The sequence below is a fragment of the Dioscorea cayenensis genome, chromosome 5 (genome assembly GCF_009730915.1).
Source record: "Dioscorea cayenensis subsp. rotundata cultivar TDr96_F1 chromosome 5, TDr96_F1_v2_PseudoChromosome.rev07_lg8_w22 25.fasta, whole genome shotgun sequence".
In the NCBI taxonomy this organism is placed as follows: Eukaryota; Viridiplantae; Streptophyta; class Magnoliopsida; order Dioscoreales; family Dioscoreaceae; genus Dioscorea; species Dioscorea cayenensis.
Window position 1 is genome coordinate 13,071,015 of NC_052475.1, and position 69,513 is coordinate 13,140,527.

General features: G+C 35.3%; 2 protein-coding genes and 1 long non-coding RNA gene across 3 annotated transcripts; 1 reads left to right on the top strand and 2 right to left on the bottom strand.

Moving 5' to 3' along the window:
- Window positions 1-23,511: 23,511 nt before the first annotated feature.
- Window positions 23,512-26,205, bottom strand: LOC120262252. The gene is made up of 3 exons (XR_005536733.1): window positions 25,922-26,205; window positions 25,102-25,155; window positions 23,512-23,781 (listed from the first exon to the last, which is right to left on the bottom strand). It is a non-coding gene; the product is annotated as an uncharacterized LOC120262252 (long non-coding RNA).
- Window positions 26,206-33,079: 6,874 nt separating this feature from the next.
- Window positions 33,080-33,472, bottom strand: LOC120260001 (probable UDP-arabinopyranose mutase 1). The gene has a single exon (XM_039267447.1). The coding sequence runs from the start codon at window positions 33,470-33,472 to the stop codon at window positions 33,080-33,082; it is 393 nt and encodes a 130-aa protein (XP_039123381.1).
- Window positions 33,473-45,864: 12,392 nt separating this feature from the next.
- Window positions 45,865-52,552, top strand: LOC120261174 (E3 ubiquitin-protein ligase RGLG2-like). The gene is made up of 12 exons (XM_039268938.1): window positions 45,865-46,070; window positions 46,368-46,788; window positions 48,757-48,841; window positions 48,920-49,060; window positions 49,165-49,278; window positions 49,433-49,530; window positions 51,076-51,155; window positions 51,353-51,458; window positions 51,558-51,685; window positions 51,796-52,018; window positions 52,104-52,160; window positions 52,277-52,552. Exons 2-12 carry the CDS (start codon window positions 46,438-46,440, stop codon window positions 52,355-52,357), a joined length of 1,464 nt encoding a protein of 487 aa, XP_039124872.1. The 5' UTR covers window positions 45,865-46,070; window positions 46,368-46,437; the 3' UTR covers window positions 52,358-52,552.
- Window positions 52,553-69,513: the final 16,961 nt, after the last annotated feature.

Consider the following 69,513-nt stretch of genomic DNA (forward strand, 5'->3'; position numbering starts at 1 on the left):
CTCGGGAAGCTATTCATGCAGTACTATAGCGAGTACTATAGCATCACTTGTTCATAGCGGCCAGAAAAGCGAGATTCAGGAGAATCCACGCGGGCGTGTGCAAATTATCACACGGTGTGAAAAAAATCCACGAGCCCGTGTAGTGGCCCAGGCTCTAACCCTATTTAAAAGGCGATTCAGCCCGATTTGAGCATTCTTTTCTCGATCTTTTTCCCCAACGAGAGGGCTTGACTAGGGGTTTTGAGGGGTATTGGCCAAGGTTTTGGAGAAGTGTCTGGCTCCGACATCGCAGCGTCATTTGGAAGAAGGTTATTGGGTGAGCTTTTACGTCGGCATCGATCCGGCGAGGGTGTATCTATGCGGACAAAGGATCCCCTGCGGCAGTAGAGGACTCTCCACAAGACCATCGACCACGACCAACAAGGGGTTTCTTTATGGATTCATTGCTTTCACATTCTATTTCTTTGATTGTACTTAGCTCCATGGAGGCTAAACCCCTAGTGGGTACTTGGGTATTTGTGAACCCTAGGATGTATTTGTTTCATTGAATCTCTTTATTATGCTTTCAATTAATTGATGTTTTATTGTGAGTTCCAACCTTGAGATGCTTGATTGTATGAAGATTTCCCTTAGAGTGACACTAGGGTTGAGAGTTCTTGTTGCTAACCTTGTGAGTGAGTGACACACCACGAGTGTTAGACAAAGCTAGGTTGGAGTGGGTTGAGAGGATGAGTCGAGAGGTACATGAGCGTCCTCTTTCCCCTTCGACGTGATAAATTCTACCTCCGTTCCTCGTGTTCTTTGCGGCCATAATAGAGTGAGATGGTCTAAAGGGATGAACTTCGGCTGTGGCTTAGTTAGCGTGCTGCTGGGTGAAGCGTTGAGGTGATCTTAGTATCTAGGGCTTAATCGTGGTTAGGGACTTTCCACCTGGACCAAAGGGTTAGGTCTATAATTATGAAGAGATTTATCACTTGGAATCCCTAGAGCTCATTGCAACTCTATTGATTTTTCACATAGCTAAGAAGCGGATTAAGTGTTTTTATTCCCTACTCCCTGTGGATTCGATACCCACTCATCAGGGATTATTACTTCGACAAACCCAGTCCACTTGCGGGATATCACATAGGGGACCTTGTTATTCTTCCTTTGTAGGGTTTAGTGGAAATGGATTTGGATGCTGAGATTGTTCGGTGGTGTGCTAAAATTGATTAGATGGTTCGGGATTACAACACTATGCATCCCTCTTAGGTCTAGTAGAAATGGATTTGGATAATCCTTTTCTATGTAATCTTATTACTCCTAACATTATTAGGCCTAGATGGATTAATTTATAGCTTTGATGATACAAGTTTGTTATATAATTCTTCTATTATTAAATCCAATATAATTTGTTTATCATCACTTGTACAACATATTTCTATTTCATCATAATGTTCATATATTTTTGTTTTGTTTCAATTATTCCAAATTTATATAATTCTTTTCCTGGGATTAGTTTTATATTCATATCTCTTGCTTTATTTTATTGTTCTTCAATTGTGTATGTTACTTCTTTTCTTTTATGATGTTTGCTAATATGATTTGTATATTTTAAATGATTTAAGATAGAGAATCTTCTAATATTATCTATACTTTAACTATAGTTTTGTTTTCATAATTTTCTTGATTTTCTTTAGACATAGTTTGTTTTTATTTTATCAAATTTTTGTGGTAAGTTTATTTTCCAATTTTTTAATTGTTCTTTTTCTTCTTCTAATCCATTTTCTATAATTCTTAATTTTTCTATTAAATATTCTTCTACCTCATTAAGCCATATATATTTTTGATATTTTATTTTATCTTTTAAGTTATATTAATTTAATTCTTCTAAAGGATAATATCTTATTTTTATTAATTCAATTTTATAATATTCTGTTGTTTCAAGTAGATGTTTCATTTCTTGGGAATTTTAACCTATATTCTGGTGGTTTTAATAATTCTTCTTTAGTCCAGATTTTAAATGTTGTTATTGGTTTTCTTATTTTTTGGATTTGTTCCTAATTGAATATTTTTTACTTGATTGCATAGGTTATCTATTTCAATTTTATGATTTTCTTTTTCTTTTATGTTATTTTTTACATAATCTAGATTAGATAAGATAGTTTCTAATTTCAATAACTATGTTTCTAGATTGTTTAGTTTTTTAATAATTAAATCCATTTTTGCATCCATTTTTATTTTTTTATGATTGTGGTAATATCATTTCTTCTATTATTTCTTCTAATATTTGTATTGCCATTTTTAATACCGTTAATACTTTAGTTATTATTTTTATCTCTTGATGAATATTTTTTGTTTTATTTTTCATTTTAAGATATTAAGATTTCTTAATATTATCATGTTGTTTATCAATAAATATTATTATTGTAATACATATTACTTGTATTATAATTATTTTCTCTATTGCTTCTTTAAGAACTTGGTTCATTGATGTTTTAATATTTATTTATTTTTAATGGATTAGTTTGATTTGATGATTTATGATTTCTTTCTTTTTTGATATTTTTGTTGATATTGTTGATTTGATATTTTGTTGTTATATTTTTACATTTTTTTATTATTTTTTTGTTGCGACAAAATAAACTTTTGATTTATTTTTGTTTTTCATGATATAAAAGCGGAAATAAGATTTTCTGAAAAATATAATCTACTTCTATTTTGCAATAAAATAAAATTACTACTACTTTGCAATAACTTGAAATAAGTAAGAGAGAATTCTTATGCAACAACAAGATCCACAACATGTAATACAATAGAAGTTAAACTTAGTAAATAACTCTATTTGATCCATAATTATTTAAAGTAAAAACTTGTTTTTGGTTTTTGTTGGTTTTTTAATTTTTATGGGTTTTTAAAAAATTAAACTTCCTTTCACCATGGGCATTATCTGTCGGCTCGTTCAACTTTACCATCTTAGAGTGTACTAACCTTTCCCTATCTGCGGTACTAGGCCACCCTTGTAGAGTCTCCAGTTTCCAAAGCTTGAGTGTTCCACTTTGCATAATTACTTAGAAGAGTAATTTTTAGCAATTCAAATGATTATCTTTTAATATGTGAGAGTTCATCCTGTCCAACTTTCATATTTTAGACTTACCTCCACACTCTTTTTCCACTAAACGGACCTCCTGTCCTTCAGACGGGTACTTCTTGGTGTTCTCCAGTTTGTCTTACTCCTCATAATAGGTTTTTAACTATAGCAACAGTAGTTTTACTGTTGAATGGCATACTTGTAATAAAAGGGTTTGGTAAGTGTCTTATTAGGAATAGGTAAGTTTGGTATGTGTCATGTCTACTACATGATAGTTTGGTATATGTCATGTCATGAATAGCATGACTTAAGGGTTAAGTCTTGGAGCCTATATAAGGCCCCTTAGTTTGTAAGATGAGAGGAATCATAAACACTTCCCACACCATAAGGGAAATCCCCCCTCATCCTTTTGTATCTCATCCATGCAATAAAGAAATCCTTCTTTGTTTATACATCTCTCTCTCTCTCTCTCTCTCTCTCTCTCTCTCTCTCTCTCATCCATGGTTCTTAAACTCTGAATCTAGTGGTATCGAGTGCGGTAGCCTCGTGGGACGAGGCGTGGATGTTGGGGATACCGTTCAACTTACTCTAGATGCTGGGGATCATCAGGGGTGAAAGTAGCGGTTGAGGGCGGAGCTTTGCTCAAAGAGTATTCGAGGTTTAAGAGTATGGATGAGAGAAAGATGTATAAAGCAAAGAGAGGTTTCTTTATTGTATGGATGAGATACAAGGATGAGTGGATTTCCCTTAGTGTAGGGAAAGTGCATGATTCCTCTCATCTTACTAAAGGGGGCCATATGAGCTCCAGGCTTAACGCTGAAATCATGTTATTCATGACTTGACTATGCTAAACTATTATGTAGTGACATCCTGCATGCCTACTCCTAACTGAGCCCTTACCAAACGCCCTGTACAAGCAAGTCATTCAGCGGTGAAAACTATGTTGCTCGATTTCAAACCTATTTTACACACTAAAAAAACAAACAAAGACTCCTAAGCTGAGATTGTTCCAGTGACTATGCTAAGATTGATTGGATGGTTCAGATTAAAATATTGTGCATCCCACTTTTCACTGTGCAACTATTTATAAGTACAGTGCTATTGTTTACTGAATAGTACAGAACTATTTGATTGAAATCTAACGGCCCAGAACAACATTCATATATTACAAATATACGAACGTGCGTAGAGGGATCGAAGCTATATATATATATATAATATATATATTAATAGATCAGGGACTTAAATTCCACAATAAATCCAATCAAAAGTTGATAATTCAATCTCAAACATCGTGTCCCTTAATTCACATCAAAATCACATACAAGTTCATAAGACTCCATTTCTAAACTCATTTCCTTTGAATGTTAACAAAAATAAACAAATTTTATATGAATTTCATTCTTTTTTTATAACAATTATGAAAACTTTATATTTTCTTAGAAAAAATCCTCCAAAAAGTCTATTTCAAGATAGAGAAAATGTTTGACAAAGAAGTTAAATATCTATTATATAACATGAAATAACAAAGTATTTATATTGACAAAAATATTTAAATTAATAAAAAATAATGTCTATTTTTGAATTTTAGTTAATAATTATGTAAATTTTCTATTTTCTCAGAAAAAAATCCTCCAAAAAGTCTATTTTAGAAAGAGAAAATTTTTGGCAAAGTTGTTAAATCTCTGTTATAAAATATGAAATAACAAAATATTTATATTGACAGAAATATTTAAATTAATAAAAAATAATGTCTATTTTTAAATTTTAATTTAACTACTGAAATTTAACTTTTAAATTTTAGTTTAGCTATTTTTAAGATGTGAAAAGCTTTGGAGAGAAAAATTGTATATCTCATCGAAAAAATAAAACCTAGTACAATATAATATCTTATACATAATTCACATGATTTATCTTCCAAAAAAATATAATACTACCAAAAAAATAAAAATACGACTTAAAATTAAAAATATACACAAAATTACACCAACACAATCTTTTGCTTAATCAAATATTCTATTCATTAATATTCTATTGGGAAACCTAATCGACACTGGTGTATAATTCCCTATATTTGGCATGGTTTCTAGTGAGCTTGTCATGTGGTTAGATACACCACTTCTATTGTCCAAGTATAGTGATTTTTACGGGAGAGTTTCTCACTACCGACTTTGGATGAGCTTGGCGAAGCTAAAAAGCCACTTTGCAACCATGGGCGGAGGGAAGGGGGATAGGGGGCGGGTGCCCCTATTTGCCAGCGAACCCTACGCCACTACTCCTTTTACCCCTCTCTCTCTCTCTCTCTCTCTCTCTCTCTCTCTCAAATATCCCACCCTTTTTAGGGGTTTTTACTTTTAAGAAATATTTTTTTAACAAATTAATACCTATCCTAGTATCCCTCTTTTTTTAAAGGGTTTTTTTATTTTTTTAAAAAAATATTTTTTTAACAAATTAATATCTATCCTCTAAAAGCGTAATAATTTTTTTCAAAAATTTATTTTTTTATTTGATTTAATAATATTTTTATAAATTAACAAATTAATACCTATCCTCTAAAAGCGTAATAATTTTTTTAAAAAATTTATTTACAAATTTTTTTATTTGATCTATTAATATTTTTATAAATTATTTTTATATAATATATTTTATCTATGTTTTTAGTTTTTGGTTTTTATAAATTAGTTTACATAATATATAAAATTATATTCATAATCTAGAGTTTTTTTAAAAAAATGTATGATTTAAAAATTAAAATATATATATATTTAAAAATTAAAAATTTTATTAATTTATTTTTCCTTTTTGTAATTCGCCCCCCTATCCTATAATTTCTGGCTCCACCACTGACTGCAACTCCTTAACAGTGAGCCCCAAAGTGATGTCCTGCCTTGATCCTCTCTTAGGCACACGGGTGTGTTTGCTACTGGGTGCTTCTGACCTTAGGTCTAGTGGTAGGTGCCTCACCAAGGCAGGGTAGTTAATAATCTCGAAAGGCGACTTCCTCGTCGTGACCGCCCTCGATTGCACTAAAGAGTAGCAGGGTTCGACTCTTAAGTGGATCATTGCTTATTGTCTTTACCTTCTAATTCTAAATGGTAAAATGCCATATGCTCCACCTTCTCGACTTGTCTCCTAGCTACCTCTTGGTGTTTATCTTACTTGACGACTGATAAGTGCTCGTGTGTTAAGAATGCGAAGTATTCTTTTCTTACGATGAGCATTACTTTTATCAGATTTTAGCGCTAATACATGTGCATTTGTGTTCTTTTGTACATGTAGGGTTGTGAAGCGAAATATGGAAGAAAGAAACCAAAGTAGATCATGAAAGCATTGTTTGATGAAATCTTGGAAGGAACAAACGCGAAGACACAAGTTGGGCTCAAAGATCAGTGAATGTGTGCTAATTTCCATGTATTCAAGCAATTACTGATGAGTTGGAGGACACGAAAGGCGATCACATTTTGTATCCCAATTTGTGCTGATGATAGCAAGATCTTCACTAATGAACCCGTTTATTGAAAAAACGACGCAATTTACGGCATAAACGTGTGCCCGTTTATCTTGCCTCGATGAAAGTTGATTCGGGAGTGTTTTTGGCACGCGAGTGGGAAGCGTCATGGCAAATCAGCATAGCGATTCTTTGTTCACGGTAGGCGAAAATCGAAATTCCAAAGAATCCACATGGGCGTGTGGAAATTCCACAGGCTCGTGTGGAAATTCCACAGGGGCGTGTGGAACATCCACAGGCCCGTGTGGATGTCCGATTCCAGCCTATTTAAAGTTGTTTTTCAGTCCGATTTCAGTATCCTTTTTCCCATCTTTTCTCTATCTTTTGAGAGGCCGGCGGTTAGGGTTTCGAGGGGTTTTGGCAAGGCTTTTAGAGTGGTTCTCCGGCTTTGACACCATGATTCTCTTGGAAGATAGTTATTGGGGGAGCTTTCATCGTCTGAGTTTAGGCGAGGTATGCCCTAGGCTTGACAAGGGGACCTTTGGAGAAGATGAGGCCACTCCACAAGACCATCGACATGAATACCGAGGGGGTTTTCCTATGGATTACTTGTTTTTACTTTCAATCTCATTATTGATTGTATCTTGCTCCATGGAGAGCTAAACCCCCTAATGGGTACTTGGACTTGTAAACCCTAGGATATTATTGTTTCATTGACCTTTTATTCTACTTTCCTTAATTGATGTTTTTAATTGAGTTCCAATCTTGAATGCTTGTTGAATGATTTCTCCCTTAGAGTGACACTAGAGTTAAGAGTCTATCTTGGTAGCTTTTGTGGATGAGTGACACACCATGAGGGTTAGACAATGCTAGATTGGAGAGGGTTGAGAGGGTAAGTCGAGAGGTAGCGGAGCGTCCTCTTTCCTCTCCGGTGTGATTTGTCCTACCTCCATTTTCTAGAGTTCTTAGCGGTCACAATAGAGTAAAGTGCTAAAGGATGAACTCCGCTGGGGCTAGTTGCGCGAGCGACAAAGTAAAGCGTTGAAGTGAACTTTAGTATCTAAGACTTAATTGTGACTAAGGGTCTTTCGCCTGGACTAAAGGGTTAGATCTACACATAGGAATAGGGTTTATCACTTGAAACCCCTAGAACTCCATGCATCTTTGCACAATATGAGGTGTTGAGACTGAGTGATTTCTCCATCGAGACATAGTATAGAGTTAGTCACGGTTGATCTTAGGTTTGTGACCGTGTATTTTAGGATTTCCACGACTCATTAAGCATCAGTTAGGAGACATAATAGTTGGTCTTGCACTTGAAGCAATAGTCCTAGGGGCAGCAATGTCCAAGTGCCCCACTTATATAGATTGCCTTTCCTCTCATTTCATTGTGCCTCTCTTTCTTGTTTCTTTTAGTTCTTTTCATAACAATCTCAGTCACACTATCATCGATTCATTCTCATTATAGTTAAATAGCAATCGTTTTGTTTGTATTCACTATTCCCTATGGATACGATACCCACTCACCTGGGATTTATTACTTCGACAAACTTGTGCACTTGCGGGTCACATGCAAGGGGATGTTGTCAACGACCATCATGTATACTCAACTCAAAGATGGAAGCTTTTCTACCCCGAATATTTGTGATCAAACCGTCCCAAAAATAGAATCTTCCAATCCCATAAGGAATTTGTTGATCTTCTTGTGGGCTCCTTTCTTTTCACCGACCTTTAATTAGGATATGACCGGTTAAAAAGCATGGATCACAAATCTTGTTTTAATTTTCTTTATATTTTAGATGATTGCGGGTTCATGACTCCTATTAGGGGCAAGCCCCTAATATTAATTACCCCAGACAATGTCATAGGAACCTCCGATTAAGAAATAAGTGTGAATGAGAAATAACTGAGTAAACATAATATATTTTTTTATTAATTTCAAAGATGCACATGAACACATGATCATAAGAGAGAATACAAAAGTAAGAGAGCTATTCTCTAAGAGAGCTTAACAAGAGATTTTTTTTTTTTAAAGAAGAGCTATTTTTATCATGCTCTTCAAACTTTCTTTTATTTTTTTTTTATTTTTTTGCTTGGCTGGCACTCTTAGCTCCTTTATGTTAGAAGACCCCTTTTTAGCTCTGTGAATACAGCCCTCCTCGATTTCTTTTTTTTCTTAATGTGGGTTTGTATCTTGACACATCGCTTGGTTCTCAAGCTGCGGTGACTCTACATTTATGAGTTGCCTACTTGGTCATTTTTGCTTCTTTTATTGCTGAAGACTTTGGCCCTTTGTGCTTGTAAAATCTCCAGCTCCTAGACTTGTGAAACACCTCAAGTCTTTGACTTCTTGGTGTCTTGAAACTTCAGAGTTACATTTTTCGCTTACATGAGGCATTTAGGTATTGACTCTCTAATGATTTTGAGCCTTGACCATTAGATGTTTAAGTCATAACTTTCAACATGATTAGGTCATTAGCTTGACAAATTCGACTTTGTTTTTAAAATGGAAATCAAGCTATAATTATGAACTTGATTTTCATTAGTCAAATCATCAACTGAGTTTCTCTAACTCATTTTTTTTAAAGAGACCTCATAATGGCCTTCAGGAAAATCTTTGCCAACTCAACTTTTTGAATGAGTGTTGACGAGGAACATTTTTTTCTTTTGTGAAAATTTTCATTCATTTTTTCTTCCTTTCATTCATCTTTTTTTGTGAAATTTTTATTTTTCTACTCTTCCTTTCATTCATTTTTTTTTTGTTGAAATCTTCATTTTTTACTCTTCCTTTCATTCATTCTTTTTTTTTTGGTGAAACTTTTATTTTTTACTCTCCCTTTCATTTCAAGAAAAGATTTTTCCTCACTTTTCATTTCACTTCTTTTCATTCTAACGAGTGTCAAAAGATCTCAAAGTGAACTTGAAGAGAGATTTTCTTAAAAATTAATTTTCACCCCAGTGAGTGTCAAAAGACCTCAACGTGAGTTCAGAGAGGATTTTCGTGCGGTCCTTTAAAAAAAATTCCTTATTACCCAAAAGAGTGTTAAGACTTCAAGATGGAATTAGAGAATTTATAAAAATTTTCTCGTTACCCAAGAAAGTCAAGACTTCAAGGTGGAATTAGAGAATTTTAGAAAAATTTCTCGTTACCCCAAGAAAGTCAAGACTTCAAGGTAGAATTAGAGAATTTTAGAAAAATTCCTCGTTACCCCAAGAAAGTCAAGACTTCGAGGTGGAATTAGAGAATTTTAGAAAAAAATTTCTCGTTACCCCAAGAAAGTCAAGACTTCGAGGTGGAATTAGAAATTTTTAGAAAAAAATTTTCTAGTTTACCCCATGAAAGTCAAGACTTCAGGTGGAATTGAGAAATTTATGAAAATTTTTCGAGTTACCCCAAAAAGTAAAGGCTTCAAAGATGGAATTAGAAAAATTTTATGAAAAATTTCCCATTACCCCAAAGAGAGTCAAGACTCCAAGGGTGGAATTAGATAATTTATAAAAAATTTCCCGTTACCCCAAGAAAGTCGAGACTCAAGGTGGAATTAGGGTAAATTTATAAAAAATTTCTCATTACCCCAAAAAATTCAAGACCAAAGGTGGAATTAAAGAAAATTTTATGAAAATTTTAAGAGGAGGTCCTGCAAGAAAAATTACCCAAATACCCCCTCCCCCAACTCAAATTCATCCTTCATTCATTCATTTTTATCTTCCTTCGTTTTTTCTCTTTTTCTCATTTTTCATCTCTTCTCTTTCTCACTCACCCTTTTCATTTTTCCTCATTCCCCCCTTTCTCTCTTTTTACTCTACCTTCTATTTTTTTCCTCTTCATTTTTCATCATTTATTTTTCTACTCACCTGCTTAAATGCACATGGAGATAAAATCATTTTGATATCTACATCAACCAAAGGCATCCCCAGTATTAGTATGTGAATTACTGAGCACATTCAATTATTGAGCACATTCAATTCCTCAAACATCACAAAGGATACCACCCTCATAATTCCACTCATTTCGAATGATAAGCAATTCTCTCCCAACCAACTCAAGCACGAGCAACCTAGGGCAATCCTAGCTCTCTGGACTATAGACCCATATTTGACTTTTCCAATAATTCTCACCCCATCATTGGTTGCCTCTCCATTAAAGCCAATTATGAGAGCCATAAGGTTTACATTGGACTTTGCACCACCATCAGAAAACACCTTTCTTGCATTTCTCACGAGACAAACTGGCCTCACCAAAGATTAATGCAACTTCTTTCCATCTATGGATGTCTCTTCACCCCCACACTCTCTTCATCCAGGCTCACACACCTAAAGATTAGACTAGAATTTAGATTTGAATCAAAGGTTCTTCACATCCAACTTCAAAACAGTCTCGAGCCGAGCAACAACCTCCTCCATCGATGGTTGCGGCTCTCTCAATGACTTCATACAACTAGCAGAAAGGGATGCAAGATGCTTCCTCACAATGGTGTCCATCGGTGACCCAATCCTTGGATCATTGAATGCCAAGACCTTTCCTTTCTTCAACAAAGACACATCCCACTCATGATTTCTAGAAGAAGAATGCCAAAGAAGGTTCTATTTGGTATGGACTTCATAACCAAGAGCCATGAAGGTTCAGGATCGATAAGATTGATAAGATGAGCTTCGAAGATGAGAGAGGATCCGGATCTCGTTCTCCACGTCGTTGTTACAGCAGGCCTACACGTGAATAGGCCGGTGAAGGAGATGCACTCTATGGACACAAAAGCGACCTTGTAGACTGTGTGATGGCTACCACAGCCAAGCAAGGTCTTATCAGAGAAGCTGGACATCGCTATCTCAAACTCGCGGTAGCTGAAGACTTAAATTAATAAAAGAGTGGCATCGGGATAATTAAGGTCACCGAAGGAATTGGGCTTCTGGAGCTGGTTGGGTACAAGGGCGGCGACTGAGCAGCAGGTATTGACTGAGGACTTGGTGTGACAGGAAGGGCAGCCAATTGGGACTAGAGAATAAGGAATAACTCTCAAGGTGTTTGATGAAATGGGAGAGAAAGAGAGAGAGAGCACGAATGAGAGAGAAGAAAATTCATGCTAATGCATGCACGTGCATATGTCTCTCTTTGAATGCATGTAGCATGAACGTACATGAGTTTCTTTATTTTTTGATCAGTGCATGCATGAATTGATAGAATAAGGACAAAAGACATGCATAAAAAACAAATGAATGTACTATTGGGTTGTGGACCACACATTATGTAGGGATATAAGAATTTGTGTGTATAACTTATGTAGACGTACACAACTAATGTTTATAATTGTGTATATCTTATTATATTAAAGTTTTGAATGGACCCAAATTGTGATATGATTCAAGTTTGAATTTGGTTCTAATTATCTAATTTTAAATGTGTGGATATACATATTAATCATATGTTGTGTAGAATTCCTGGGGGCAAAATTGTTAAATCTATGATGGGCAGACTTGTAATTAGCCTCATAAAGATTTCTTATAAATAGGGTATGGTCCCTGATTGAGCATGCAATAATTGAGATTCAGATTAGGTTTTCTGAATTAGGGTTCCCATCTCCACTCTCCGCGTGTGATCAGTGAGAAGAACCACAAGACCCAAATACTTTTGTCATAATCAATGGATTCAAGTGCAAGTATGCTGCCCCCACTTTCTTTGTTCCTAAGCAATTTCCAAACAAGAAGATCCAGGGTTTGAAATAGGGTTTATACCCATTAGATCCATCAAGTGGTACCATAGCCATCTTGTTTTGGAATTGTTTGGAATTTATTTTGATTAAATATTGAATGTGTTGGATTAATATGCATGCATGTATACACGTTTTTGTTATGCATGCTTTCAATCCCGAATTTTAATGTCAATACGATAATGATCCAATATAGATTGGGTGTTCATATATGTATATAATATATTCAGTTAGTGTAGAATCCGAACATGATATCATAATTGTTAATTGATATATATATATATATATATATATATATTTCAATAGATTGGAAATTACATATACATATATATATAGATGATATAATAACCGCGCACAGCATGATGATATTGTTTGTGTGAATTAATTGATTCACGGATTTCAATATTTATTTTAATATTATATATATTAAATATTTCATAGCAATTGAATTGGAGATGAATTAATTTATATATCACACATGTTTATAGATTTTTTAAGACATGTTTAGATTTATTATTATTATCATTATAATCTCAATGATTATTATCAAACTCAAAGTTCTTGAGTATAATTAATTAGTTATGTTACTTTGATTTTGATTAGGATAATATTTGGATTTTAGTTTAATTATTATGAATTTAATTTTTAATTCATAATTATAAAGTTGTTTTAATAATCATTAGGAAATAACAACTTAGAGTTGCTTTTATATCTTTCTTGGGTATTTACTACAATTGGTAGAAGCATCATCGTCACGAAAGTGACCTCTGTTGTGGAAACCTTTTAGTTTGTGAATAACCACGGTGTTAGTGCATGCTTATTCTCATGCAGACAACACGTCGGCCCAAAGGAAGACTGTTGTCTGGTAAAGATTTGTTTGCACATGTGGTAATAAGTTGTTTATAATTATAAAGTGTCTATTGTGAGTATTTAGTCGGCCCAAAGAAAGACTTTATACTTGACTAGATTTTACTATAAAAACTTGATTACCGCAACAAGTTGATTACTAGTGGATTGAATCTCTGTCCAAAGACTAGGTTTAATGTCACAACAATTGACTTGAAGATGGGTGGTTGTTATTTATATGCTTGATTATTAGATTTTGGGTTATTTAATTGTGAGTTGATTTTTTGTTAATTGCTCTATGTATAGTTGATATTATGAGTCTTGGCAATGTGTCTGCTACACTCAGTAGCGTTCCTGTGCTTAACGGCACAAATTTTAAGACTTGGAAAAACAAGGTGACACTTGTTTTGGGATGTATGGATCTAGACCATGCATTAAGAGAACCATGTCCTGAACCTCTTACAGATCAAAGCTCTCTTAAGGATAGGAGAGTTTTTGAGAGGTGGGAGAGGTCTAATCGCATTGTTTGATGATCATAAAAAATACAATCCCAGAGACTTTTCTGGACACTATGTTTGAGAAAAATGATGTTAGGCACTTTCTCAACATCCTCGAGGAACACTTCGAAAAAAGTGATAAGGCAGAGATGAGTGTTGTCCTAAGGAAACTTGTCTCTATGCGGTATAAGGGTGATGGGAACATATGTGAATACATTCTTGACATGTTTCATCTAGCTGGGAAATGAAAGGCTTAAAAATTGAGTTGCCAAAAGATGTTATGGTGCATCTAGTTTTGACTCTCCTCCCTCCTCAATTCAGTTAGTTTGAAGTGAGCTATAACTGTCAGAAGGATAAGTGGGCATTGAATGAGCTCATCTCACATTTGGTACAGGAGGAAGATAGAACGAAACAACATATAGTTGAGAGTGCGCATTTGGCATCTTCTAACTCAGGCCCTCAAAAGAAGAGGAAATCCAATAAAGCTGCGGCACCTAAATCGTGTAAGAAGACCAAAGGCCCTGAAAAAGAGCATAAAGAATTGAAATGCTTCTTCTGCTAGAAGTCTTCTCATGCCTAAGTATCGCGCTTGGCGAGTAAAGAAAGGTATGTTTTTTGCTCAAGTTTGTATTGAAGTTAATTTGGTTTCAGTTCCTAGATATACTTGGTGGTTGGATTCAACTGCTACAACTCACATAAGTGTATCAATGCAGGGTTGCCTAAATTGTCGAACACCGAGTGATGGTGAAAGATACATCTATATGGGGACTGGAAGGGCAGAAGTTGTAGGCGTAGGGACTTTTAGATTGTTACTTCGTATTGTTTTTTATTTAGAATTGAATAACACATTCGTTGTACCGTCCTTCAGACGGAATTTAGTTTCTATTTTAGTTTTAGACAAAGAAGGTTATTTTTGTTCATTTGGTAATAAAAGATATGTTCTTCATTTTAATTCGATGTTGGTTGGAACCAGTACATTAAGTGAAAGTGATAATCTTTATTTGCTTGATATGGTTAATACAAACAATGAATCCCATAACACTGAAACTAAAGGAATAAAAAGTAGATTACAAAATGAAAATTCATACTCATTATGGCACAAGCGTTTGGGTCACATCTCTGGAAAGAGAATTGACAAGCTTGTAAGAGATGGAATTCTTGATGTAATTGACAAAACCAACAATAGTGTGTGCATTGAGTGCATTTTTTATTAAAGGAAAAACTACAAATAAAAGGAGAGTGGGGGCCTAGAGAAGTAAAGAAGTCTTAGCACTTATACAAACAGATATTTGTGGACCTTGCCCTACGGCATCTTGGAACGGTTAACGGTATTTCATTACGTTCATTAATGACTACTCTCGTTATGGTTACCTCTACTTGTTACATGAGAAATCAGAGACTTTGGACTTTTTTAAGTCATTTAAGGCAGAAGTTGAAAATCAATTGGGCAAGAATATAAAGGTCGTTAGATCTGATCGTGGTGGTGAATACTATGGTAGGTACGATGGATCATGCGAGCAACATTCGGGCCCTTTTGCTCAATACCTAGAGGAGTGTGGAATCGTTCCTCAATACACTATGCCAAGTTGTCCTAGCATGAATAGTGTGGCAGAAAGGTGAAACATAACCCTTTAAGATATGGTAAGATGTATGATTACTCATACAACATTACCTAACTCTCTCTGGGGTAAAGCATTAAAGCCGCAGTATATCTCCTAAATAGAGTTCCCACTAAGGCTACTAAAAAGACCCCTTATGAATTATGGACTGGCAAGAAGCCTATCCTAAGGCATTTACGAGTTTGGGGTTGTCCAGCTGAGGCAAGGCCTTATAGGCCTAATGAAAAAAAACTGGATGCAAGGACAATAAGTAGCTATTTTGTAGGGTACTCTGAAAAATCAAGAGGATGTAAGTTTTATAATCCTACATCAAGAACCTTTTTCGAAATAAGAAATGCACGGTTTTTTTGAGGATGTTGAGGTTGGGGAGGAGAATCGAAGTGATGATTTTGTCTTTGGGAGGATTTAGATACACCTTTCTCTGCTATTGCTAAGGATCACAATCATGTTTCTTTTCCTCTTGTCATTCAAACACAACATTCAGTACATGACAGAGATGATGTTATTCCTACCCATCAAGAAGAGGGTACTCAACCAGTTATTGGTGAGGAGCAATACATTCAACCTCAAATTCAAGAAGAACCAGTGCCTCAAAGGAGGTCCACGAGAGTAAAGAGAAATCCAATTTTGGATGACTATTTGGTAGTTCTCCATGAGCATGAAGGATATATTGACTCAATGGAAAACGATCCAGTTACCTTTAGTGAGGCAATTAACGACTCAAACTCTCATAAATGGATCAAAGCTATGAGTGAGGAAATCCAATCCATGAAGGACAATGACGTTTGGGACCTTATCCCAATTCCGGAAGGTGTGAAACCTATTGGATGTAAATGGGTCTTTAAGACCAAAAGGAATTTACAAGGCAATGTTGAAAGGTATAAGGCGCATCTAGTTGCGAAAGGATTTACTCAGAGGGAGGGCATCGATTACAAAGAGACTTTTTTTTTCCTATTTCTACAAATGACTCTTTTAGGACCATTATGGCACTTGTGGCATATTTGGATCTTGAGCTACATCAGATGGATGTAAAGACGGCCTTTCTTAATGGAAACATTGAGGAGACCATTTATATGATGCAGCTGGAGGGATTAGTCGTTGGGGAGACCAATCAAATGGTTTGCAAACTTAAGAAATCTATCTATAGCCTTAAACAGGCTTCCCGACAATGGTACCAAAAGTTTCATCATATTGTTCTCTCATTTGGTTTTGAGGTGAACACTGTTGAGGATTGTGTGTATCACAAGTTCAGTGGAGTAAGTACATATTTTTTATTCTATATGTTGATGACATTCTGCTTGCCAGCAGTGATAAAGGGATCTTTTGGGAAACTAAGAAATTTCTCTCTGAAAGTTTTGAGATGAAAGATCTTGGTGAAGCATCCTTCGTATTAGGGATCCAGATTCATCGTGATTGTTCACAAGGCTCTTTGAGTTTATCTCAGAAGAGCTATATTGAGAAAATACTGCAAAGGTTTGGCATGCAGAAGTGTAAGCTTAATGACACCCCCGTGTCGAAGGGAGATAAATTTAGTTTAAAACAGTGTCCAAAGGAAGGAATTGAATCCGAATACATGCATAACATTCCCTATGCGTCTGCAGTAGGAAGTCTTATGAATGCACAGGTTTGTACTTGTCCTGACCTGGCATTTATAGTGGGAATGCTTGGAAGATATCAATGTAATCCAGGTAGAGAACATTGGGTTGCAGCCAAAAGGGTCTTTAGATATCTTCAGAAGACAAAGGATTACATGCTCATATACAAGAGGTTGGATAGGCTTGAGATTATTGGGTATTCCGACTCTGACTTTACTGGATGCTTGGATAGTCGTAAGTCGACATCTGGTTACGTCTTCACTATGGCTGGTGGTGCTATTTCATGGAGAAGTGCCAAGCAATCCTTGGTTTCTTTATCAACCATGGAGGCAGAATTCATCTCATGTTATGAGGCATCTAATCATGCTATTTGGCTGCGCAATTTTGTTGAAGGACTACGAGTTGTCGAAAACATAGAGAGACCTTTGACGTTGTATTGTGATAATAGAGCAACAGTTTTGTTCTCAAACAGCAACAGAAGTTCTTCTAAGTCTAAGCATATAGACATTAAGTTCTTAGCTATTAAACAAAGGGTTCAGAGTGGATTTGTTAGTATTGAACTTATAGGGACAAATTCCATGGTTGAGGATCCGCTTACAAAAGCATTGGCGCTTACAGTTTTTCATGAACATGTTGCTAGCATGGGTGTCGTTAGTATGAATGCTTCTGATTAGTTGGAGTTTATTTTTTATAGCTTGATATTCATGTTGATGTCATGACAATTTTGATTAGTTTTTTATAAAGTTTATCGTTTATTTTTGCTCTAAACTATGATCTCATAAAGACTTTAAAGTTGGACCAGTTGGAAATAGACAAGCGTAGATCACATTAGCTTGTAATTTCCATGCTACACATCCACACTTTATCTATGTCGTTAGTTAACTCAGTATGTGTAAGCATTGTGGGTTTAGTTACATTGTACTAGTGACGACTGCCCCTATGTTCCATGTATAGATGAGGCTGATGGACGAGATTGATTTAGATAATTTTTTAGTTGTAATTACATTTGGTTGTTGATAGTAATTTATACACAATTTTGAATTCCCGAATGTGCATGATTGTATGGTCCAAGTGGGAGATTGTTAGGTTATGGACCACACATTATGTAGGGATATAAGGACTTATGTACATAAGTTGTGTAGACGTACACAACTAATGTTTATAATTGTGCATATTTTATTATATTAAAGTTTTGAATGGACCCAAATTGTGATCTGATTCAAGTTTGAATTTGGTCCTAATTATCTAATTTTAAATGTGTGGATATACATATTAATCATATGTTGTGTAGAATTCTTGGGGGTAAAATTGTCAAATCTATGATGGCCAGACTTGTAATTAGCCTCATAAAGATTTCTTATAAATAGGGTGTGGTCCCTGACTGAGCATGCAACAATTGAGATTCAAAATTAGGTTTTCTGAATTAGGGTTCCCGTATCCCCTCTCTGCGTGTGATCAGTAAGAAGAACCACAATACCCAAACACCTTCGTCGTAATCAATGGATTCAAGTGCAGGTGCGCTTCCACCACTTTCTTTGTTCCTAAGTAATTTCCAAACAAGAAGATCCAAGGTTTGAACTAGGGTTTATACCCATTAGATCCATCATGTACAGCACAACACATGTAGGGCATTATGGCTTTTTTGGCTTATCAAACCTAAACCTATGTGAATAGACAACAATTTAATTTATTAAATAAATATGGAGATATGGAATAGCATAGCTCATGGGATCTGTTATAATCTACGCATGCATAGTGTAGCTTTTACTCTGATAATCTACCTTATGATTAGACTCCGACTTCTTTTTCTTTCTCCTTCTCTTTTTTCTATTTTTTTTCCCTCAGTCTCTCTTCTTGTTTCTTTTCTCGGTCTCCTTCCTTCTTCTTTTTTCTTCTTCATCTCCCCCTCCTTCAAAACTCTCTCTGTCCTTTTTTTCCTCTCTGTCTTTTGTTCCTTTTCTTTTCTCCCCCAAAAATCCTCAACCTCCTAGGAGACTTTTTCTCCTTCAAATTTTTTTAAAACTTCAAATTTTTTTATTTTAAAATCCCTTCTTATCCATTTCTTTTTTTCATTTTTTTAATATATTCACACTTGTTTTTTTTTATTTTGATTTTAATTTATTTTATTATTTTTTCACGTGACAATTTGTGGCGCACGTTTTTTTTTAATTTTTTTTTCCATTTTGGCTCTCATATATCTTTTTATTTGATTTTTTTCTCTTCTTTTTTTTAATTGCTTTTTTTTCTTTTTTTTTCATTAAAGTCTATATAAACACTTCTCTTTTCTTTCTTTCAAGAAAAACTGTGTGACTCCACAAGTACATGACTGGACTTCCGAGCTACTTTGAAGTTCATCCCACATGACCTTCAATTTTGTGAAGTATGATATTACCATCATACATTTCTATTCCAATGAATTGATCTCAATTTTGAGTTGATAAATTCTTAGTGCATTCCTCACACCAAATTGTTCCTTCAAATCATCCCAGATCTCCTTCACTGTCTCTATGTAAATGATGCTTGGTTGAAATGCCTTGTCGATGGAGTTGAAGATCTACAAGATCAACATGGAATAACAAGCCTCCTAGAGACTTGCCTCCTATGAGCCCTCCTTCGGTTGTGATAGAGACCTGTCGATAAAGCCAAGTTTGTTCTTCATCCTCAACACATTCCGCATGGCGTCTCCCACATATCATAATTTCCTTCTACCAACAAACATGATGTAAGGATAGCTCCCAGCCTATCCGATGGATGAAGAACAAATAGCATGGGAGATTGCGTAGGAGTGGTGACCTTGCTCAACTCAATGTTCTAGCTCATTCTTCAACAAGAAAGGATGTATATCAATGTCGAAGATTGATCACTACTTTGGTATCATGAAAAGATTTGGAGAGAAAACATTGTACATCTCATCGAAGAAGAAACTTGGTACAATAATACATCTTATACAAAATTCCTATAATTTATCCACCAATGATATAACGCAACCAAAAATATAATATAACACTACCAAAATATGATACTACCTAAAATAAAATATAAAAAAAAATTACACACAATTTTTTGCTTAATCAAATATTCTATTCTTTAATAAGATGTTATAAATACAGGTTATTTAAGTTAAAGTAATACCTGAATACGGTTTTTGGGGATATAAAATAAAATCTTATGTTTTTGGTCAGGAAAATGTTAAAAGATTTTTAAACAAGTTTTGAAGATAGGAGATTCTCATTTTGGTTTCTTATTTTCTAATTAAAGTACTTAGGAATCTATGATGGTTACAAGAATCAGGCTCTCACCTTGAATGTAGTAGTGTTATTTCCTGCTTGAATGGTGATAATAACAATAACTATATTTACATAGTATTTGTATTAAAAATTGAAGGAAACTTGTAAAGGATGGAGAAAGATTGAATTTATTTATTTATTTATTTATTTATTTATTTATTTTTGGATAGTTAAATTTTTGTGAGGGAAATAGCAAGAGAGAATTGTTTGATAAACTTGTTTGGTTAAAAAAGAAAAATATATATATATATATATATAATATGATCTACTAGTTATATTCTTGTTATTAAGTAAAAAATATTACTCATTACTATTCAAGTGGAAGATGAGGTGTAGTCCCCTAAACCGTCAAGTACGAAAAAATTGGATTGAAAAGTCTGAAAAGAATAAGAACATTGAGGTTGTGTAAGTAATTAATTAATTAAAAAATGATGTTTGTATTAATTAAAAAAAGATAGTATTATAGTCTTTTAAAAATTATAAAACTTTTTAGAGGTTTTTTTCTTCTCCGAACATCCCAAATTAGGTGCCATAAAAAGTATATATTGTAAAATTCATTCTTGCGAAAATATTTATTTTCCTTGTAGTAATTTGGAATTTAGTAATTAATTAAGGGAAAAGCCTTGTATTTAATTAGTAATACACGACAACTGATTATGGGCAAGGGTCAATGCTGATGATGAAGATGCAGTCAAGGTTACAATAGAAATGGAAAAATTAGTATATTTTTATTCTATTAAATTTTCTTTCTTTTATTCTAACTTAGCTCTACTTAGGTTGCAGATGTAGTGAGTACTTTAAATGAGACTGAGCATTAAAATTTTCACTCCTCTGGTGCAAGTTTTGATGGAAACCAACATAAAGGAAGTGGTAATCGGGTTGGCAAGATCTTGCTTTTGGGTAAATGAATATTGAATGTTTATCGTCCTTTTCCAGTTGATTCTGAATCTAAATCAGATTCAGAAGAACTGAAAGTTTTCCAAGATTTATATCATGTTTCACCCGAATGAGCATTAGGGAGTGATCAACATTTTCATTCAAAAAGATTAATATAATTTTTATTCAAAAGATTAACACTTTTCAATTATTTGATATGCAGATTTAGATGATTGCAGAGGTATTATAGGCATGCTCTTTGTTTGAGAAGATGGTTGTGTTTAAAGATGTTTCATAAACTTAAAAATGTTGATTGTTTGTGGTTGTAGGAACTTTACCCCTTGTTTGGTTCAAAGGGGGAGGGGAGAGGAGGGGGAGTGAGAGGGGAGGAGTGTGGGCTCTTTTCTTTCCACCCGGCCTTTAATTGAGATATGACCGGTTAAAAAGCATGGATCACAAATCAACTTTTAATTTTTTATGACTTCAAGAGATTATGGGTTCATGACTTCCATTAGGGGCAAGCCCTTAATGTTAATTACCCTGGACATTATCGCAGGAATCTCCGATTAAGAAATAAGTGTGAAAAATGAAATAGTTGTGACAATCAATTTCTTTTATTTCAATAAATATGAATTCATGGAATACAAGAAATATGAAATCATCTTGACAATCATCTTGACTTATTGACTTGTATCTGAACTTGTGTCTTGGACGTTTGCATTTTGGATTTGATTTGCATCTTGAATTTGATTTGAAGTTCAAGTTATGACTTTTCCATGTTGATGAACCATTGACTTGATTTTGACTTTTCATAAGCTTCTGCTTTTATACTTGTGAAGCTTCCTTCTTGACTTGTGAAACTCTTTGAGTCTTTGACCTCTGATGTCTAGAGACTACTGAGTTTAATTGTTGATTTATACAGATTTTCAAATATTGACTTGTGAAACTCTTTGTGTCTTCGACTTTTGATGCCTTGAGACCATTGAGTTCAATTGTCGATTTATACGGATTTTTGAATATTGACTTGTGAAACTCTTTGGGTCTTCGACTTTCGATGTCCTAAGACCACTGAGCTTAATTGTCGATTTATATAGATTTTCAAATATTGACTTGTGAACTGTTTGGGTCTTTGACTTCTGATGTCTTGAGACCGTTGAGTTCAATTGTCGGTTTATATAGATTTTTTAAATACTGACTTGTGGAACTCTTTGGGTCTTCGATTTTTTGATGTCTTAAGACTACTGAGTCCAGTTGTCGATTTATATTGATTTTCAAATATTGACTTTTTTTCATATCTTGAATCTTTACTTGGTTGCTTTGGTTTGAATTTTATACATCCATATATATGTTTTTTATCACATCACATATATATTTGAGCATAACTTGTTGCATATGCCTCGTCACCATATTGCATGCCTGTTGCCATCTAAATATCTCATTATTAAACGTTTTCAATGTGGTCCGTTCTTGCAAGATGGCATAGCTTGTACTTAGAGAAGGAGAATTAATTGACGGTGGATATAAGGAGCATATAATTAATTTAAATTATGAGGCATCATGGTGAATAATTTAAATTTAATCATCAAGAGATAGGATTGGAGGGCTGAGATTTCATCATCAAGCAACATCGCCTATCATTTAAAGGTTTGATCAAGGGTCCAGATTTCATCATCAAGCAACATAGTTTAAGTTCGAGGCAGCTGAAACGCGAGGTGATTTGAAGAATAAATGGATGGCTGGGATTTGATCATCATCAGGTTTTGGTGTTAGTACGAGGAAGAATGTCTTAAGCGGTTGAATGGATTCGGTGCAGACGCGTGCTATAGTGACTAAGCTTAAGTTTCATTTTGGGTACCCAGGTTTGTCTAAGATGTAAAAAAAAACATCTAGCTTTATTTCAGTTGTGTTGAAAATTTGAGCTTGTGAGAATTTTCCTGATCAAATTAATGAGTTTTAAAGGGTGTTTTGTATAAGAAACTTGTTCTTTATGATCTCAATCCTCTAAATAGTGATTATCAAATCCTTGGTTGTTGAACAGGCTTATTCCTCTCAAACTCCTTCTCAGCACTTCTCGTAATTATTGTAATTCTTTCATGCCTTTGATAGAAAGGTGGTATGTGCATGCTATCTCAAGTCTGATAAGATGGCGGATAAGTAAAGTGGGCATCTATCTGCTGGACAAAGTGAGTAACCTGGTCATAGTATGTTTGTTGTCCCATTGCAGTATTTGGAAACTGATACATATTTAAACTTGAGCTATCGGTTCCATTGCTGTATATGGCATCCCACCTTTGGTATTATTATTATTATTATTTTATTTTTAGTTCACATAAGTGTGTATTGCACTCAATAGCATGCTTTCAAGATTCTATATATGAATGAATAATGGTGGTTCCCTCTATATGCTATGCATGTTCACAAACATCTTGATTGGGTGGGTACGTACATGCATGCATGTCCTTTCACCATGTCAAGATTTTTTTAAAAAAAATTTTTTAAAATTTTTTTTTATGTCATGCTGGTATACATGCTTATCACGCCCCGAACCCGGCTCGGCGGACTCGGTGCGCAGACAAACGGCCGCAGATCCACAGGACGTGAACCAAGTAGACCTGCAAGGCCTCAGGACCTGGTTTAGGACAAACAAAACTATAACAAACCAACTGGGTTACAAGATTACAGACTTTACAGTGTATACAATGCAAAGATACAAGAAGTCCAGAAATATAAAATACAGGAACATAGTGATAGACAATGACAAGAACTACAATTTCACAACAAGACAAGCAACATCTACAGGCAGTCTTTCAAGATCCACGCCGATCTATCACTTTTGATCTGAAAAGGATTTAAAGAAAATCCATGAGCTCACTAGCTCCAGAAATTGTTCTAAAACAACAGGCTTTATGAATCTCGATTTCAGATATTAAGGATAATTCAAAATTTAAACATAGTTTAAACAAATACAAAATAAATAGTTCAACAGAGGTATAGTTCTCAAGTAGTAATGCTATTCAAAATAACTGAAATCAAAAGATTATCAGGTTTCATAACTGCGAATAATTATTCGCCAGAAATGAGCATATGTCTTCAAAGCATAATTTAAACAAAACAAAATACAAAGTGAAATATTCTAATAAAGAATATTTACAAATATGATTTACCGGAATTCAAAACCCAGAAATACGATATCAAAAATACAGAAATTTCAAGGCAGGACAAATATTTGTGTTTTTGCAAAAAAATATCAAAATCAAAAGGGGAAAGCCATAAAATAACAAATTCAAGTGTGTGTCTCCAAATTAACTGTCAGTGCCAAAGGTCATTTGTTTATCCTCGGTGACAGACCCGAGCCAAAATAACAAAAATCATTTATTTACCCTCGGTGACCCGAGACTGAATACCAGGTGGCCGTTGATTATTTCACCGAACGGACACGATGCGAAACTGCAGTCTCACTTTCCCAAAATTACTTGTCGACAAGGTCAGGGTTTAACCCCCCACTGACATGGTTGCATATCGCTCATTTGGAGACCAAAACATTCAGATACAAAAAAAAAAAATCACAGAGTACAAGTTTCAGAAATTTCTAAAATTCCTCAAGTTCATATATATTCAAAAATACAGATAAATATCAAAATCTCACTTTAGGTAAAAATAACTCGATAACCATAAATGAAATATAAACATTTAAGCACATGAAATATTTAAAATTACTCAAAACACCAGCTCCTTCAAAACTAAACTAAATGCTTATATAAATAAATACATAAATAAATAAAGGAATTGACTAAGTAAATTCAAAAGATAGCAGAACCATCAACCCATGCCTATAAACAAATGAATTTTATAAATGTTGAAGTAATCATTTGAATGTAATCGCACACTTAGTATAAATAATAAATTAATAACCAAATTAAAATGAATAGCAATCATTTAATTAGCATTACACCAATGTGGATTTACCCAGTCAACAACTAAATAAAAATAATTTATTTAAAGAAAATACCTCAAAATACATATTCCAAATAAATAATTTCAATGTTAACAAAATAACAGATATTCAAAATAAAATAACAAAATACTAGATAATTATTTTACCGAATAAAAATAATTTCTCAAGTACTGAAAATACGGAGTTATCGGTAGATTACTTACCTGATATTAGCTTAAGTCCAAAAATGAGATCCAATGCCACTCCCTAAAACAATCCTAAAACCCAACGATTTACCATAGTTAAAACAAAATTACACTAACCGCAAGTTTAAACACTCATCAAGTAACTTTTACATTCTCTAGAGAGAGAAACCAAAAATAAAAAATAAAAAATAAGATAAATAAATAAATGACAATAATTGTCTTGCATGCAGGAATGCAGGAATTTAAAACACACCCTAAAAGCTTAAATAATTAACATGATTAAATTTAAAGTGATCCAATGCTTAACCTCCACTCATTTGACATTTGCCTTGAACTAATATTCCACTTGATGAGAAATCTCCACCATCCAATCTAAACACATTCCACTACAATGCTTCCCTCATTCTCTTAAACTATCACTACTAATAATCACAAGAAATAAACATTGCTTTTAGCTTTGCAATATCATTCCACCAACTTAACAAATGCTTTACAACTAGACCTATAGAATAGGGGTATATATATAACTACTTACACATATCCAACATATGAAATAAAAAGAATTTCAAAAGAAGGATGAGGGATGCAGTCAACATAGATTTTCCTATACTAAAAACACTAATGTGCACCAGCTGAAACCTAAATAAGCTTGGAAGAATACATGTATAATCATAGATCATGAAACTTTCACACTAATCCTTCTATGGAGCTATACACAATCATGAAGTTCACAACATCTCATGGCAAGCTAAACAAAGATAGAAGTCCAACAACCATAAGAAAAATCCATGCACTAAAGACATACCAAAAACTTATCCAAGCATGGTTAGGGACTTACTTGATGGTCGGAAAAGAGAGAAGTGAAGAGAGGTGAAAGGAGAAACCATCTGAAATCCAAGCTCCAAAACCTCCTAGAGCTAGCAACCACCACCACCAATAATAGAAAGAAGAAGAAGTAAATGGAGAAGAAGAAAACAATAAAGTTAAATGGCTTGGTTATCAAAGGCATAGATGATTACTTTGGAAGAGTGATAAGATGAGGCGAAGAAAACTTGCAACTACAACTACAAGGTTTGCCGGAAGTTCGCCGGAGGAGATCACAGCTCTCTCGAAGAAAGGATGCTCAAGGCTTGAGCTCCATTGTCAATAACAAAATGGCAACAAGGACAAGTTTAAGACAAGCTTCAAGAAATTATGCAAAAGTTTGCATAACTTTGGCCAGGAATCCCGGGCTCTCATGGCTTTTACAAATCAATGAGGACAAGGAAGCTGGGGCCCACAATGCTTCTCATATTTTATTATCATTATTTTTTTATTCTTTTTTTATTAATTTTTTTATTTTATGTTATTTTTTATTTTTTTTGTCATGCACGTATGCATGCTTTTCATTTCAATTTTTTTTATATATTTTTTTTATATTCTCTTTTTTTTGGCCATGCACGTATGCATGGTTCTCATTTTTTTTATTTTATACTATTTTCTTATTTTATGCACGTATTATCATTATTTTTTTATTCTTTTATTTTTTTTAATTTTTTTTTTATTTTTTTTTATTTTTTTGTCATGCACGTATGCATGCTTTTCATTTCAATTTTTTTTTATACTCTTTATTTTTTGGCCATGCACGTATGCATGGTTCTCATCTTTTTTTATTTTATTCTTTTTTTTCTTATTTTATGCACGTATGCATGCTTTATATATATATATATATAATTATTATTATTATTATTTTTCCATGTATGCTTTCTCATTATTTTATTTGCATATATATGTTTGTTTGGTGAGAGATGAGCACGTTTGAAATGTCATCTTGTGAATATGCATGCACACAAAACATGATTCTCATTTTTTCATCTAACTACATATTGCTTGTTTCTATTGTGTGTATATATATATATATATATATTTTGATAAAATGTTTACAAGATTGTAACAAAGAGACTTTTGGGTGTGCATGTGCACGTTCATACATGCAAATTAAAAGATAATACTAGCTGATACTTTTTTTATTCTCAAGTGTTAAAGGCTTCAGCTAATCAGTATTTATACCTGAGGTATGGTAACATCTATTGCTGGAGGACCTGAGAACATGTTTATGAGACAGCAAAATCCGAATCCATTGGCACCATAATGCTGGGGTTGGTGCTCCCATTTGGATATTGTTTCTTCAGTTGTTCAAGTTGGATCTAAACTTGGATCTTGACTTACTGTTGAGCTGAAGTTATAGAGTCTGCGCTCCTGAATGAAGTGCAGTGAGCACGTCCAATTGTGTGTGCTCTTGTTAGATTGATCATTTCTTCTTGAGACAAACCCTTGCCATTGAATTTTCGTGTGAGCTCTGATGGCACATCATATGGTATTCCCATGCTAAATAGAACACAGTCTCTTGCTGCAAATGCATAAGACTATGCCTTTGCATTCAGTCTCGAGCCGGAATTTTGAAGATTGGAGATGAAATGCATCAAGTTCAGTCACCAAAAGGATGAAACTGAGCTCAAGTATGGGTTGGTTGTTTAATGAAGACTATATTGTAATTAAGTTATATTATGTGTATGTTTTGTTTTAAAGTTGGAGTCAGTTAGTTAAGTTAATTTAAATGAAGAACGTGTTAGTCATTAGTGGAATGGTGGAGAGTAGTGGGTAGTTATTTTATTTTCTTGTTGTTGTTTCTTTTTAGTAACGTATGTCATATATATGAGGTCTTATGTAATGGTCATAGTTAATGAAGTGTATGTTTTTTGGTTTTGCTGCTTCTATAATCCATTTGTTCTCTTAGACTAAGAGCTTTCAATTGGTATCAAAGCTATATTGGTGATCTTAGAGGGCTGTGAAGATGGGAGATTCAGCTAAATTTGTTTCTAAAGTTCCTATGTTTAGTGGGCAGAACTATGCAGCACGGGAGGTGAAAATGAAGGCTTATCTTCGAGCATATGACCTATGGGATGCGATGAGAAGGATGATGACGTTGATATCTTGCCGTAGCATCCCACGTACGCGCAAAAGAAGAACTCACTCGAAAGTCATTACTCGGAAATATAAAGCTCTTCATCGTCATCCATTCGGCGATTCTTGAGGAGCTATTTACTAAACTCATGACTGTGAGAGCGCAAAATGAGGCATGGAATAAACTCAAGGAGGAGTTTTTGAAGGTGACTTGAAGGCTAGAAGAGTTCAAATCCTAAATCTAAAGAGGGAATTTGAGATGATCCGGATGAAAGAAGATGAATCTGTGAGGGAGTTTGGTGATAAAAATTATAAGCATTGTCAGCGTAATTCGGGTTGCTTGGAGAAGACTTGAAAGATAGCAGAGTTGTGGAGAAAGTGTTGGTGAGCTTACGGGAGAGGTTTGAGCACAAGATTGCATCTCTTGAAGACTCCAAAGATCTCACAACAATAAGCTTTGGAGAATTGGTGAGTTCACTACAAGCGAGTGGAGCAAAGACAAAAACATGAGGAAAGAAGAGAAGGATTCTAAAGGAAAGATGGCTGATATTGCTTTTGGTTGTCTGCGAGAAGAACAAATATCAAAAGAAGACTTATAAGAAGGTTGTTGGGAGTTTCTCAGGTTCTGGAGAGCAAAAGGTTCAAGGCAGCAATCAAGTAGAAACAAGTGTGAAGAAGTGGAGAGAATTTGCACCTTGTCCACATTGTAAGCAAACCAATCATTCCCAAAAATTATTGTTGGTTTCGCCGGGAGTTCAATCGCAGAAGGTGTAAGCGGTTTGGTCACATTGAAAAAGTATGCAAAAGCGAGCAATGAGAACGCTCGGTGGGTGAAGAGGTTGAACAAGAAGAAGAGATGATGTTTATGGCAATTGATGATAAGGTTTCGGAAATTTCGCAAGAAAGGATGGCTATTAGACAGTGGGTGTACTCATCATATGTGTGGAGATGTTGGCGCTTTTAAGGAGATAGACCGGAGTTATAAATCAAAAGTCAGAATTGGAAATGGAGACTATGTTGCAGTAGAAGGGAAAGGGATGGTTCTTATCAATACAACTCAAGGTAACAAGCAACTATCCAATGTTTTATTTGTACCTGCACTTGCACACAATTTAATTAGTGTTGGTCAGTTAATAGATTCTGGTCTATCACTGGTTTTCCATGGTAAATTGTGTGAGGTGCTTGATAAGAAAGGTACAAAATTAATGGAGATTGAAATGCATGGTCATAGTTTTCCATTGAAGTTAGGATATGACACTACATATCATGTTAGCATGGATGATACAATGATCTGGCATAAAAGATTCGGGCATTGTAACAATGAAACTCTCAAGCATATGGCAGAAAGACAGATGGTGGAGAGTATACCTCTTATGTACTTGAAGAAGAACATATGTGCTGTATGTGAAGAGGGAAAATCTCACAGATAACCATTTACAGCTTCACACACAAGGAGAGCATCAAAGAGACTTGAACTTGTTCACACAGACATTTGTGGTCCAATGCAGACTGAATCTTTGAATGGAAGCAAGTATTTTATCCTATTTATTGATGATTTCAGCAGGTTCACTTGGGTTTATTTCATGAAGAAGAAGTCAGAAGCATTCCAATTGTTTAAAAGGTTCAAGGCACTGGTTGAGAATGAAGTTGATCTTAAAATTAAAACATTAAGATCAGACAATGGAGGTGAATTTGTTTCGGGGAGAATTTCAAGAATACTTGCAACAAAATGGAATTCTACACGACTTCATCGCACCTTACTCACCTCAGCAAAATGGAGTAAGTGAAAGGAAGAAACGGATCGAGTTTTGAATATGGCCGATGTTTGCTTTTTCGAGAAGAGAATGCCAAAGATCTTTTTGGGTTGAATCGATGAATACAGTTGTGTATTCTACAGAATAGATTGGGCACCAAATCTCTTAGCAACATCACTCCATATGAAGCTTGGACAGGTTTCAAACCAAAGGTAAAGCACTTGAAAGTCTTTGGTAGCATTTGTTATACTCATGTTCCACAGCAGAGAAGAACAAAATTGGACAAACGAGCGGATGTTGGTATTTTGGTGGGTTATAGTGTTGTCACAAAAGGCTATAGAATCTATGAAGTTGGCTCACGGAAAATTAGAGTCAGTCGAGATGTTAACTTTGATGAACATCAAGTCTGGGATTGGGAGAAAAAGCAAACAACTTCTACTGAAGCAGTACAACAACTTATTGAAGTTCCTATTTATAATAAAGATGAAGTGAATGAAGAGCCTGCGCTTGTAGTGCATGAAAATGAAGGTACAAGTGGAGAGCTAATAGGAGAAGGAAGCAGTGAAGAAGAGGAGGGTGATCATACTCCAATAAGAGGATATAGAAGCTTGGCAGATGTTTATGCAAGGTGTAATGTGGCTGCACTAGAACCAAATACTTGTTATGAAGCTTTACAATCAGAAGCATGGAGGAATGCAATGGAGGAGGAGTTAAGTATGATTGAGAAGAACAATACATGGATACTTGTAGAGAAGCCGGTTGAGAAGAAAGTTATTGGAGTTAAATGGGTGTTTAAGCTCAAGATGAATGCAAATGGGTCAGTGAATAAGCATAAAGCCAGACTTGTTGTAAAGGGCTCCAGTTGCAAGACTTGATACAATTCGGTTGTTGTTAGCTATAGCTGCTCAGAAAGGTTGGGTAGTGTATCAAATGGATGTGAAATCTGCATTTCTAAATGGGTATTTAAGTGAAGAAATCTTTGTTCAGCAACCTGAAGGCTTTGAGAAGACTGGTGAAGAAGGGAAGGTGTACAAGCTTCAAAAGGCTTTATATGGCTTAAGACAAGCTCCCAGAGCTTGGTACAGCAGGTTGGATTGTCATTTAATCAGCATTGGATTTACAAGAAGCCTCAATGAAGCCACACTATATGTCAAGAAGGATGAAAGTGATCTGCTAGTTGTGTCTATCTATGTTGACGATATATTGTTGACAGGAAGCAGAGAGACAGAAGTGGAAGAGTTTAAGATCAAGATGAAATCAACTTTTGATATGAGTGATCTTGGGAAAATGGCTTACTTTCTAGGAATGGAGGTACAACAAAGAGAGGCAGGGATTTTTGTTCATCAAAAGAAGTTTGCTGAAGAATTATTGATGAAGTTTTGTATGGAAAGCTGCAAGCCTGTTTGCACTCCATTCAGTGTGGGTGAGAAGCTGATTAAAGAAGATGGAACTCCTCAAACAACTGGTAGTGTGTACAAAAGCTTAATTGGTAGTCTCTTGTATTTATGTGCAACTAGGCCAGACATTTCTTTTGCAGTAAACTATCTATCAAGGTTCATGTAAAAATCCAACCGAAAAAAACACTTCAATGGAGCCAAAAGAGTTCTTCGATATGTCAAAGGGACAATTGGGTATGGAATTCAATATGGCAGGGCAGCAACAATCAAGCTTTTTGGTTTCTCAGATAGTGATTGGGCTGGAACTGATGAAGAAATGAGGAGTATTTCTGGTAGTTGCTTCTCTGTAGGAACTGGAATAATATCTTGGAGTTCTAAGAAGCAAGGTCCTGTGGCACAATCCACTGCAGAGGCAGAATACATTGGAGTTTCAGAAGCTGTTAAACAAGCTATTTGGATGAGAAAATTGATGACAGATCTATGTTTTGATATGTCTGAAGCTACAAGTATCTTATGTGACAATTCAGCAGCCATTTCCATTGCCAAGAATCCCGTTTTACATTGCAAAACCAAGCATATTAAAGTTAAGTACCATGTTGTTCGGTATTATGAGGAGAAGAAGGAGATTGAAATCATATATTGTTGCACTGAAGAACAATTGGCAGATATATTTACAAAGCCTTTAAGCAGAAACAGGTTTGAAGATCTGAGAAGCAGGCTAGGAGTGTGTGACTTGAGCTCAAGGAGGAGATTGAAGATTGGAGATGAAATGCATCAAGTTCAGTCACCAAAAGGATGAAACTGAGCTCAAGTATGGGCTGGTTGTTTAATGAAGACTATATTGTAATTAAGTTATATTATGTGTATGTTTTGTTTTAAAGTTGGAGTCAGTTAGTTAAGTTAATTTAAATGAAGAACGTGTCAGTCATTAGTGGAATGGTGGAGAGTAGTGGGTAGTTATTTTATTTTCTTGTTGCTGTTTCTTTTTAGTAACGTATGTCATATATATGAGGTCTTATGTAATGGTCATAGTTAATGAAGTGTATGTTTTTTGGTTTTGCTTCTTCTATAATCCATTTGTTCTCTTAGACTAAGAGCTTTCAAATTTCGCTGCATCGATGATTTCAAATCCTCGGAAACTTGGATTGTTTGTCGATGAATCTTTTTCTGCTATGCTGTTGCTGATGGAAATGCATTCTAACGAGGCCAGCAGCTAAGCCAGGATCATCATTTAGAGCTTTCATAGCTTCTTCTTTGACTATGGATTTAGCTACGGGGCATGCGCCATTATAGAAACCAACTTGAAGTTAAGCATTTAAAGGAGCACATGAGCACAGAATAATAACAACGAAAGCTAGAAACACATTAACTCTTCCAAGATCCATCTCTTCAAACCTTAACCAAGTTTTCTGCAAGTGCTTCTTGATGAATAAAAGCGAAAAGAATTTCACAGCCATTTCCTTGTCATAACTTCTCTCCTGAGAATGGTTATCACTTGACTTGGCAGGCATTTAAACATTGTTTTGAGTATCTTGGTGTTTTTTTCCAGTAAGGAATTACGAAGATAAGAGATGTGCAAGGCCAAAATGCTGTAGAGGAGCTCAAACTTTGATGGATCAGAATTATATTTGGCTTCCAATCTCGAAATATTACCCCCTATATCAGACCTTACGAGTGCCATTGCAAGTCTGATCTTTTCTGTGATAGGCATCACAAGCTTGCACCTATCAAGGAAGGGCTTGGTGAGCATATCCCCATCCTCAGACCTGACGTGCTTCATGCCTTCCAGTGATGGCATGAACACCGTAATCCCTTCCATTGCCACAGCGCAAGATATGAAGATGAGCGAGTTAGAGTCGAGAATCCCACCACCTTCGTCAATAGTTCTGATCTGGGGAGAAATCACGAGCAGGTTTTTTTTATGTGCTGTTCAAGTGCATTGATCTCCTTGCCAAACGGATCCTTTGCTATGAAGCAATCGTCATCAATGGTGAGAATATACTTCTTCGTAGAAATCATAAACCCAAAGCACCAGCAAGCAGAGTCCTTGAACCAGATACAGGATGCTTTAGGCCCCAAGATCCGATTGATATCGTCGCGGTTGTGGAGCTCGTAGTCGAAACCCTCAGAAATTTTAATGGTCCTCGATGGATTTCCATCCTGAACGATGATGAAGTGGTACTGCTGGAAGAACACCCTCCACATCTCAAGGGAGTCAAGGTTCCTAATGGTCGGGATAATGATATCTAGCTTATCCTTGAGAAGCGGTGTGCTTGGGATTGATCCACCCGCCATTGATGTGAAAGTTGAAAGCTTTGAATTCGATGAAGCGGAAAGAAGCGGATCAGGCTTCTCGGTGCTGAATAAGTGCGTATACCTCTCCCGCCGTTACTTGTTAACTTTCTCCATGATGCGGGTGAAACATTAACCTTGTTTAGTAAAGGTGACGGGTAGCTTCAATATATTGGCGAGAAAGAAACGGCAGCATTGGTGGTTTACATGTATATTTCCGGCAGCTCTTCAGCCTCGCCAATGACTCTGCTTTGATATCTCTTTGGCAATGGCAACAGCAACAAAGCATATCAGTATCTATTTGATTTCGTATCATTCCAAGCTCATCACGCATGAGATGTTGGGATGTATACCAAGGAGACTTTCTTCAGTTCTCCCTTCCATCTCACTCGCAGCAGCCTTAGAATTTTCTTTTATAGCTTCGATAGATTGTTTGCCATCAAGGCAATGTCTTCCGAAAGGTCCAAGGAAAGGAGAGATCGATATTGATACGACCAAGTAGAGAAACTATTTATTTATTTATTTATTATGATTTTTTTTTATTCTTCATCTCTTCTGATTTTTTTTCTTTTTTTTTTTAAATCTTCTTTTTTTTCTGAGGGCTTTAGCTTCTTACCTCTGTCTTCTCTTGCAACCAGTGAGCATTAGCAGCGACGAGCGACAACAGGTGATGGCAGACAATGACTTCAGGCGTGATTAGCGGCAACGGCATGCTTGACGGCGTTATCTCAGTCATTCAAGCACGCCACGGTGGTGAACAGTTGCAAAAGCGACGTGTGAAGGCAGCGGCATGTTTGACGGCATTATCTCAGCCATTCAAGCATGCCACGGTGGTGAACAGCGGCAACGGCGGGCGATTTCTTCCCTTTTTTTTATTAATATATATGTATATATATTTTATATAAATAAGCAAGAGAACCTTTTTTCCTCATTTTTTTTTATTCCTTTTTTTTTTCTTCCTCGTTCTCACTCATGGCTTCCTTTTTAAAGAACTCATTTACTCTTATCTTCACCACCAAACTCCTCCGCAAAATCATAACCCAACCTCCGTGAAATCATAGCCCAAGTCAAAAGATAGGATAAAATCAAAATTTAAAATTTGATTTTTTTTTATTTAATTAATAAAATTTTGAGAGAGGATAAAACCAAAATTTTGAATTTTAATTAAATTTTCAAATTTTAATAAAATTCAATCTGCCTCGAGATAAGTGTTTGGGAGCGCCAGGATTCGCATTTTCTCAGGTTGGCACGAGATCTGGCTACATGAAATTTAGAATTGCCTCGGGATGTGTATTTGGGCTATCCTAAGATTTGAGACTACCTAGAGAAATGTGTTCTCAAGGGCAATCTTGTAATTTGTATTTATGCCTTGGGATAAATTCTCAAGGGCAATTTTGTAATTTGTATTTTACCTCGAGATATGGTCTCAAGGGCAATTTTGTAATTTATATTTTGCCTCGAGATATGTGCTCTCGGCTGATCTTGTGATTTAAATGTTTTAGATCGCATCGAGATCTGTGCTCTCGGCTGATTTTGCGACTTAAATATTTTAGATTGCCTTGAGATCTGTGCTCTAAGCTGATCTTATGATTTGGATATTTTAGATCACCTCGAGATCTGTGCTCTCAGTTGATCTTGTGATTTGAATGCTTTAGATCACCTCGAGATCTGTGCTCTCGGCTGATCTTGTGATTTAAATATTTTAGATCACCTCGAGATCTGTGCTCTCGGTTGATCTTGTGATTTGGATATTTTAGATCGCCTCGAGATCTGTGCTCTAGGATAATCTTGTGATTTGAATGTTTTAGATCACCTCGAGATTTGTGCTCTCGGCTGATCTTGTGAATTAAATATTTTAGATCGCCTCGAGATCTGTGCTCTCGGTTGATCTTGTGATTTGGATATTTTAGATCGCCTTGAGATCTGTGCTAGGATAATCTTGTGATTTGAATGTTTTAGATCACATCGAGATCTGTGCTCTCGGCTGATCTTGTGATTTAAATATTTGAGATCGCCTCGAGATCTGTGCTCTCGGTTGATCTTGTGATTTGGATATTTTAGATCGCCTTGAGATCTGTGCTCTCGGCTGATTTTCAGATTCTAACTTTGTAGATTATCTCGAAAATGTCAAGACTTATCTTGAATATATCCAAATATAATGAAATTTATTTATTTGAACCACATGTTGTCCTAATTCGATTATGATTTAACTGTATGCAATTTTTTTACATAAACAAGGAGTATGGAGGGTTTGAGAAAATATTGTGTTTGGTTCATGGAGGAGTGTGGAGGAGTAGTTTATTTTATTTTTATTTTTATTTTTTTGTTAAGTGGAAAAGAGGAGTGGGTACATAGGAGAGAGAAAAAGTATAATGTGTATTTAACTATTTTGCCCTTGTACAATAAAATAGGTAATAATATATATATATATGTATGTATGTATGTATGTATGTATGTATGTATGTATGTATGTATAATAATCAATTGTAGAATAATAATAATAATAATAATAACACAATATATAATATATGATAAACATTATAAAACACACAATGGATGCTTGAACCGTTGGTATAGGTACATGGGTTACACCAAGGGATGAGAAACCATTGGTATACTCTTCCAGCTAAGAGGTTTTAGCCAAGGGATTGAAATTCCACTGGCGTGAACCTTGGTGGTATATACCAATAGTTTTTAGGGTATGATTGACAGTTCACGAGTGTTTATAAATGGCAATTAGTTTGTAGTGAATTAATAGAAGAATCATTCATTACTATCTTTGCATGTTGCACCCAACAAAGTGCCATTTGTATCTCCTAAGCAAGTGAATTCTATCAAGGATCAACAAGGATCTACAATCCTCCTTGAAATCATTAAGGCAGGCATGGAAAAAAAAAATCCATGTTAAAACCAATCATCTTATTTCTTAGTAATGATGATGCTACATGTTCATTTCAACCATCTTACTCGTAGACTATATTAGTAGATCATAACTTACCATATAACTTCTTGGAATAATTTTCCACACAACCTCTGACACGTGTCCGAATATGCGTGTGAACCGCAAGTGCACGGGTGTCGAAGTAATAAAATACCCGGTGAGTCAGGTAGTCGAATCCACAGGGAACATGGCTACTAGTACTAACTTCTTCTCTGCTTTCTAGCCTAATGATAAATAGAAAGGTGTGGTGATCTAATGTGCGAAGGAATGAATACCAGAGACGAATATGCAAGGGTGAAATGGATGGAGATCTCAATCAGTAAAAGTGGGGTATTCGGGCAATGCTCCCCCTAGGATTCAGGTATTAGGTACCAGATAAGCAAAGTGTTTCTATGAAGAGTAAGTTAAGTCGTGGAAATCCAAATATAATCGGATCCAACCTCTCGATCACCGATACTAGTCCCCTATGAGGTCCCGGTGGAGAAATCGCTCAATCTCAACACCTCACACCACATATGACCACAAAGCACTCTAGGGATTCTAAGAGGTGTATCCAATTCCTAAAGATTGATCCAACCCTAATTCTCGGTGAAGGATCCTAACCCCCTACAAGGTCCCGGTGGAGAAATCTCTCAATCTCACGCCTCACACCAAATTTGGTTGCATAGAGCTTAGGGAACGGAGATAGAATACACCAATCAGAGGGGAAAGGAGATGCCCACTATCTCATGACTCGACCTCTCAACCCTATTCAATCTTGAGATTCTAACCCTAATGGAGACCTCTCCCTCACCAAGGTAACATATCAAGCAAACCAAATAACCAAAAGATCAATAAGGCAAGCAAGCATTAGACAATCAAGATTAAAACTTAATCAAACTCGGATTAAATAGAAACACTAAGCAAATCCACAAAAGATGAGAATCCTAGGGTTCACAAGCCCAAATACCCTCTAGGGTTTTAGCTCTCCATGGAGCAACATACAAAACACACCATCAATGAATGAAAGTACATTAAAACCATAGAAATAAACCCCCTTATATGAACTGATGGCCTTCGACGTCTTGAAGGACCCACTCCGAAGCTAGGTTCACCGGTGGCTTCCTTGATACTATAACGGAGGAGGAATCGATCAAAGTTGGTGACAAAGTGCCTCCGAAGCCACAAAGACCTCCTCTCCAAACCCTAGCCGTCTCACCCCTCAAGAGCCGCACAAAAGATGAGAAAGAATAGGGCAAAACAGCTATTTATAGGCCTTAGACCACGTCTGTCACGTGCCCCCACGCGCCCATGTGGATTTTCCACGCGCCCGCGTGGGCTGCAAGAATTTCCATGCAGGTGCATGAATAGTAATTTTACTGCAGTATGTTGTTACAGTAAAATTGCTGCAGCGTTTCGCTACAGTATTTTTCACAAAACGCGGTCCAAACACTCTTCTCTTGAGCCACATGTCCGGGCACACGTCCATGTGGTAAGCTATAAAACTTTTCTTCATCGACGTATCTTTGAGAGGCCTTGCAATCTTCACAAAGAGAAGGAACATGAAGATGTGGCTACCTTTGTGCCCTTCCAACTAGTGAATTGACTTGAATCTTCTTGGAAGTTGGCACACATCTCCACGTTTATGAACTCCTCTCGTGTCTTGGTCCTTGAATTGAATAAGAACTCCCAACATTATGTCTTTATAGCCTATCTTTGCTTCCTTTTTACTCTTCAAGGCATTCACAACCTATATGCATAAAAGAACACCAAATACACAATATAAGACATAAACCATGGTAACAAGGATGCTCAATGCATGTAAAACATATATAAAAAATATGTCTACTCAAGCACTTATCAACCTCCTTATGAACTTAGGCTTGTAGATTACCATGCTCAAGGAATATAACTCATTTTATGTCCACGACACTATAAGGGAGATAGAACTTAGGCTTGTAGATTACATGTTTAATTAGTAACTAATTTTTTGAGGCCTTTGGATAGGAGATGCCACCACTACCACCACATCAACCCCCTTCCCTTCCCTTTCTCTCTCTCTCCAACCAAGGCATATTCAATGGTAACATTGTGCTTATTTTTCAAAAAGGTGAAGTCAAAATTAAATTTGACAGTGAAGTTGTGTAGCACCTCCTTCAAGTGTTTGACATTTTCAAAACATTAACGGAGTATATGATGATTGGCATCTCAAATGGTTAAGAAGAACTAGCATTGGTTAGGGCTCCAACAAATGGTTGTAATGTTGGGGGGGAGCTAGGGTCTCAAACACATAGCGGACAATTTTTGGCAGTCAATACTATTCATCCCTTAAGGATCAATGGCAATCAAATCACCATAATTTGCATTCAAACACCAATGTAGATTTTTCATAAACAACAATTCTTGTGGGAAAAAACTCTTTACTACAACAAGAAAACCACAAGAACCTAGAATATTCAAGTTGTATGAGAAGTAGCTACAGTGTTCTTCTTCTCTCTTAAGCCACAAACTAGCTTAATCTAGCATATTGATGCATACAATCAACAACATGCCTTCCTTGAGCAATGAAGAATACACAACAAGAAGAAAATCAACTTGCCCTAGCCAACTCCCCATCTTCTTGTAAGCCCTAGCTTAGGTTTACAAGAATGAAGAAAAGAGCACAAATGTACCTTCTCTTCTTCTTCTTAGAGCTCTCAAGCTCAAATTCAAAGCTCTCGAACGTCTCCAAACCTTTCCCTTTGATGAATCTCGAATATCTAGCCCGCAACCCTCTTCTCCTTTCTTTCCTCTCTCAAAAACTCTCCAGAAAGAATGAAGAGTTAAATATGTCTTTCATGTTGCTACGGTACCTATATGGGTTCCATGCGGGCTATATGCCGCCCATATGACTTTCTCCGAATATCTTTGGTAACTCCAAATCGAGCAACTTGCGCGTCTCTTGCGGCTTGCTACAGTACCCTGTTACAATAATTGCTACAATTCTACTTCATGCGGCTGCCTTGTAGGTAGGGGTGGCAAAAATCCGGGTACGGATAAAACCAGGTCTGGGCAACTACTACTATAAATAAATAAACTTGTTGCCCAAACCCGGCCCGATTTTAAATCCGAACAAACCTAACTTGTCCGGACCCCCTTTTTTTTTTAAATCGGATTGTCCTGATATCCAAATTTTGTCCAAATCCTATAAATTACATTTAACTTCACTCAAATATTAAATTATAAAAAATAATTTAATTGACATTAAAATAAAAAAATCCAACAATCCAAAAACTCAAATCAAATCATACAAAATTCCAAGTCTTAATAAAAAAACTATATAAGTTTGAAGTTTTTGGAAAATTGGGCTTAAAACAATTGGGCTAATGATTTGAGCTTTTAAAATTTTAGAGGTACAAAAGCCCAATTGTCCGAATTTCTTTGTCCGGACCCGGCCCAAATTTAAATTGGGACAATCAAGCATTGTCCAAACCCGACTCGGAATAATACAACTTTTGTCCAAACCCTTTTTATTTCGGGCCGAACAAAACCGGGCCGGCAAGCCCGGACAAAATATTGGCACCCCTACTTTTAGGTACCCAGAAAGCCCCCATAAATTCTCTAGCAAGTCCAAATACGGCATTTTGCAGCCCATATACCCCAGCATGACTGCTACAGTAATTTCTGCATAACTCCATTTTGAGTTGTGTAGTTGCTATAGGCTTCAAACAAGGGTTGGACACCTTACATGTAAGAGTAACATAACCTCTAGGTTAAAGGCAAGCTTTGTGAAAACTGATCCATGATAGTCAAGATAAAAATCAAGGATTTAAAAATCGGACCGGACCGGCAGGTTGAACCGGTTGAACCGGGAACCGGCCACCAGTCCGGTTCATTTGTATATATTGAACCGGCTATGAACCGTTGTCGGACCGGGAACCGGTGAACCGGTTCAACCGGACCGACCGGTTTTTTTTAAAAAAAATTGAACTTTGAATTTATTTGGTGGTTCATGTTATATTAATATTAGAAAATTTGTTGTATTAATATTGGAAAATTTGAATTTTATTATGTTGAAGTTGTGAATTGAATCAATTGATACTTGTGGACTTGTTTGGTGCTTTGTTATTTGTACTTTATAGATTTGTAGTATTTTTGTATATAACTATGTATGTTCATGTTGAGAAATTAAATTTTATATAGAAGTGAAAGTTGTGAATTCTTCAAGCTTGTGCCTTGTGGTAGTGGTGGGCTTGTTTGTTATTTGTTGGTCTTGTTTTTTAATGTAGTCTTGTCTTGAGTCTTATAGAGTGTAGACTTGTAGTTATATAGTTATATTTTAAAAATAAAATTCATGGAGGACTTGTGATTTGTGACTTATGAGCTAGTAAAAGAAATAAAAATTTTTAATTTCATAGTTATATTTATTAAATTTCTATTTTTCCCCATTTTCCTGATTTTTTTGGATTTTTTTTTATAATTTTATGAAATTTTATAATTATTTTTTAAAATTTATTTATTTAAAAAAATTTTAAAAATAAAAAGCATTGAACCGGCCGGTCGAACCGGTTGGACCGGTTGAACCGCGAACCGGTTGGCTAACCGGTTCGTCGACCTGTCCGGTTTTTAAATCCTTGATAAAAATAAATAGTTAGGGAAAATATTTAAGAAAAAAAATTATAATCAATAATTTTATTTTTTTTTTATTTTTTTTTTGTGTAAACAACACATTTTAAAATAACAAAAATATTATACAAGAAGCATAAACAAAATAATAGGCAAATTTGTAATGCATCAAACCATACATAAACTTTCAAAAATTATAAGAACATATCCATGTGATATTCATGAAGGTAACAAGAAGTTGAAGAGACTTTTAGTGGTTTTTTCTAGTAATGTATACACCACCATGTCCATCACATTCTTCTTAGGGGTCGTTTGGTTCGTGGTAACAACATATTACCACGTAATGAGATTACCATGGTAATATGAGTGGAAATGTTATATGGTTGGGTAATATTGTGGTAATTTGATATAATCATGTTTGGTTGGGAACTTTTATTACCGGGAATAGTTCATTGTTGTGTGTGGTTGTCATTAGTAATCAATTTGTTAAAATATAAAAAGTTATAAGATTACCATGGTAATCCAAGATAAACACCAAATTTGGTGGTAATAGGATTATTTACTTTCTTGGTAACATTTATAAGTTGGTAATGTGATATCACCATCCAAATTACCACCGGTGTAATGCCAAATGCAATAATATTTTTAGATTACTACGTAATACGTGGTAAATTTTCTACATTACCGCGAACCAAACCGCCTCTTAAACCTATATATGTTGCATATATATATATATATATATATATATATATATATATATATATATATATATATATATATATGTAACGTGTCTGCATTAGAGGCGATAGGACAAATTGTTTTATGATCTTCTAAAAGCCTCGATGCCCTGATATACTAAATTTTAGAGTTTGAACTTCTCTTCTATATATGAAAATAGCAAAAATAAAGTCTCCATCTCCATTCACAATCTCAAAAAAAGTCGCCTGCACCACTAAAGTAGTCAGCAATATATGCCATGAAAAATCCATGGAAAACAAAAACAAAACTCATAGTTTGGGTTTTCTCCGTAGGACTCCTATGGCTTCTCATACAAGTGAGATGTGTTACTGAGTAAGGGTAGAGTGAATGACAAAAAAGAAAATGGTACTAAGGGAGATGGGTTACTTTTCACACAAACGAGAGGTAAAAAAGAAGAAGAAGAAGAAATAGTGGGTGTTTCTCACACAAACTAAAAATTCAAAGGCCATACTATGCATAAAAGTGGCATGATCAATCTAAAACATTCGCTCAATAATGAAGGGTATTTCCCGATTTTCATAAAAGTGTTGATAGCTAATGTAATAAGAACCCGAAGGTAACACTCCTCTATTCCTATTTATAAGTCTACTTCAAATGATTCACGCATATTAAGAAATCTATTAAAATTAATTAATAATTTTAAATTAATAAAAAAAATTGTATGATATTTCCTTTTGTACGCCTTTAACACGTGACTTATCGATATTTCATTTTAAAAAAATATGATTTGAATTAGAAATAAAAGGTAAGCATAGGAAAAAATTATTTGATGTTTTTTATATTTTTTAAGCCGACATGTATAAAATCATGACAAAACTTCCACATTCAAGGAGTACAATTGAAAAAATGGTCTAAAAGATATAATGCTATGTTAAAGAGATTTTCTGAGAAGGATGAAAACTTCTTGGTCCAGAAGATGCGGTAGGTTAAGCAAGATATCTCACTAGCTTTCATTTATTTTCATAACCTTACAAATGCAACGAGTATATATACAGTCAGAAGCATATGAAAAAGGAGGCAATGATTGCCAATCAATATATTCTCACTTGGTCATTACATGGATGTTTGCTAAGATGAGTTACCAGGGCTGCTAAAAAAAGCAGCAACATGCATATGCCTCAGTGGAGTGAGTGGAGGCGGGTACTTGAATATGTGGATACTGGAACCACCTACATATAACCACTACTTACACTCCCAGAAATGTGTCCTCACCCGTGATTTGAACTCTCACCAATTATGAAGTTTTCTAACGGGGATCCGTTTACAAATAGATCATTTGATCATTAGTGTCAGTCATCACAAAGATTGGGCTGCAAACTTGCACTCACAACTGAGGACTTTTGGCACCACTAAGTCTAGTGTGTTTTGAATTTGAGTAATGAGTATTCCACAAACAAAGCTTTATATAGTGGGGTCAGTGCCACTAAACCAAAGATTTTTATTTTTTTTTATTTTTTTATTTTTATGTTTTTTGCCCGAACTAAATTATCAATTTGATTTATCTGTGACAAAAAATGAAAGAATGAATAGTCACCAATTTGTTAATTTATATATATACTTTTTTGGGTTCCTTTTGGTGGTCCTCAGTGCATGTCCATCCTTTCCTTTTTCCCAACGATAGACCTCTGCTTCACATGAAACGATCATTATTCCAGCATAAGTTCTGGTTGGAATATTTAAACTGTCATCGACTATGTTGTATATTCCCATTTTCTTGTTTCCTTATGGCCTCTAAAAAAAAGGCATTTTGTTATGTGGATCAGAGTCAGATCCCCTTTTTCCAATTTGTATGATGAGAAGCAGTAAAAAAGACACTGAGATAGACCACCATTGCCTGCTCATTATGCATTGACCCCATCTTTTCAAGTCAACCCACCAAAGGAAAAATTATTGTGAATTTCTTTTTCCTACTTATTGGTTTTTTAATTGAAAGATATTTAATGATCCTTCTAACGTGGTCGTTCATATGACATCATTTATTAACCCCCACCATTTCACAATGAACATTTTGGTGCTCATCAACTCATAAATATATTTGATATAGATATAGGTACGTCCTCACTTTCAAGTTTATTTAGAAAGACTAGTTTGCGTATATACCATTGTTATTAAATTATAAGAAATTAATTTAATTATTGGTATAAATATCAAAATGGTTTCTCTATTTTTCGTTTTCCGCTTTTTTAGTCCCTCTAATATAAAATTTGTCTTTTTGGTCCTCGTATTTACACATTTTTATCTTTTTTTGATCCCTTTAATTCATCAACTAGAAGGACCAAAAAGGCAAATTCGTCAATTAGAGAGATCAAAAAGATAAAAATGTGAAAATATAAGGACCAAAAAGGCGGATTTTATATTAGAGGGATTAAAAGAACGAAAAACACAAAATAGAGGGACCATTTTGATATTTTGACCTAAATTATTTCATTATTAATTTGAAAACAGGAAAAATAGTAAAATTTATTTATTAAATATGAAAATTGTTAATGGAAAAATAATTCATTATATTTAAAATTTATCATTAATTGTTGATGTAAACAATAGAGGCTAAGTCCTTAAGTGATGTGGAAGTTCGAATACTTATATATACCAAAACAACTAATCTAGAAAAATCTACCATCTAGAAAGCTTTCAACAACTCGTCCTCCTATGAGCTTTACAAAGCAAAGACAAAGGAAACAAAAATTTAAACAATGAAAGAGAATTTACCAATATCACTCTCTTAGATTTTTATAATTTTTGACAAAGGCGACCCATCTTAGATTTTTTATATTATTTTGATTTGAGGAGATATTATTTTTTAAACAATTATTCAAAAATTGAAAATTTATTTAATGGATGTAAATATAATATTAAATCACTACAAATATTTTTTTTTTTACCGAATAGGTTTCCATGGATGTCAAGTTGGCATCCTTGTCAGCATCTGCTTCATTCTTTTCTTTTTTCTTTATTTTAAAAAAATAAAATAAATTTTTTATCATTTAAATTCTAAATTTAAATCTTTAATTGTAAACGGTAAACCAAAAACACTCTTCCTAAACCTTAAATAATAAATTAGGAGATTTTTTGTTTTATTATTTAGGGTTTAGGGTTTAGAATTTAGGATTTGGAGTTTAGAATTTTAGGATTTAGAGTTTAATTATTTAAATTTTAAGTTTTTAGAATTTTGGATATAAAATTCTATAGTATTTGAGTTTAAGATTTTAGAATTTTAAATATTGTTATATAATTTTTTTATTATTTTAGAGATTTAAGGATTTTTAAAGTCTAATTGTCATTCTTATTAAAAAAAAATTGACATAAATGATGATATAGTTAACAAATTGGTACAACGTTATTTGGAAAATCTATTCAATAAATGTATTATTATATAAATATATCATTGCCCTTTATGATATCTACTCCACAATATGTGTTTGAATAACTTAACGGTACTAGTTAATTAAATTAGAATTAATTTTGATAAAAAAATAATTATATTGATAATTATAAGGCTGCTGAGATAGCTAGGCATGATCCAATATGTTTTTATTTTAATTAATTTTCTAATGGAGTAACAAACTCAAAACTAATATGGGGAAGGTGTTTTTCAATGTCAACTTTCACCGATAATACTGTTTTGTACTATTCATATATTGTATATTCGAATTCAATATTGTTCATCAGTATTGTTTACGAATCCAGATGTAAGTTTCTATGAAAAAAACTGTGATTTCATTTCATCCATCAAGGATCGTAGAATAGAGAATTTTTCTAAAAAATCCATAAACCATCATGCACGACAGTACCTACATATTATATTTGAAAAAATGCTTTTTCAAATAATAATATATTTTTTTATTGTTTTTTATCTAATATCATTGAGTAATAACAAATAAATTATGTATAGAATCTCAACAAATTTACAGATAATCTTGGTATTTGATTTATCTAATTTGAGAAATTTGAATATGTTTGGATTCCATTATTCCAACACTGATCATTTTGTAATACTTTTCTCTCATTATCATTTTCCCTGTCCACGTCAGCAAGCACAATCCTTCAAGTCCTTTTTACAAGAAATACCAGACTTTTCCCCAAATACAAAGTTAACCATCTTTTTGCTCAATAAATTATCCATAAATAAAATATATAAATAAATTATCATTATTATCACGTTTTGCCATTGCTTGTGTTGGTTCATCAAAAGATTCAAAATTAAAAGCAAACCCAAATTGCTCTCGAGGTTGGTATCAATTACACTCTTTCCTATATTGGTCTCCAATTTGCTCTCCAATTCTTCCAATTTGTTCTTCAACAAACTTGAATCCCAAGGCAAGTCTATCATCATCATCATGAAAATTGTCTTTATTTTATTTATTTATTTATTTATTTTCCTTCAAAAAAGTTGTGCGGATGCGTGTTCCTTGTTTTGTTGGACATTTGGAACTATTCTCTTGTTTCAAGGTCGGTCACAGGAAGTTCTTGTTCGGTCGTCGCCGCCATCGCCACCGCCACGATTCCTCTGTTCATATTTCTGATCAAGATTTGACTTCTTATATCACCCGTATCTTGGTTTGAGATCTGGGAATTCGCAATCTTGAATCTTCTTGGTTTTGATTCGCATCGCAGGTTCGGAATTAGGGATAAGGGATTGCTTGGATTAGTATAAAATTTGAGTGAGTTTTTTTTTTTGTTGTTGATGGGAGGGAAGAGTTCTCGAGAGTCGACACCGAGATCGGTGCCGAGGTCGCACTACGATCGTCGGTATTCACACAACCAAGGTTGGAATAGCCCTAGCTATTCGTACTCGCAAGAATCGCCTTACCAGAGTTATCCTCCTCCTCCTCCTCCTTCAAGTTCTGCGAGCTATGATTCCGTGCCGGTAGCGTACCCGCCGCCGCCGCCACCGCAGAGTTATGCATCGTCGCGGGAGAGTTATGCGCCGCAGCCAAGTTATGGACAGTCATCTCAGGCGAGAACTGGGAGGCCACGACCAACGCTGGATCGGAGATATTCCAAGATTGCTGATGATTATCAGTCACTTGAACAGGTATTAGATTTTTGTGAATTTTTTCGTTGGTTGGTGCTTAGTGATTGTTAATTTTATGCCAGAATTGTAGAGTGATTTGTTTTGCTGCCATTAAGGTCTGATTTGCTAGTATTGCTTTTGGTGTTTCTTTCTTAAAAATCCTTTTTCCTTTGAGTAACACCGCATGAGGATTTTTGATTTTTAATAATTTCTTCTGTGAGGAAGGTGTTTGTTCATTCACAGAAATGTTATCATCGTTGTTTTCTTCTTCATATTATTTAGACAGGGTAGCCTATGAAACAAATTAGTAATTTGCAAGTGAGACCCCAGTCAATGTCGTCAACTAGAAGTAATTGGCTTTTTGGGACATCAACTTGTTCTTTTTTTTTTTTTAAATAAAAAATTTAAAGTTGGTTTGGAAATATTACCACTTAAAAGCATCTTGCTGGGAATCTTTAAAAGAAAGTGGCCTGTGTTAATGGTGTATGTGAGGATATACTTGCCCTGAATGGAATCAATTATCACCTTGATGGATTTGTCAATTTTGTGAGCATCTATTACAAGAGCAGTGCCTAGCCTTTGTTATTCTCATCATCTGAAGAAATTTGATTTTCTTCATGACCTGAAAAGGCTTGAGGAGATTGACCATGAAAAATTTTAAGATGTATTCAATTTTGAATATCTTTTATTCCTCTTCACAATCACTACAAAACTGTTGTTGGCTGATATGCACAACATTTGTTATGAAGCTGAATTTTAACAGGCAACATATTTCTTATCTTAATTAGTATTTGCACTGCATGGTTCTTTTCTTTGCATACCACTACCTGTATATCATTTTGATTTGCTTGCCTTTTCTGCCATGAAAGCACTAGTTAATTCACATATGGATGGATTTAGCAATCTTTACAGCTTTGGCTGTATAAGGTGAAGGCAATAGTAGTTATCATGTCCCAGTTTCGTTGTGGGAAATTTTTGAAAGGAAGGTCATTTCAATAGCCAAGAAGAGCTACTGGACTGTTGTGAACAAATGGACTTCATTACTATCATAGTCTGGATATTTTGTGGTTGCAATGTTCAAAAGAAGGTCTTGCATTTGTCCTTAATGTCATGTCTAAATGTTTACTTACAGAAAATGTTTTAATGACATATACTGTCAAAACTAATCGGCTAAAAACTAGAATGTTGGTTGGTAGTATTTTAGGGTGTGGAAAAAATAGGTTTAATTTGTTTGAAAGGCTAAAGGAAAAGCATTGTCTTTCTTGAACTTCTGAATATCTCTATTCCCTCATTTAGCAGCCAATGTAAGAGTTCTCAACCTTTTCCCTTTAATATGTGTTGTGAATATGAATGCTGGTATTAGGTCATGACTTAGGTTATTTTTTAACGAGAATGGTTAAAAAGCCTTTCATTCCACTCCTATTATTGATGATTTTTATTAGATTTGAGCAAGTATTCTGTGATTGGCTGGAGTTTTCAGTAGTTATTGACCTGCATGTTTTCCGTTGAAGAGTGTTGTCTATTGAGGCAATTTCACACCTTAAAGAACCAATTTATCTATTCATTTTATGTGTTTAGCAAAAGAACCATTATGTAGTGTAATAGATGCATGTATTATGTCGCTTTTTGTTGCTGTTGTTGTTATTATATGACATATATGAAGTACTTACGATTAGAGGTTTTGTTATCATGCACCATTGGGTGAATCAACGATCTTAAAATTACAAACCAGTGGCATTTTCTAAATGAATTTCAATTTCATGGATCTGTTCTCATCATAATTGCTTACAATGACAATTCAATTTTTATGGTGATATTTAAAATTTTTTTATTCTAGTTGGTTTAAGAATGCCCTTTATGTAATACTTGGTGATTTTAAGTTTTATTCTGCTTTTCTGCTTGTGAAAGCACAGCTTTTTCTTGGCATGGTCTTCACAATGCTGTTGCAATCATAATGCTTATAACCTTTTATGTCATTTATTCTAACAGGTGACTGAGGCTCTTGCTCATGCTGGTCTTGAATCTTCCAATCTTATTGTTGGCATTGATTTTACAAAGAGCAATGAATGGACAGGTTATCTATCTTAAGCGGTGATTTATCATGTTACTAGCTGATTGCAATAATTTATGTTAACCATCTCACTTATTTCAGGCAAGTATTCGTTTAACCATCGGAGCTTACATCACATTGGTGACATTCAAAATCCATATGAGCAAGCAATTTCTATCATTGGTCGAACTTTATCGAAGTTTGATGAGGATAACTTGATACCATGTTTTGGTTTTGGAGATGGTATAGAACTACTTGCTACATGCTGGAAATGGGCTTAATGATGCAAACTCTGTTACTTTATAAATTATAAAGTTGACATTATTTGTTCTTTTATTTTTTTGCAGCATCCACTCATGATCAAGATGTTTTTAGTTTCTATGTGGATGAGAGGCCATGCAATGGATTTTCAGAGGCTCTTGAACGTTACAGAGAAATTGTTCCACAATTACGTTTGGCTGGTAGCATTCAGTGCCTTTTTTCTCTGCCAATTTCAATATTAGCTTATCTGAGAATTCATTTTCATTGGACTGGAGAATCAACTCTGTCCTTTTAAGTTGTTGGTATATAGCTAGCATCTTATATTTTGTTCGACTTCTGGGCTCTACTGTTTAGGGCCGACGTCATTTGCTCCAATAATTGAAATGGCTATGACTATTGTGGAGCAAAGTGGAGGACAGTACCATGTTCTGTTGATAATTGCTGATGGGCAGGTACAAATTATTTGTCCTAGGTTGATTTTGCATGCTATAATTTTATGCTTCCTGGCTGATTTTGCCAAGGTTGGTCATGTAGTTGCTAAAGCTTGACCTTATGATAGAATGCATGCATTGTCTTCTTATTACAAATGAATATATGATAATTGTAGGTTTAAAATTAGTTAGTCTTAAAAATTGTCAGTAAGGAGCTAATATTGGGATGTTTAGGCATGTGCCATTGTTCTGACTGCTATATAAGTGCGTAGGTAGGAGCAATTTTTGTTAGAAATGGAAGCAGAGATGACTACTCACTCTGTCATATTTCTGATCTAGCTTTTCTTTGACTTTAAGAACCAAAGTTTCATTATTTTGAGAACATCGCTTCCAAACAGTTAAATACTCTTGATGAATCTTGTGATTTATGTTTGGTTATCATAGTTAAAATGACCATCTTGCTGATTCTAGTCATGAAATTTGTGATTTAGGCTAATTTGTGTTATTTTGACTCTCTAAAGTGGGAAAGCAAAAAATGACGTTTTAAGTTAAAAATATTGCTTGATGTGTTTCAAGATAGCACCTACTTAGATGTGAAATTTTTTTACTCATCTCTCAAGAAGATAACAATCGCAGCCGGGTATGTTCTTGGTGCACTTCGCCTATTTGCAACTTAATCTGGGGAATCTATAGCTGAGTTGCCTTTTCAGGTTAGATTATATCAATTTTCATTTATATGATTGACAATATAAAAAGGATTGCCATATTTGGAAGAACTACATTTTGATTGTATCCCTGATTTTAGAGAAAAAGAGGTTTGACGCACTGGGAGATGACACAGTGTTATTCAACCTAGTCTTACAACTTGAACGTCATTCTTCTCCGTTTTTGTAGCCCACAAAGTCCCTCCTGGTCTGGATAAATGTGAGGAGTCCAAAATGGTCTACCCATAATAAATCTGAAGAAAAGAATAGAAGGAAACAAGTATGAGGGTTAGTCAAGCTTGTGATGTAGCTCTTTTTGCTTTTGTTCTTTGCTGTATCTTGTTATCATGCTGCTTCAACAATCTTTGGTTGCGGAGACTTGGATAGCTAACTATATATAAGCAGTCTCTTTTTTGTGAACTTGAGTTTGTTCAGTGATGCATGGATGGACAAATATTTTTATGCACCAATTAAGGTAACGATTAATGCTCAACATTGTTGACATGATAATGTAAATGAAGTTTTGAGTCCTTACAAGTGAATTGTGCAACTGGCTATTTTCAGTGTGGAAATTCTTTATCATTCTTGATGCGTGTTAGGATTGTTGTGGTTTTGATTTGTTTGTTGGGCAACAAACATGGCTTAAGCACGCATAATGACTTTGCACAAATGAGGTACAGTGGGCGTCCGGGAAAATAGCGCTATATAGAGTTTAAATGAGTGTCTTTTTTACCTTTGGTTTTTGGTTTTGGGGGAGTTGCTTTGAGATTTAATGCAAACATCCATAGATTTAATCAGCTAAGCTGCATGAGCAACTAAGTTTCCAAAATTGTCTGGACTCATTCTCATGCATTGTTCACAGGTGACAAGAAGTGTAGATATTGAATCAGGTCAGTTAAGCTCCCAAGAACAGAAGACTGTTGATGCTATAGTAAAAGCCAGGTATTATGATTGTGATTGATTATTTCCATTAATGCCAAAACCATAAAGCATATTCTGGACAAGAATGACCTTTATACATTTTGTCTCTTTTAACTCATACCTTTGTTTTCATAAAACTGGATAGATGTGTGTGTTACTTTTTCCTTGGCCATTATTTTTATATTAACATTTGATCTTATAAGCATCATATTTTGCAGCCAGTTTCCGTTATCCATTATATTGGTTGGAGTTGGCGATGGCCCTTGGGATATGATGAAAGAGTTTGATGATAACATTCCTGCTAGATCATTTGATAATTTTCAGGTAATGTGATCATTACATATTAAGCTTCATTCCAGCCGTATGTGCGGACATTCATGTCCAGGCAAGAGACTAATTGTTTTAAACTTGTTATTTTGGCAGTTCGTAAATTTTACACAGATCATGTCAAAGAATGTGCCTCAGACTCGCAAGGAGACAGAGTTTGCCCTGGCGGCATTAATGGAAATACCTTTACAATATAGAGCAACGTTGGAACTTGGCCTCTTGGGGTATAATTGCGTAAACTACTGCTTGATTTCAATGCCTCTCCTTTTGCCTTTCCTTTTCGTGTTTGCCTATTTTCGAGTCAATTAATTGCTTATTTGCTATGTCATTCCAGTAATCTGGTTGCAAAATCTTCAGAAAGGGTACCCCTCCCACCTCCAGTAGGGAACCATAATGTGTCTGTGGGCTCAAGAACTTTCAAATCTTCTAGTTTCCAGCAAACTGGACCCTCCTACTCTGGATATGATACTACACCAAGTTCAGCACCCTTATACTCTGGATATGATACTAAACCAAGCACGGTGCAACATGCATCAAACTCTTTATCTGATAATCTGGTATTTCTTGCCTTCTGGTGTTCTTCTCAAGATTCTCTCAGCAAAACTTTTCTTATCTCTTACAATGATTTGCCATGTTTGGCAGGTTTGCCCAATTTGTCTAACAGACCCGAAGGACATGGCATTTGGGTGTGGACACCAGGTGAAGTAAACTAGTGTGCTCTTTTCCTGCTTGTTCTTCTATTTTTTTTTTAAAAAACTTTGGTGGTGGTTATCACTGATCATTGTTAATAATGCTTTGTTTTTGCACACTTGCAGACCTGTTGTGAATGTGGACAGACTCTTGAGTCTTGCCCTATTTGTCGCAGTCCGATTGTGACAAGAATCAAGCTCTACTAAGTCCTGATTTGTAGGGATTATTCAGTTGAATTATTTTGGTTAAATTCTTTTATTTTCTGTTAAAAATGAAGGATTGGAAGCGTTGTGATACTGCACCTCGGTATATCCCGGGGAGAGCTCTGCTGGCCTGTGACATATTTTGTGCTTGTGTAAATATACTATTTACATTGTTCCGAGTAAACATTCTTTTGTTCTTTTTTTGTTTTTTTTTGTTTTTGTTTTTTGTTTGTTTGTTTTTTTTTTTTCGCCTTTGCTAACAAGTTTTTCATCTAGAAACATTACATCACTTCATACTGATTTATTGAAGCCTAGTTAATTAGTTAATTGAAGGAAATCCTCAGCTGTATCTGCAATTGAATCAGTGGTACACTGCTACTTTCGATGGTGTTTATTATTATGATGAAGATGCCCCAAAATTTTCACATTCAGTACTGTGAGAATAATTCTTCATGAAAAGCGTGTGAAGCGTGGTTAAAAGAGCCTAGCACATATCTTTATTGAAAATAAACAAAATTACAAAAAAAAAAAAAGCTGGAAATACAGAACAGAAGCTACGAGAAAATAAATGAATATATATATATATATATATATATATATTAAAAGGAGATGCCGTGCCGTTGAAAGAAGTGGACTTCATGAGCACCCGGCGGATCCTTACCATGATCAAATAGAGAAACTGGATGAAGGCTGGTGCCATGACCAACTAACCTGAGGGCAATGCTAATCCAGAACCTGGGGATAACATGGATTCTAGGGGGACCTGCATCAAGAATAAGGTGTCTAAGAACACTGATCCAGAGGTCAGTTGTCCAGGGCTCTTGAGGATCTCCAGACTTGATGGCAGAATAGAGGTCCTGGGAAGCTACAAAAATATATTGAACTGTGCTCTTTAGTGTTGTGGATGGCCACTGTAAGAGCTTTGGCTTCTACATCCAAGAGTCGTCGCAATAGGGCAACAACCTGCATTTAGAAGGGGGCACGCCCTGATTTGGCCCGGCCAAACCCACCGAGTCAACCAGGCGGGTTAGTCTAAAAACATTGGTTGCTTCACATGGGGGTTTTGAACCCTTGACCTCTACCACCATTCAAAAACATTTTACCAAATGCACTATCAAATCTTTGCAGATGGTGATGAATATCGATATATATAGATAATTGTTGGATTTAACAACACCAACTTCTTAAAGGCATCTTAATGTTGTTGAATAGTGACAAGATAATGAAAACTTATGAGTTATACAATATTTTATTTAGTTAGCCATACACTTGTAATATAGTGTAAGTAAATATTTAGTGTTAAGTGAAAACATGTTGAATATATCAAGTTCTCAACTATCACTACTAAACATTGAAATGCAAATTTGCATAAATGATTAGAAGTGTGTTTAAATTTCATAAAAAAATAAAGATAGAAAACCCTAAAACTAGTGACTTCTTCTACACTCACAAAACCCTAAAACTATTGAGTATAAAAATAATAGTTTTTGAGAGTTAGAGAGTGTAACTAAATTTTAGGTAAACATCAATAGTGACAAATAAATAATTTAGTGGTAATTTTATTATAAACTAAAAGAATTATATAATAGTTTAAGTCACACTCAAAAAAATACATAAGCAGTTTAACCCAATAAGAAAACAAATTAAGCCCTTCATATTTAAGTTATTTTAAATTATTTTAGATTTGTTTGAATTTTTGTATTTATTAAAATTATTATTAATTTTATGATTTTTAAATTAATTAAAAAAACATGGTTTGAGTTTCATTTTATTCAGTTATTTTTAGCAATAAGTCAAGAAAAAGTTGTAGGGTGATTGGTAAAAATGTCGAAGAGTTTGGGAATGGGGCATGGGCCGGTTACGGGTCGGCCACAAACCGACTTGGGCCCAGCGGAGTAGGCCCGGCGGGCCCGGTTAACCGGTCTAAGCCTATGTCTAACTTGCAATGGAGATTATGTAATTAGAGTTTACAATATAAAAGCCTGCACCTCCTTGTGTTGTCTCTGTTCAAAACGGCTGGAGAGAAATTGGAAAGTAAGGGATTCCTGCCCATGTGGGCATTAGGATCAATAGCATGTGCAAGGCTTTTCTTGCAATAATTTCAAAAGCTGGGGCTTTATCCTGAAAATGCAATTACAGCTAGCTTTCCAAGATATTACAGATTTGACAAAGATTGAATTGCTTGCTTAGTTGGACACCAACCAGAAGTCTGAAAGAAAGCCATTAAGGAAAGATTTGGCACAGTGAATTATAAAAAATTTTAATTTTCGATATCTCAGTTACAGTTATTTCCTTCATTAAAAACCCAAGATTTAAACAAATTGATTCATTCCAAATTTATGAGCAAGCCCCATGAATCGAAATCTTCCAAATTTACAACTAGCTTTCCAAATGTGCCAAGCCATAGCAAATATCACAGATTTGACAAATATTGAATCGCCCGCCCTATTGGTGCCGGGGTCGGGGAATTTTTTCAGGAGTCGGGGTCGGGACAGTGGCCAAAAAAAATTTCCCATCGAGGTCTAGGGCCGGGGCCGGGAATATCCTCCCCTGCCCGGCCCCAAAATATTAAATATTTAATTTAAATATTATATATATATATATATATTATATTTTATGTTATAAATATCAAAATAAAAATTAGAAAAAAACCCATATATTTATTTATTTAGCAAATTATTAATAATTAAATAAACATTAGTATAAAAATTAAATAAAATTCTAAACTTATATTAACCATATTGCACATTTTAAATATTTTTTAAGTTTTGAAAATAATTTATTGGTGATTGTGTATGTTGGTATTTGTGTTAAGTTGTATTTGTAAATGAGTTTCTCAATTATAAAAAATTCTTATGGTATTTTTTAGCAAATATTTTATAATTTTAATTTTAGATAATAATATTTTAATTTATTAATTGAGGCGGGAGAATCTCCAAACCCGAAAAATCCCCATGGGAACGGGGACAGAGAAAACAATTCCTCGTATTCGGGTTCAAGGATGGGAGTATAATTTCAAGGTCGGGGAAAAATATATCCCCTGGTAATCCTCGCCTCGTTGACATCTTTAATCGCTTGTTTGGTTGGAAACCAACCGGAAGCGTGAAAGAAAGATTTGGCACAATGAATTATAAAAAATTTTAATTTGGGATCTCAGTTTTATTATTGCAGTTATTTCCTTCATTGGAAACCCAAGATTTCGAACAAATTGATTCATTCCAAATTTATGAGCGAGCCCCATGAATTGAAATCTTTCAAAATGAGTTCAAATAATTCCCAAGTGACAGAAGAAATTGATTCATTCCAATAAAGCCAAGGTCACAAGTGAGGCAATGGATTCAATGGAAGGGTGCATTAAAAGTGGAGCTTAAAGACAGAATTGCCCTTCTTGTTGTCGAGTAGACCAACATGATCATCTTCGTATTCTAACCCGGCCCAATAAGCATGTGTGAATTGCATAATAACCTAGAGTTCATCTCCTCTGATTCTGGAACCAGAAAATACACTGATTTTAGCCTATCATTTTCTGGCACGTGTCCAACGTGATGTTATTATATTTTTTTATTGTGATTGGGAATACGTGTCAGGTTTTAATAGGCTGGAACCAGGGTATTCCCTGATTCCAGAATCAGGGGAGATGAGTTCTAATAACCCGCATGATTAATTGGTCATTTCATATAAAATTCAAAAAATATTATTTAAATTGGTGCATTCTTTTCAAGCGTACAAACTCAAAACATAAACAAATTCTTTTCAAACGTATATATGATATCATAAAATACCGTGTATCACTTTTTTTATTAAAGATAAAATACATAAATCATCACTGAACTATTTATGATTTTATTTGGATCAATGAATTATAAAAAATTTTAATTTAATACCTCAGTTTTAATATTGCAGTTATTTCGTTTACTAAAAACTTTAGACTCGAATAAATTGATGCAATCCAAATTTATGAATGCACGATATGAATCGAAAGCTTTAAAAATTTTCAAATACTTCCCAAAATTATTCACAAAGTTGTAAAATTAGTCAAAGAAAAAATGGCCTTCCCAAACAAATCAAATAAATCATTTATAATCCTATTTGGGTTATTGAATTATAAAAAATTTTAATTTGATAACTCAATTTTATTATTACATATAATTCGATCACTCAAAACAATAGATTTCGAAGAAACTAATTCATTTCAAATTGATGAGTGAGAGTTATCAATCCAAAACTTGCAAAAAAGGCTCAAATACCTCCCAAAATTATCCATAAATAAGTAAAATTAGCCAAATAAAAAATCCCCACCACCAAACAAATTAAATGAGCAAAATCTTGAATGAAAATGAGCCGATTCATTGTAATCAATCAGACCAAAAAGATTATCTTCCGATTTGAACTAAGCATGCATCAACTATCGAATAACCTGCAATGCATAATTGATCATTTTTTATTAAATTTATAAAATATTATTTTAAATTGGGAATTTTTTTTCTATTGTACCCACTCAAACTTGTTTATTAATATGGTACTGTGCATCTCTTATATTTAGGGTAAAATACAAAAATCATCATTGAATTATTTACGATGAATTATTAAAAAAAATAATTTGATACCTTAGTTTTATTATTGCAGTTATTTCATTCATTGAAAACAATAGATTTCGAATAAATTGATGCATTCCAAATTTATGAATGAGAAGCCCGAATTGAAAGCTTTTTAAAAAATTTCAAATGCTTCCCAAAATTATCCACAAAATAGTAAAATTAGCCAAAGAAAAAATGGCCTCCCAAAACAAATTGAACGCGCAAAGCCAAGAAAGAAAATAAGTCGATTATTCATAGAACAAAGGGGTATTTACCAAAAAATAAATCCATCATCGATTTTTCTTGCAAATTCAGAAGAGATATGAGAGGGGGCCAATGGAGTAAAGGACCAAAGGTCACATGTGATGAAATGGAAAGGTGCCTTAAGAGAAAAGGTCAATGATGAAATTGCTCATATTGTTTTAGGGTAGAGCAACATGAACATTTTTGAATTTCAACTTAGATAGGATAAGCATGGAGCAACTTCAGAATAACTTGTACTATTGATCATTTTATATAAAATTGAAAAAAAAAATTGTTTAAAGTTGGTCCTTTATTCTTTAAAGCATACCTACCCAAAATATACTTATTTATATGATATTATAAATAATCAATCAACTTTTTATGATCTCTTTTGAATTATAAAATATTTTAGTTTGCTAACTCAACTTTATTGTTGCAAATTTTTCTATCACTCAAAACGCTAGATTTCGAATAAACTAATTCATTCCAAATTGATGAGTGAGCGGTGTGAATCGAGAACTTTCAAAAATTCAAATGCTTTCCAAAATTATCCATAAAACAGTAAAATAAGCCAAATAAAAACCCCCTCCACGAAATAAATAAATGGAGCAGAATCTAGAATGAAAATGGACATGAGAGCAATCACAGGAGAGAAATCCAGCATCGATTTCTCTGGGAAATCAAGAGAGACGGGAGATTGGGCCAATAGAGCAAAGGTCACAAGTGCGGCAATGGAAGGGTGTATAGAAAGCGGAGCTTAATGACTTAATTGTCCTTCTTGTTATCAATAAGACCAACATGATCATCATCGGATTCCAGCCTGACCAGATAAGCATGCATCAATTATGAAATAACCAGCATGATTATTTGTTCATTTCATATAAATTTTCTTTTAAAAAAAATAATTGGGGCATTTTTTTTCAAGCATACCCACTCAAAATATACTAGCAAATTACAAAATAAACTTTCATTAAAAATATACATAAGTATCCCTTCTTATTGGTAGCAGAATAATTTGTTTAAGGACAAGATATAGTATTAAACATAATTTAATAAAATAATTAAACAACCATTTTAAAATAGTTACCACTACCAACTCACCTTGCCTTTCTAGGGCTTCTCGCTAGATAAGATTCTCAACTGGAACTCTCTAACATGCCTGAACCCTAACCTACAAAGAAAATGAAATAAAATAAATAAAATAATAACTAATGAAGGAACTGTACCTATAAAAGAAATTACAACAAAATAACTGACTTTCTAATTTGGTCCATTCACTCAAACCGCATCAAAACTGACTTTGAATCATCAAACTGGCCTCCAAATTGATTTAAACATAGTTAGAAGGGCTACATTTAACTCCAATTTAGCTTAAACCAACTCAATTTGGGTTAAACTCTCTTGAACCAACTTGAACCAACCTCAATTTCACTAAAATAAATCCAATTGAACTAGCTTAACTTGAATCATTTTCAAATCTTATAAAATCTTCGGAACAGGAGTAATTCAATTGAACCAAACCTAATTGAGCCACTTTGTCCAATTGGACTGAACCAAAATGAATTCAACTCAAGCCAAAACAATTCCACACCCATCCAATCCCAAACTAGTTAAAGTCCAACCAACATTTACAACTTAAATCAACTACACATTGGGTTCAAATCCAATCATTTCTCAATTGATTGCACCAAGCCAATATTTTGGCTTTACTCAAACCCAAGTGCAAAGTCATCCTACTTCAACTTGATTTAACCAAACCTAACTCCAAATCAAAATGATTGAGCTCAACTAACTCAATTTGAACCAGATTACACCCAACCACTAAACACATATTATCATCTTCTAATCATGATTGACCTTTCTTTAATCATGATTAATTCATCTTAAACCTCTCCATTTTCACATCACTGATATCTTCATCTCATTCACCAATCTCACTCAACTTCAAACCATCATCATCATCATCATCATCATCATCATCATCATCATCATCATCGGTCGCCACCATCATCATTAACAACTTCATCTTCTTCATTATCAACATCTCTTCCTTCAATGAAAAACAAGTGGCATATATCCGTACATACATACAAAATCTAAGTATAACAACTTAACAAACTATGAAAACTCTTACCAATAGATTCTTCACCGAATCTTCTCCTCCAACAAGCACCAAGCTTCATCCTTCCCATATATTTTTTTCTTCTCCGCATTGTTTGCAGCCTCCATTATTAAGAAGAAGCTTATCCATTATAGATTTCCACTCTTTTTTTTTTAAGAAAATTCATTTTCAGCCCCTAAAAGGAAAAAGTCTTACGTAAAGGTCCCTGCAATTCACTAATGGTCCATGAATCATAATACAACCATTTAAAAAGCTCTCTTCCAACTTATATCTCATTCCTTAGTATCCGGAAACCTTTCAAATCAAATCCTCATATTTTCTTGTGAGCCCAAAATCTTCCATAAAGTCTCGCATTTAAGTCCTTGTTCTTTCTATTTTGGTTTTTAAATAGAACAACCCTACTAAACAATCCCACTACAACTGTAATAATTCTCTGAACATAAATTCCACTAATTATTTAAAGGTTCAGGATATTACAATAGTCATGTCCAAACATGTTCAACTCCTATCAACTTGTCCATCCCCCCTAGTTAGCAAACTAATCTAGTCCATTTATATTTGCCTTTTCTTTTATGCTTTGTTCCATTTTATAAGTATTCACATAGGCTTTGTGATCACCATTACATAATTCACCCTATCCTCACAACCAATAAACCAAACAACTGCAAAGATATATCATGATTTCTGGAACAATTTTAAATTTATCTAGCATCATAATGCTATTATTTGAGATGGTAATAGAATTACCTCAAATCAACATCATCATGGAAAAATTGAATGCCTTTCCCTAGACTCTTATCAGACCTCTCTCCATCATCACTATCAAAATTCTTAAGATCATCATCAGAGATGTACACTCAAAAAGGCTTACCAAGACTAATCTCATGTCCTTGAGAAAAATCTCTGCAGAAGAAGTTCAAGAAATCAACACTATAAAAACAGTAATTGAACAACATAAAAAATCTGTGAACAGAAGATGAGGCACACTTGCAGCTACATGATTTCCTTCAAACGCACCTAAACTGCAGCGGAAAAAGGGTACACAAGCTGCAACTCCAATGCATTAATATCTGAAAGAAGACCTTCAAGAGTACATTGTGGCTGGGATTAACCGCAACAACATATGGACTGGATTTGGGGCATGGAAGCTCCAATTGAACGAAATCCCTGTAAGAAAAGAACATGAATAATTTCAAAAAATAGGTTCAAGTTAGAGAATCATCTAATAAGGAACCTTGTTTTTTTTTTAAATAAACCTAGTATTTTTTAAAAAGAACAAGGTTAGATTGAGAAAACTATTCAAACTAGGATAACTATTCAGACTAGGAAGATGGGGAAATAAATACAACACATGCACAGTTAACATGACTTGCAAGTATTTAATCATAACAAAAACTGGAAACGGTTATTAAGAAAAACCAAAATAACTTACATCTTGTGCTGAAATAGTTAATCCAATCTCATATCCGTCTCTTTACTTACCCAAAACGTATTTTGCAAGACGAATTAAGGCAAAAGACTGTTCATTTTCAATTTTTTATTTCCCAGACTTCTCAATCTTCCCAGTTTGAATAGTCTTCCTGATTTGAACAGTCTTCCTTGTTTTGAACAATCATCCCAGTCTTCCTAGTCTGAATAGTCTTCCGAGTCTGGGAAGACTAGGAAGTCTAGGAAATAAATACATCACATGCAGAGTAATATAACTTACAAGTATTTCAATCATTAAAAAAAATAAAAATGATTATCAAGAGAAACAAAAATAACATACATCTTTCAATAAGACTGTTTATCCAATCTCATATCAGTTTTTTTTTCCTTTTCCCGAACATATTTGCAAGACGAATTAAGGTAGAAGACTGTTCATTTTCAAATTTTTATCTTGCCTCTAAAGAAGATAATTTATACATGACAGCTTCCTGATAATTGAAGAGGAAAAATTTGTTGTCAAACAAAACACCGAATAATTTACACTTGAAATATCTGTGATTGAAGAAGATAGTAACCATACAAACTTATCTTTCTTTAGCAACTGATTTAAAGGCTTGTTAAGATCCCCATATCCTTTCACAAACTTATAATAATACGCTATAAGGCCCAAGAATCCTCTCAAACCTTTGATGCTTTTGGGAGTTAGCTAATCTAACATGTCCTGAACTTTAGTTTTATCAGATGAGACTTCATCTACGGATATGATATGCCCCAAATACTCAATATGGCTCTGACCAAATCTGCACTTGGACTCCTTAGCAAAAAAGTTTATTATCCCTTAAGACTTGCAAAACCATCTGCAAATGCATAAGATGATCCTTCCAACATCGACTATAAACTAGGATATCATCAAAGAAAACTAAAACAAATTTTCTTAAGAAAGGTTGAAATATTGAGTTCATAAGTGCTTGGAAGGTTGTTGGGGCATTAGTCAAGCCGAATGGCATCACCTTGAACTCATAGTAGCCTATATAAGTCCTAAAAGCAGTTTTAAATATGTCTTGTGGTTAACCCCGAATTTGATGGTACCGAGATCTTAGATCCAATTTAGAATAAAAAAGAGCCCCATGTAGCTCATCCAAGAGTTCATCAACTAAAGGTATAGAAACTTATCTTCTATAGTAAATCGGTTTAACTCCATGTAGTCAACACAAAAGCAACATGATCCATCTTTCTTTTTGACTAATAGAACTGGTGAAGCAAAGGGACTATTGCTCTCCTGTATCACCCCACTGATTAGTAGCTCCTTGACTATCCTTTCAATTTCTTGCTTCTGAATGACTGGATATTTGTAGGCTCTGAACTTAAACGGTTCTGCACCAACCCTTAAAGGAATTTGATAATCATAAGTCTGAGGTGGGGGAAAACCCTTGGGTTCTGTGAACACATTGGAAAACTTCCACAGAAGAGATATAAGCTCTAGATCTTTGAACAAATCACCAGCACCTTTAGTTTTCACTGCTATAATCTGCTGATGGTCACACTGTTACAAATGGATAGCCGATATCCTCCTAACTTTAGGAATAGAGCTTGTGTTGTCTCCCTATATCTTAATAGCCTCACCCTTGTAATCAAAGAGTAGTGTCTTGGACTTGAAGTTGCATGTTACAACCATCTTCTCCAACCAATCCAAGGTCAACAGTTCATCATAACCATCCACAAGGACCACTCTCAAGTCAGTAATGAAATCATAACCCTTGATGTTAAAGGGAAAATTCTTACGAATTTTGTCTACTGGCTCATAGTTCCCTTTATAGGAAACTACAAGGACCTTAGTTGTTTGGTCCAGTTTAAACTGCAATTTGTGGGTTGTGTTTCTATTAATAAAGGATTCAGTGCCTCAACAATCAATTAAGAAACTCATTTCCTTTTCCTTGTGATTGCCTTTGAAACAAACAACATTGGATTTGAACACAACATTGACTGGAAGCATTAGTTTCTCTGGGTCGTCCTCCTGCACATCAAACTGCTCATGCTCAGGATTCCCTTCTTCCTCTTCATTCTTCCCAGTAGCTATATAGTATTGTTGCCTCTTATTACACTGGTGCCCTTTGAAGAACTTCTCGTCGTAATTAAAACATAAATTTTGTTTCATCCTCCTTTGATACTCATATGGGGTCAATTTCTTAGCAGCTGGTATTGTTTAGGATTGATTCGGGTTCATGTTAAGCAAACTAGTGGTTGCAGTAGGAAGCTTCTTCTCCAATGGCAGAGTAGGTAGCAAAAGGGGGCAAAGAAAGGTTTGGTTTTGGAAGAGGAGGAGAGCGCCATGCCCCTGTTTTGATCCTTTTGTCAGTAGGATGAAACCCATACTCTACTAGTTAGGCCACATTAAATACCTCACTGACGATATTTGGCCTAAACAATTTTACTATAACTTTCATCTCTTCCTTCAACCCACACTGACAAGATTCTATCAAGTACTACTCTATGAATCCTTTCCCATTGGCCTCCTCTGCATAAGGCAACAACTCTTCATAACGATTATGGTAGTCCACCACTGTAGTGGCATGCCTGAGCTTAGAAAATTCACCAACTAAGCTATCATTTTCCACATCATGAAACTGATACAACAAATCAGCGACAAATTGATCCCATGATACCCCCGGATGCTTCTTACGATAGGAGTTATATCACGATTTAGCCTGGCCAGAGAAGTACATAGTTGCAAAGGATACCTTAGCATTTTCACTCACTGTACAAAGCTCAAAGAATTGATTGGAAGTGGCTATCCATTCCCCAACATTATCACCATTGAACTTAGGAAATTCAAGTTGAGGAGCCGCAGTTGGAACATACAATTCTCTAGAAAATTCTTAGATTCCGTAAAAACCTCATGGTTTCTTGGCGAAAGTCCTCGATTAAGTCTGGGCATTGATCATAAAAAAGTTGGAGAAGATTATCCAGCCATTTCCTCAGTGCCTCCAGTTTCTTTAACCCCTTTATTAGCTTTAGATTTAGATGTGAAGGAAGTCATTAGCTGAAACAGGTATTCTAATCGAGATTCGATTAGCTTATGATCCTCTTGTTGCTGCAACTTGAGCTCTTCAATCGCTGTCTCCAAAGCTTGATAACAGGTCTCTGTCACCATCGTGGTCGCAGGAAAGTTGTCTAATACCAATTGTTAAGCTATCATTGCTTACAAATAGAAATCAAGAAAATTCTTCAAAAATTGAGAAGGGAAAAGGAAGGTAAGGGAAAGTTAGAGAGAGATCTTCATTGCCAAAATCCAAAGCCTGGGGCCTTATCACCCATTCCTACCTACAAATTAACCTTGTCACGTGGCTCCAAACACTATGCCAAAAGATTAGCAACCTAACCGAATTAAGCTAAACAAAAGCAACATATTAGCAACAAGATTAAGCTACACAAAAACCCTAGAAGACCCTTCTGCTTGTGACAGAAGCTTGGAATTTTAAGGCCAGAATCTTTTAAGAAGAAAATCTCTCCAATGGAAGGAAGCCTCATTGTTTTTTATGGGAAATATCCACTTTGCATCTCTGTTAAGAAATAAAACTTAAATGGAAGTTCATAATTCTTGAAACCGTCAAAATGCATTATGCTTCTTCCTCTGTTCTTTCCATGTTTTTTTCAATACTTCTTCAAACCTAAGGTGCTAAGTGAACAAAGACAAAACCCATATCTCTTTGCAAGGCTCCTCCATTGCAAAAAGTACCATTTCCATCTTTTTCAAACTTCAGAAGTTTAAAACTATAAAACTTTTTCATCAACCTGAACCTTAGCTTTCTCCCAAAATGTTGAAGTGCCTTGCCTTAATACTCTTCTTTTTCTCTCTGTGCCTCATGGGGGGTTTTTTCCTGTTTTTCTTTTTTTAATCTCTTGATGAAATATTGTAGGGCAGGCGATTAAGAATTATCAATCATACAAGAGGAATCCTCATCAAAACTGGTTTTGGAAGTCTAATCAACATCTTACCCTCGATAATATACTATACAGACAAGGGAACATAAATCATACAAGGGAAACTCCGCAAAGAATATCAAGTAGGATAGTCCAAGGAAATTTTGCAAAGCATATCAAGTTGAACAATATAAAATATTCATAGTGAGCGTTCAAGAATGACAACCAAAAACCCTAGCCGCCGCCACCACCACTCCAAATCCTAGCCTTCCACCCACCGCCGCCACCTCTACCGCCTGCAGCCGTTCATCTCTTGCCATTCTCGTTGGTCTATGGGCACCCGGTGATGTTCCTCAGCCCTCACCAGTGATGCCCTTGTCTTGTTGTTGAAGGATTTGTCTTGTCATCGTCATGTCTTCGTCTCATGATTCTTTAGTTAAGAATCTCCATTGTACCTCGCAAAAGTTGGATGAGAGGAACTATGTTTTTTGGGCACAGAGTTTTGAGCAGTTCCTTATGGCTCATAAGAAATCATCGTACCTCACGGCAGATCCGCAGGACTCAAAGGATGCCAAGTATGCTGATTGGCTTGCTGAGGATGCTGCAGTGCGCTCGTGGTGATGTTGACTACTGCAAAGGCAATTTGGGAAATGTGCAGATTGACATATGGAAATGAAAATAATATCTCTCGTGTTTTTGAGTTGTATGAGCAACTGTTTACAGCCCATCAAGGCGATCGTACCGCCCCTCAGTTCTTCACTCACATCCGTAGCCTGTTGGATGAGCTAGATATTTACCAGCCATTAGTTCTTGATCTGGCCACCCTTCGTCGTTACCGGAATGAAGTTGCAGTCATCGCATATCTTTCTGGGCTCCCTCTTGAGATACAAAACCAGGTGAAGGGCTCTATTCTGAGCTTGAGAGAATGCCTGATCTTGCTACTGTTTATACTCGCGTGCTTCGCCTGTCTTCTACATCCACATCTCCATCGCCAGTTGTGTCCTCTGATCAGTCCGCTTTGCTAGCTTCTCATGGGCATGGTGGTAAAGGCTTTTCTCGTGGTGGTCGAGGAGCTGGCCGTGGTGATTCTCAAAATAGGTTTGTGTGTACCTTCTGTCGAAGGCCAGGCCACACTGAGGATCGCTGTTGGGATAAGCATGGTCGTCCGACAGTGGCCAATGCTAGTACCGAGGTGGTCGATCCGTCACCCACTTCTAGTGCTGAACAGTTTGTCACTATCTCTCAAGCTGACTTTGCACGGTTCCAGCAGCTACAGGGCACAACGCCTCACACCACAGTCTCTTCTCCTGTTTCCTCAGGTAATGCCTTTCTTGCTTCCAAAGACAGTTCCTGGATTATTGACTCTGGGGCCTCTTCTCACATGAGAGGTAAAAAAAATTTTCAAAACCTTTCTCCGTTTATTTTTCGTTCTGTGACAATTGCCGATGGACGATCGTGCTTAATGTCCAGAGAGGGAGTTGTGCAGGCTTCCTTTCATCTTAGACTAAATGATGTTCTTTACGTACCTGAATTTCCTATCAACTTGCTATCCGTTTCTGCAATCACCAAACATTTGAATTGTAGTGTAACATTTTTCCCTTTTCACTGTATTTTTCAGAATCTGCAGACAGGGAAGAGGATTGGTTTGGGGTGTAATCGTGGTAACGACATGTATACATTGGTGCGTGATGATATTCCTCGTGGTTTAGCAGCATCTGTTTCTGACTTCGAGTCATCAGTCATATGGTACCGTAGATTGGGTCACCCTTCTCTTAGTCGTCTTCAGCAACTTTGCCTTGGATTCGGGTCTAGTCGTTTCAATGTGAGTCGTGTCAGTTGGGTAAACATCATCGTGCTACCTTTAAGCGTTCTACTCTAGTGTCTAGTCGGTCGTTATTTGATTTAGTTCATTGTGATGTTTGGGGACCTACGAAGGTCGCGTCGATTTCTGGTCATCATTACTATGTTGTGTTTGTTGATGATTTTTCCCGAGTGTCTTGGGTATATTTGTTAAAAGACCGTCGGCCTATTGCTTATGTCCTTCAAAAATTCATTTTGGAAATAAAAAATCAATTTTCCACTGTTCTCAAATGTCTTCGCACCGATAATGCTTTAGAATTTGTCTCTACTGCTGTATATTCCTTGTGTGCGTCCTTTGGGATTATTCATCAAACCACCTGTCCACACACCTCTCAACAAAATAGAGTTGCTGAAAGAAAGCATCGTCACATCTTGGATGTTGCACACACTCTCTTAGTAGATCGTAATGTTCCTATGTATGCCTTCTACACCCTTAGGGGAGAGGTTCCTCTACGTCGTCTTCTACCTGATACTGATTTGTTTCACTTATCCCCTCGTGTTTTCGGTTGTATTGGTTTTGTTCAGGATTTAACTCCTGGTTTGGACAAGTTGCGCCCGCGTGCGCTTAAATGTGTCTTTGTTGGTTATTCCCGCACCCAACGTGGATACCGGTTATTTCATCCGACTAGTCGGAAGTATTATGTGTCTATGGATGTCACGTTTTTTGAGTCTCAATCATTTTTTTCTAACTCAGTTTCTCACGATATGTTAACTACGTCATGTGATATTGTTTCCCTATCCCTGTTTTGGTCCCTCCGCCTGTGCCTATGCCTAGTGTGACGCCTCCTCCATTGGATACAGATGATGGTCATTTTGGACAGGTTTATCATCGACGCCAACGTGTACCATCGTAAGCTCCGCCCCCTCCGGTCCTCTCCCCGGACCATGCAGATCTGTCTCTTGATCTTCCCATTGTCTTTCTCAAAGGTATTCGTTCTTGTACTAAACATCCCATCTCCCTTTTTGTTTCTTATGATAATCTTCACCCATCCTTCCTCACATTTGCTCTTTCCTTGTCTACTGAGTCAATTCCCAGGAACTACCAGGATGCACGTTTGCTTCCACAATGGCAAACGGCAATGGATGAGGAAATGAAAGCCTTGCGATCTCGTGGTACATGGGAGCTTGTGCCTCACCCTGCTGATGCCAGCGTCGTCACTTGCCGATGGGTCTTCTCTATCAAGCACAAAGTGGATGGTACAGTTGATCTCTACAAAGCTCGGTTGGTGGCCCGTGGTTTTACTCAAACTTATGGTGTTGATTATGCTGAGACTTTTTCACCAGTTTCTCATTTGAATTCCATTCGCATTCTACTGTTGGTAGCTATGAATCAATCATAGGCACTCTGTCAACTTGATGTGAAGAATGCCTTTCTCTATGGAGACTTAGTTGAGACAGTGTTTATGGAGCAACCTCCGGGGTATGTTGCTCAGGGGGAGAATCTAGTCTGCCAACTCAAGAAAGCGATCTATTGTCTAAAACAAAGTCCTCGTGCATGGTTTGACAAATTTAGTGTAATTGCAGTTGCAGATGGTTTTCGCATGTGTAATGTGGATCATTTTGTGTTATATAAGAACACTTCAACTGGTTGTGTTGTACTTGCGGTATATGTCTATGACATCTTGTTGACGGGTAGCGATCACCAGGGCATTCAGAGAACTAAGGAGCATTTAATGAAATATTTCGTTACACGAGACATGGGACGACCTAGATACTTCCTTGGTATTGAGTTTGCATATGCCAAATGAAAGATGACTCTCTCACAGCCGAAGTATGTGTTGGACTTACTTGAGGAGACTGGTTTAATGGGTTGTAAACCAGATAGTACACCTATTGAGCAGTCACCACCCTTTTGGGAGACATCTTCCCCGTTTCTCAAAGATCCTGGTAAATACAGACGTCTGATTGGCAAACTCATTTATCTAACTGTTACTTGTCCTGATATATGTTACGCAGTTGGACTCCTGAGTCAGTTTATGCATGAGCCACCGAGAATTTCACTGGCAGGGTGCTCTGAGGGTTCTTGCATATGTTAAAGGAGCTCCTGGCAAAAGTCTTCTCTACAAGAATCATGGTCACCTAGACGTTGTAGCATATTCTGACTCGGGTTATGCTGGTGATAGAGGGGACAAAAAGTCTACGTCAAGCTTCTGTACGTATGTCGGTGGAAACTTGGTTACTTGGCGAAGCAAGAAACAGAATCGAGATCGAGTGCAGAAGCAATCGATGGCACAGACAACTTGTGAGATAATTTGATTGCAGTCTTTTCTATTTGAGTTGGGATTCCCTATCACAATACCTATGCAGATGTTGTGTGATAACCATGCCTCCATCTTCATTGCAAATAATCCAACATTTCATGAGCGTATCAAGCATGTGGAGGTTGATTGTCACTATGTTCGTGATATGTGATCGAAGGGAGTCATCTCTACGCCCATATACCCAATCGTCTCGAGCAATCGTGCGGATATCTTCACCAAGGGTTTAAATGTTAAAGTCTTTAGTAATCTATGCAACAAATGTTGGGCATGCTCGATATATATGCTCCAACTTTTGAGGGGAAAGTAGAATTATGTTATAGTTTATATTTGGTTAATGGGTCATATTCGCCCATACCACAAAACCTTAATATTTCTATATATATCCTCAGTACTCCTTTTACTAATGAGATATACAAACTATTTCTCCCTATCTTCATAAAAACATTGAACAAGGTTAAGTTAAAACCTACTTAGTTGTTGCAGAGTCTGGAATCATTTAAGTAGAATTAGTAGCTAATGTTCAAATCTTGTAACCCAGAAGAAAAACATGACAATCTAAGAGTTTTTTTAGTTTAGTTTCAAGATATTAACTCCATGATTCAGTGAGCTAAACAGACTGGCTATGCTGCATACTTTACATAGTACTAGCAGAATTCTTCCCGTCTGAAAATTTGGTATAACATCATACATTTAAAAGCATCATCCTTTTTAAGGTTATCTTTAATCACTGATCTGTGTGAAATACTA

What these genes read in the sequence shown, in the direction of transcription:
- LOC120260001 (XM_039267447.1), bottom strand. Translation starts at nt 33,472, where the DNA reads ATGGCGGGTGGATCAATCCCAAGCACACCGCTTCTCAAGGATAAGCTA.
- LOC120261174 (XM_039268938.1), top strand. Translation starts at nt 46,438, where the DNA reads ATGGGAGGGAAGAGTTCTCGAGAGTCGACACCGAGATCGGTGCCGAGG. An exon ending in ATTATCAGTCACTTGAACAG is followed by an intron (nt 46,789 to 48,756) that starts GTATTAGATTTT and finishes TTATTCTAACAG; the next exon opens with GTGACTGAGGCTCTTGCTCA. An exon ending in ATGTTTTGGTTTTGGAGATG is followed by an intron (nt 49,061 to 49,164) that starts GTATAGAACTAC and finishes ATTTTTTTGCAG; the next exon opens with CATCCACTCATGATCAAGAT.